Here is a 60,948-nt window from a genome sequence, read left to right as displayed (position 1 = left end):
CTTGTTGTGAAACAATCGAACAAAGATTGGATAGTACTATCCTACTTCGAGCCATAATCCTGCGAACTATGCTTGAAGTACGCAATCAACATAACAGTGTAGTAACTGACTCACCCGGATCAGATTTCTCCTCCCAGTGTCCCAGATTCGGGTGGGTCGTCCAGGCCACTTCACCCATACACACAGGTACAGTCTACACAGGCCGCCTCAGAAAGACAGGTGAAGTTAAGACACTGTCACGCTACAGCAACACACTGCTGTGTGATGAAAGATGTGAATGAGGTGTGTATGAAGACAATTCCACGGCCCTCTACTGCACGCTACTCTGTCACGAAGCTTCGTCACCACTCGTTCCTTTCCGCCTATCGAGCAAACAAGTCCAGGCTTGCAGACTAACATTTAGTTTGTTTGATGCCGCACTCAGCAATATCCCACCTATATGACATCGGTCTGTAAATAATCGAGGTGAGGTGAAATGGGGTTTAACGTCGCGTCCAAGATTATTGCACTTATATAGCGACGTGCATGCACGTGTGTGTGTTTGTGTGGCTGCTTGTACTAGTCCGGACTGGTGCCGATTTATAGTGCTAGCTCACTGAGATACCATGCCGCAGTTTAACATGAATACCCCACTCAGACACAGTATACTGACTCCGGGCCGACCAGTCCTTGTTTTAGCCCCTTACTGCCAAGTACCATCTTTGAACGTCTTCTGGTATGACGCGGCCGGGATCGAACTCCGGACCTTCTGCTCTCCGGGCGGACCCTCAACCACTAGACCACGGAGGCGGTCTGTAAATAATCGAGTCTGGACCAGACAATCCAGTGTTTGACATCATGAGCATCGATCCACGCAATTGGGATACTATGACATGCATCAATCAAGTCAGGAGTCTGAAAACCCGATCCATTTAGTCGCCTCTTACGACAAGCATGGGTTGCTGAAGACCTATTTTACCCCGGAATCTTCACGGGTCTGTGCACTAACAGGATGGCAGGCATAAACATGCATATATCACACTCTTATATATATTCTTATGTCAGCATACATTTTATAAACAAATTATAGCACGTGTAAGACTAATTGTATTGATAACTGATACATTCAATAAACATATTTTGTTATATGCTATACCGTGGTTTGTTAACATGATCGATAATCATTAAGATAGCCCAAGATAAAATACGCTGTTTATAAGAGTCTTGAGGAAATGTTTGGGTTGTTAATGGCGGATGATCGACATAATATTCTGCAGAGTATTCATGTATTCTCTCAACAAACATTTACACCTAGTTATAGTTCTACCTAGAATCATACAGTGCATATACAAAGACATGACACCACTCCATTATTCCGAACTTTGAAAAGTCCCAATGTATTTACTGTTAAATGTAGTTGTGCTTTCAGAAACTAACGCTGAAAGGAATGGAAACTGAAAGTAATAAATGTAAGTTTTAAATGATGAAACTGGATAATGTATCTCTGGTCTTGTACTAAACCGATTTTATTGTGTATTTATTTTACGGTGGCTTATTACAGCCGAAACGAGCACATCTTGTCCTTCTTTGATAGGCATTCAGAAGTTAGAGTACTACATTAGGATACAGTTTATGGCTGAACAACTTCTTGGTTACAATTAGGAGCGACGTTCCGGTGTAGGTTATACCACCGTTATCAAGCTCGTGACGGTGTCGGAACCAACACCGAAACGACGCTCTCAATTGTAATACAGAAGTTGTAGTTGTAGATTACATGTGTATCACTATATATTTGTACGGACCAAAATACCAGAACACCAGCTGAGAAAAAACACATTAGATTACATGTGTATCACTATATATTTGTGATGTCTGAAATAACAGAGGACCAGCTGAGAATAATTACATTAGATTACATGTGTATCACTATATATTTGTGAGATCCTGTGTGGACAGTCTGGCGTCCGTGGATAAAGGCACACTTTCCTGTGTGGACAGTCTGGCGTCCGTGGATACAGGCACACTTTCCTGTGTGGACAGTCTGCCGTCCGTGGATACAGACACACTTTCCTGTGTGGACAGTCTGGCGTCCGTGGATACAGACACACTTTCCTGTGTGGACAGTCTGCCGTCCGTGGATACAGACACACTTTCCTGTGTGGACAGTCTGCCGTCCGTGGATACAGACACACTTTCCTGTGTGGACAGTCTGCCGTCCGTGGATAAAGGCACACTTTCCTGTGTGGACAGTCTGGCGTCCGTGGATACAGGCACACTTTCCTGTGTGGACAGTCTGCCGTCCGTGGATACAGACACACTTTCCTGTGTGGACAGTCTGGCGTCCGTGGATACAGACACACTTTCCTGTGTGGACAGTCTGCCGTCCGTGGATACAGACACACTTTCCTGTGTGGACAGTCTGCCGTCCGTGGATACAGACACACTTTCCTGTGTGGACAGTCTGCCGTCCGTGGATACAGGCAAACTTTCCTGTGTGGACAGTCTGCCGTCCGTGGATACAGACACACTTTCCTGTGTGGACAGTCTGCCGTCCGTGGATACAGGCACACTTTCCTGTGTGGACAGTCTGGCGTCCGTGGTTACAGGCAAACTTTCCTGTGTGGACAGTCTGGCGTCCGTGGATACAGGCAAACTTTGAGCATCGGTTCCCTTCTTTCATCCAGGGAGTGAGTGAGTCAGTTGGGTTTAACGCCGCTTTTAACATTAATCCAGTTATATCGCGGCGTGTCAGCTTAATTTTGGAGGAAAGCCCGAAGTGAAACAGGTATCAGTCGTTTACCACTTCAGTGAAACCCACGTGGACGGGCATGGTGCTGATAAATCTAGAAACATAATCAGGGATTCGAACCCACAATCATAGGTTTCTGGCGTGCCTAAGGGACACAAATCCGCACAGCTAATCACGGCGCCTTAGACGACTGGGCCACCCTGCCCCTTCTTTCATCCAATTGAGAACTTGATACACTGAGTCGGTCAAACTGCCTGCAAGAGTTCAACTAGTGCCCTGTGGAGCAGCAGGCTCTGGACCCAGGCGGCATCTTCGTCTCATCCCTTGTCCCTACTGTACTGGGTGTAGGGGCCTGGATACTTCTTTCCTGGAGTCAGACCGCATAGGGAAGTTAGCCATCATGCTTGGGTCTTTTGTCCCCCGCTACTCATGGTTGGGGCTGTGTTACCTTTGTCTGGTCGGCTGCCATCATTATGATACGATGAGATGACATCCCATCACACACAGTGGCCTGCCGTTGACGTATCGACCCCGTCACGCCACTACCTGGATGAAGCACGTGCAGTTGGATACTGCAACTAGTTGAAATCAATCAACAGCTGTTCCACATCGTTCACGTCACAGCGCATGCGCGCAACGTCCCCTTCAGTTGGCAACTGTGATAATGAACGTCGCCCCGATATATGTAAGTAAGTTTATTGTAATGAGTATTTGTTCTACTTTAATAATAACTTGTTGATGATCATCTCGCTGTGACGTACATGACGGTGGCCTCAGTGTCAAGCTTGGCTGATTCGTTAACATACTGCGTCACACGTTGCTGTTAAATATTGATTCGGAAGATAAGCCATAACTCGCGCACGCAACTGTTCTTATTACTGTTGAATTCATTCATTCATTCATTCATTCATTCATTCATTCAGTCATTCATTCATTCATTCTTGAAGCATATAGAGGAGCCGCCTCGGTTGACGCACGGACGTCCTCCAGCCAGGCCAAGTATTGTAACCATCAGAAAACAAATATTTCAGCAATCAATGAAACCCAATTATTATTATCATCATCATCATCATCATCATCATCATCATCATCATCATCCATCCTCCATCATCCATCATCCATCATCATCATCATCATCATTATTATTATTTACTGATTACAATTTAAAAAATGCAGCAAAGAGGGTTTGTGTGATCCTGGCACAGTCAGGCTGGTAAGGCTCATCATCAGCTCCGGGCCCTTGCCCCCTCCACACGCAGCCCAGACAGCGAATGGGACTTCTCCCAGAAAGCGCTGCCTAGTCAAACGTACCAAGGACTTTTCGGAGAATGCTGAGACTCACCAACACTGCAGCCTTCTGCATTACCCAGATTGTCAGATGGGCTGTATTCCTGGTAGCAAACCCGGGTACTCTCCCAATGTCAGTCAACAGATTGGGAGGTACCAAACCTAAGACACCGAGAACAATGGGAAGTCGGACAACTTAGTACTTGGGATGCAAGCGTGACATTTCGAAAGCGAGTTCCGCATATTTGCCATGTTTTTCCTCAATCTTGTCAATCACATTACTGTCAAAGGGGACAGAAAATTCAATGATATAAATGATTTCATTGGGTTTATCAAAAAGGACAAGATCAGGTTTGTTGGCCTGGATACGTCTAAGTCTGTGAATGGGCCTATTCCAAAGAATGTTGTATTGATCATTTTCCATGACGCCCTCTACATATTCCGGGTCGTACCATGGGTGGACCTCTGTGTCAAAACCACAAGCATGGCGAAGACTGGAATAAAATGATCGAGCTACACCATCATGTCGCTTAAGATACTGGGTTTGTGCCAAAGCTGGGCATCCTCTGACAATGTGTTGGACTGTCGCATTAAATTCATTACATAACCTACATTCATATTTACATTTTGATGCAAAATCACACATTGACGGTTTCGAGTGGTAAGTGACTGGTCCTGAGCAGCAAACAGAAAGCCGTCTGTTTCACTTTTCAGGCCAGCCGACTTCATCCAAGCGAAGGACTCTGCAGGGTTGCCTACCCTCTCAACTCACTGCACATAAACTCGATGCAGTGGTCGTTCAGATAGCCTCTCCTTGAAAAAACTGTATCTGGGCCGAGTTGATATGGCACTTCGCTTGGTTGACACTCATTTCTGTACCGTCTAGCAGAACAGAACCATTGAGATTATGTCTCGTTAAAGAAAACTGTGGAATGCCTTGTTTTCATCATGAGTATTGACTTATTGTTATTATTATTGTTATTGTTGTAATTCCGTTTATAGAGAAATGTTCTTCAGGTGTGGAGCGCCCACGTCAATCTGTTGGCGTCGTCGCCTCGCGGTCAATATCAATAAAGCACTGAGTGAGTAAAGTAGTGATGGCGTTGTTTGTGCCGCGCCAGATGATCCGGGGTCACGTGCGTACAAGGGGCCTCACATCATCTCAGCCAGTTATTAAATGAGACGTCAATCCTCGGTTAATATCGCTCTTACAAGATACCCTGTCACGCTCTGCCGTCCAGATTATCTCTCTTTACAGATACCCTATCACCCTCCGCCGTCCAGATTATCGCTCTTTACAGATACCCTATCACCCTCTGCCGTCCAGATTATCGCTTTTTACAGGATACCCTACCACCCTCTGCCGTCCAGATTATCGCTCTTTACAGGATACCCTACCACCCTCTGCTGTCCAGATTATCTCTCTTTACAGATACCCTATCACCCTCTGCCGTCCAGATTATCGCTTTTTACAGGATACCCCACCGCCCTCTGCCGTCCAGATTATCGCTTTTTACAGGATACCCTACCACCCTCTGCCGTCCAGATTATCGCTCTTTACAGGATACCCTACAGCCCTCTGCCGTCCAGACTATCGCTCTTTACAGGATACCCTACCGCCCTCTGCCGTCCAGACTATCGCTCTTTACAGGATACCCTACCGCCCTCTGCCGTACAGACTATCGCTCTTTACAGGATACCCTACCACCCTCTGCCGTCCAGACTATCGCTCTTTACAGATACCCTACCACCCTCTGCCGTCCAGACTATCGCTCTTTACAGGGTACCCTACCACCCTCTGCCGTCCAGACTATCGCTCTTTACAGGGTACCTTACCACCCCCTGCCGTCCAGACTATCGCTCTTTACAGGGTACCCTACCACCCTCTGCCGTCCAGACTATCGCTCTTTACAGGGTACCTTACCACCCCCTGCCGTCCAGACTATCTCTCTTTACAGGATACCCTACCACCCTCTGCCGTCCAGACTATCGCTCTTTACAGGATACCCTACCACCCTCTGCCGTCCAGACTATCGCTCTTTACAGGGTACCCTACCACCCTCTGCCGTCCAGACTATCTCTCTTTACAGGGTACCCTACCACCCCCTGCCGTCCAGACTATCGCTCTTTACAGGATACCCTACCACCCTCTGCCGTCCAGACTATCGCTCTTTACAGGATACCCTACCGCCCTCTGCCGTCCAGACTATCACTCTTTACAGGATACCCTACCACCCTCTGCCGTCCAGACTATCTCTCTTTACAGGATACCCTACCACCCTCTGCCGTCCAGACTATCGCTCTTTACAGGATACCCTACCACCCTCTGCCGTCCAGACTATCGCTCTTTACAGGGTACCCTACCACCCTCTGCCGTCTACACCATCACTTTCTGTAAGGGGGTGTGAGGGGGTGACGGGTGGTGTGAGGTCGTGCGAGGTTCTAGTGAAGGGGTTTGTGTGAGGGGGTTGGGGTTGTTCGATGATGTGTTAGGTTGGGTGTTGAGGTTGGTGTGAGGGGGTTGGTGTGAGGGGGTGAGGGGTTGTGTGAAGGGCGGGTGAGGGTGGTGTTAGGGTGGTGGTGAGAGGGGATAAGAGGGTGTGTGAGGGTGGTGTGAGGGTGGTGGAGTGTTTGAGGAGGTGTGAGAGGGTAGTGTGAGGGTGGTGGAGTGTTTGAGGAGGTGTGAGAGGGTGGTGTGAGGGTGGTGGAGTGTTTCAGGGGTCGTGAGAGGGTGGTGTGAGGGTGGTGGAGTGTTAGAGGGGGTGTGAGAGGGTGTGTTTGAGGGTGTGTGAGAGGGTTGTGTTTGAGGGTGGTGGAGTGTTTGAGGGGGTGTGAGAGGGTGGTGTAAGTTAGGGGGTGAGGGGATGAGAGGCTGTGTGAGGTGGTCGAGTACAAAATGTAGCTCAGATCAACATCTTCTATTTGTCGAAGTTTGAAAACCTGAGTAATCAGTAATATTCCATATACTGTGCTAGCTACTACTACGAATGTTCCTTCAGCTATTTATTACTTCTCTCCTGAAGAAGCAGGAGTTTGGAGCCAGGCCTGAGTTTGGTTGCCCATCGTTTGAAGCCAATGTCGGGAGACACTCTCACCCCATACCCACCCCCCACTGCCCCCGTCCCACCCCCAATCTCTTATCCTCTTGTATTGCCCTTGACTATACTATATATGGACTATAGCATTTAAGTGTTCACGAAAAGAAAATATACACAACACCAACCGAAGCGCACATAAAATAACAATATTATGAACGTGCATGATATGACTCCCAGTCAGGGGAGGGGAAGCATCTCCACATACGTCTGACCAGATTACCGGACACATCCCCACATACGTCTGACCAGATTACCGGACATATCCCCACATACATCTGACCGGATTATCGGACATATCCCCACATACGTCTGACCAGATTACCGGACATATCCCCACATACGTCTGTCCAGATTACCGGACATATCCCCACATATGTCTGACCAGATTACCGAACATATCCCCACATACGTCTGACCAGATTACCGAACATATCCCCACATACGTCAGAACAGATTACTGAATGTACCTCCACAAACGTCTAACCAGATTGCTGGACTTTTCTCCACATACATCTGACCGGATTACCGGACATATCCCCACATACTTCTGACCAGATTACTGAATGTACCTCCACAAACGCGTAACCAGATTACCGGACATATCCCCACATACGTCTGACCAGATTACTGAATGTACCTCCACAAACGTCTGACCAGATTACCGGACATTTCTCCACATACATCTGACCACATTACCGGACATATCCCCACATACGTCTGACCACATTACCGGACATATCCCCACATACGTCTGACCAGATTACTGAATGTACTTCCACAAACGTCTGACCAGATCACCGGACCTATCAGACACACGTGCTGGTTACATTCGATCTACACATGTGCTAGTGTCGATTGGTGATGATTACTCTACACACGTGCTGGTGACATTTGCTCTACACATGTGCTAGTGTCGATTGGTGATGCTTAATCAACACACGTGCTAGTGCGTCGTGTTGATGCTTACTCTACACACGTGCTGGTGACATTTGCTCTACACATGTGCTAGTGTCGATTGGTGATGCTTACTCATCACACGTGCTGGTGACATTTGCTCTACACATGTGTAGTGTCGATTGGTGATGATTACTCTACACACGTGCTGGTGACATTTGCTCTACACATGTGCTAGTGTCGATTGGTGATGATTACTCTACACACGTGCTGGTGACATTTGCTCTACACATGTGCTAGTGTCGATTGGGGATGCTTACTAAACACACGTGCTAGTGTCGATTGGTGATGCTTACTCTACACACGTGCTGGTGACATTTGCTCTACACATGTGCTAGTGTCGATTGGTGACACTTACTCTACACACGTGCAGGTGTGGCATAGTGATGCTTACTCTACACATGTGCTGGTGTGGCATAGTGATGCTTTCTCTACAAACATGCTAGTGACGATTTGTGATGCTTACTCTACACACGTGCTGGTGTGGCATAGTGACGCTTACTCTACACACATGCTGGTGTAGCGTGGTGATGCTTACTCTACACACGTGCTGGTGTGGCGTGGTGATGCTTACTCTATACACGTGCTGGTGTAATATGTTGATGCTTACTCTACACACGTGCTGGTGTGACGTGGTGATGCTTACTCTACACACATGCTGGTGTGACGTGGTGATGCTTACCCTACACACGTGCTGGTGTGGCGTTGTGATGCTTACTCTACACACGTGCTGGTGTGACGTGGTGATGCTTACTCTACACACGTGCTGGTGTGGCGTTGTGATGCTTACTCTACACACGTGCTGGTGTGGCGTGGTGATGCTTACTCTACACACGTGCTGGTGTGGCGTGGTGATGCTTACCCTACACACGTGCTGGTGTGGCGTGGTGATGCTTACTCTACACACGTGCTGGTGTGGCGTGGTGATGCTTACTCTACACACGTGCTGGTGTGGCGTGGCGATGCCGAGACTCACACAAGAGGAACGTGACAGAGCTATTTGTATGTACGATATGAGGGCCTCAAAGCCACATTGCAAGAACCTTTAACTGCAGTCAAACCAGTATCAGCAACTTGTTGAGCCATTGTCAGCAAACAGTCCAGACACAAGACCGTCCAAGATCGGAAGGACCAGGGATCTTAACGCCATGTGATGACCGCTACATCCGGAGAATCCACCTGCAAAACCGATACGTGACTGCAATGTCCATGGCCGCGACGGCAAGGGGACACCTTAGCAGACGAACAACCTTACGACGACCCCGCATGGTGGGTATCAGAGCCTACCGCCCCTTCCGTGGAATGGCCTTGACCCCTCTACACCGTCAACGCAGATTTCAGTGGGAACGAACTGTACATCGGTGGCAGCGGCGTGATTGGGAAAGGGTGCTGTTCACCGATGAAAGACGCTTCACCTTGTTCCGAAGTGATGGCCGAGTCTGTGGTTATCGACGTAAGGGAGAGCGACTGGCAGCTAACTGCATCCCAGATGTTCACCCTTATGGTGGAGGAGGCGTCATGGTATGGGGCGGTATTTGTGGTCAGCGGACAACAAGGCGTGTCATCATCCGTGAAGTGTCGCGACCTGTTGTAGTGTCATTCTTACGTCCACAGACAAGGGGTTCTCTTTTGCAGCAGGGCAATTCACCTCATGCCGCCGTCAATATCTGCACACCGTTAAAGTTAAGATATTGCCTTGGCAAGCAAAGTCTCGAGACAAGAATCCTATAAAGCATCACTGGGATCATCTTTATCGACAGTTGAGACAACGCGTACCTCCTCCGGCAAACAGACAGCAGCTTGAACAGGTTTTATAGGATGAGTGACTGACGACAGCCATGAGGAGACGTATTTTGGCGCGCATTGATGCAGGGGGTGGTCATACACGGTACTAAGGACATGTCTTGTCGCACGATTTGACTTTACGAGCGCCTTTTGAGTGTACTCTGTTTGACTCGTGTTAATGTAATTGTTATTTTGACCGGCCTTATGGCAAGTGCACAATCGATATGGCATTGCAATTTTGTACGGACCTCGAAAAATAACTCTGTTCATTACAATAATCATCATATGGTTAACACCTGTCTTTGTTTCATTTTATGGAGCTACTGAACAAGGTGACACGTTTCTTTTGCCCAGTCATTCTGCATTATGGTTTAACTATTGCAATCAAACCTCAATGTGGTTTAACAATTATAGTCATTCTGCATTATGGTTTAACTATTGCAATCAAACCTCAATGTGGTTTAACAATTATAGTCATTCTGCATTATGGTTTAACTATTGCAGTCAAACCTCAATGTGGTTTAACAATTATAGTCATTCTGCATTATGGTTTAACTATTGCAATCAAACCTCAATGTGGTTTAACAATTATAGTCATTCTGCATTATGGTTTAACTATTGCAGTCAAACCTCAATGTGGTTTAACAATCATAGTCATTCTGCATTATGGTTTAACTATTGCAGTCAAACCTCAATGTGGTTTAACAATTATAGTCATTCTGCATTATGGTTTAACTATTGCAGTCAAACCTCAATGTGGTTTAACAATTATAGTCATTCTGCATTATGGTTTAACTATTGCAATCAAACCTCACTGTGGTTTAACAATTATAGCCATACTGCTGTGTGGTTGAACTATTGCAGTCAAACCTCACTGTGGTTTAACAATTATAGTCATACTGCAGTGTGGTTGAACTATTGCAGTCATACCTCAGTGTGGTTTAACAATTATAGCCATACTGCTGTGTGGTTGAACTATTGCAGTCAAACCTCACTGTGGTTTAACCATTATAGTCATACTGCTGTGTGGTTGAACTATTGCAGTCATACCTCAGTGTGGTTTAACAATTATAGTCATACTGCAGCGTGGTTGAACTATTGCAGTCATACCTCAGTTAGGTTTAACAATTATAGTCATACTGCAGTGTGGTTGAACTATTGCAGTTATATCTCAGTGTGGTTTAACAATTATAGTCATACTGCAGTGTGGTTTAACTATTGCAGTCATACCTCAGTGTGGTTTAACAATTATAGTCATACTGCAGTGTGGTTGAACTATTGCAGTTATATCTCAGTGTGGTTTAACAATTATAGTCATACTGCAGTGTGGTTGAACTATTGCAGTTATATCTCAGTGTGGTTTAACAATTATAGTCATACCGCAGTGTGGTTTAACTATTGCAGTCATACCTCAGTTAGGTTTAACAATTATAGTCATACTGCAGTGTGGTTGAACTATTGCAGTCATACCTCAGTGTGGTTTAACAATTATAGTCATACTGCAGTGTGGTTGAACTATTGCAGTCATACCTCAGTGTGGTTTAACAATTATAGTCATACTACAGTGTGGTTGAACTATTGCAGTTATATCTCAGTATAGTTTAACTATTACAGTCATACCTCTGTGTGGTTGAACTATTACAGTCATACCCCAGTATGGTTTAAGTATTACAGTCATGCTTCTGTGTAGTTGAACTATTACAGTCATACCTCTGTGTGGTTGAACTATTACCGTCATACCGCAGTATGGTTTAAGTATTGCAGTCCTGGTTCTGTATGGTTAAACTATCGCTGTCATGTCCGAGCATTGTTCAACTGTTGGAACTGTGAGGTATGCGCCTGTGATGGTTAGAATAATCTCCAACCTTAGATGCTTCTGTTGCTTGTTTCAGTGACGAGCGTAGAGTGACTCCTTGAGACGTTGTCATGGATACAGGAGACTATGACGACAGGTAAGCAAACAGTCCCCAGCTGATGACGAAAATACATATGAATCTTGTGGACCGGAAACTATAATGATAGATGGTATCTTGTGGACCGGAAACTACAATGATAGATGGTATCTTGTGGACCGGAAACTATAATGATAAATAGGTATCTTGTGGACCAGAAACTATAATGATCGATAAGTATCTTGTGGACCGGAAACTATAATGATAGATGGTATCTTGTGGACCAGAAACTATAATGATAGATAGGTATCTTGTGGATCGGAAACTATAATGATAGATAGGTATCTTGTGGACCGGAAACTATAATGATAGATAGGTATCTTGTGGACAGGAAACTATAATGATCGATAGGTATCTTGTGTACAGGAAACTATAATGATAGATAGGTATTCAGTGGACCGGAAACTACAATGATAGATAGGTATCTTGGTGACCGGAAACTATAATGATCGATAGGTATTCAGTGGACAGGAAACTATGATGATAGATAGGTATCTTGTTGACAGGAAACTATAATGATAGATAGGTATCTTGTGGACAGGAAACTATAATGATAGATATGTATCTTGTGGAGAGGAAACTATAATGATAGATAGGTATCTTGTGGACAGGAAACTATACTGATAGATAGGTATCTTGTGGACCGGAAACTATAATGATAGATAGGTATCCTGTGGACAGGAAACTATAATGATCGATAGGTATCTTGTGGACCGGAAACTATAATGATAGATAGGTATCTTGTGGACCAGTAACTATAATGATAGATAGGTATCTTGTGGAGAGGAAACTATAATGATAGATAGGTATCTTGTGGAGAGGAAACTATAATGATAGATAGGTATTCAGTGTAGAGGAAACTATAATGATAGATAGGTATTCAGTGGACAGGAAACTATAATGATAGATAGGTATCTTGTTGACCGCAAACTATAATGATCGATAGGTATTCAGTGGACAGGAAACTATAATGATAGATAGGTATCTTGTGCACAGGAAACTATAATGATCGATAGGTATTCTGTGGACAGGAAACTAAGACGACAGATAGTATCCTGTGGACAGGAAACTATAATGATAGATAGGTATCTTGTGGAGAGGAAACAATAATGATAGATGGTATCTTGTGGAGAGGAAACTATAATGATAGATAGGTATCTTGTAGACAGGAGGCTATAATGATAGATAGGTATCCTGTAGACAGGAAACTATAATGATAGATAGGTATCTTGTGGAGAGGAAACTATAATGATATATAGGTATCTTGTGGACAGGAAACTATAATGATAGATAGGTATCTTGTGCACAGGAAACTATAATGATAGATAGATATCTTGTAGACAGGAAACTATAATGATAGATAGGTATCTTGTTGACCGGAAACTATAATGATCGATAGGTATTCAGTGGACAGGAAACTAAGACGACAGATAGTATCCTGTGGACAGGAAACTATAATGATAGATAGGTATCTTGTGGACAGGAAACTATAATGATAGATAGGTATCTTGTGGAGAGGAAACTATACTGATAGACAGGTGTCTTTTGGACAGGAAACTATAATGATAAATAGGTATCCTGTGGACAGGAAACTATAATGACAGATAGGTATCTTGTGGAGAGGAAACTATAATGATAGATAGGTATCTTGTGGAGAGGAAACTATACTGATAGATAGGTATCTTGTGGAGAGGAAACTATAATGATAGAAAGGTATCCCTTGGAGAAAAAACTATAATGACAGATAGGTATCTTGTGGAGAGGAAACTATAATGATAGATAGGTATCCCTTGGAGAAAAAACTATAATGACAGATAGGTATCTTGTGGAGAGGAAACTATAATGATAGATAGGTATCTTGTAGAGAGGAAACTATACTGATAGATAGGTATCTTGTGGAGAGGAAACTTTAATGATAGATAGGTATCCCTTGGAGAAAAAACTATAATGACAGATAGGTATCTTGTGGAGAGGAAACTATAATGATAGATAGGTATCTTGTGGAGAGGAAACTATAATGATCGATAGGTATCCCTTGGAGAAAAAACTATAATGACAGATAGGTATCTTGTGGACCGGAAACTATAATGATAGATAGGTATCCTTTGGACAGGAAACTATAATGATAGATAGGTATCTTGTGGAGAGGAAACTATAATGATAGATAGGTATCTTGTGGAGAAGAAACTATACTGATAGATAGGTATCTAGTGGACTGGAAACTATAATGATAGATAGGTATCTTGTGGAGAGGAAACTATAATGATAGATAGGTATCCTGTGGACAGGAAACTATAATGATAGATAGGTATCTTGTGGAGAGGAAACTATAATGATAGATATGTATCTTGTGGAGAGGAAACTATAATGATAGATATGTATCTTGTGGAGAGGAAACTATAATGATAGATAGGTATCTTGTGGAGAAGAAACTATACTGATAGATAGGTATCTAGTGGACTGGAAACTATAATGATAGATAGGTATCTTGTGGAGAGGAAACTATAATGATAGATAGGTATCCTGTGGACAGGAAACTATAATGATAGATAGGTATCTTGTGGAGAGGAAACTATAATGATAGATATGTATCTTGTGGAGAGGAAACTATAATGATAGATATGTATCTTGTGGAGAGGAAAGTATAATGATAGATAGGTATCCTCTGGACCGGAAACTATAATGATAGATAGGTATCTTGTGGAGAGGAAACAATAATGATAGATAGGTATCTTGTGGAGAGGAAACTATAATGATAGATAGGTATCTTGTAGACAGGAGACTATAATGATAGATAGGTATCCTGTAGACAGGAAACTATAATGATAGATAGGTATCCTGCGGAGAGGAGACTATAATGATAGACAGGTATTCATGTACTTGTGTGTGACAATAATTGTAGGCAAGTTCCTGTGTGTGACAATAATTGTATTCATGTACTTGTGTGTGACAATAATTGTAGGCAAGTTCCTGTGTGTGACAATAATTGTAGGCACGTTCCTGTGTGTGACAATAATTGTAGGCACGTTCCTGTGTGTGACAATAATTATAGGCACGTTCCTGTGTGTGACAATAATTGTATTCATGTACCTGTGTGTGACAATAGTTGTAGGCATGTGTCTGTGTGTGACAATAATTGTAGGCACGTTCCTGTGTGTGACAATAGTTGTAGGCACGTTTCTGTGTGTGACAACACTTGTAGGCACGTTCCTGTGTGTGACAATAATTGTAGGCACGTTCCTGTATGTGACAATAATTGTTGGCACGTTCCTGTGTGTGACAACACTTGTAGGCATGTTCCTGTTTTTGACAATATTTGTAGGCACGTTCCTGTGTGTGAAAATAATTGTATTCATGTACTTGTGTGTGACAATAATTGTATTCATGTACTTGTGTGTGACAATAATTGTAGGCACGTTCCTGTGTGTGACAATAATTGTATTCATGTACCTGTGTGTGACAGAACATTCAGGCTTGGAAGTGTACATGGTAGGATTTGTAGGTCTCAGTATCCTCGTGGCTTTTGCCGTGACAATGTCGAAGATAGGGAGCGAGATGTATGCGAGACGGTTAGAAGAAGGCGTAAAAGTATGTAGCGCCACATGGTGGCAGCATCGGAAGATAATACAGTTTACCAGGGAGACACCAGTGGTTGAGGTCTTGTGACGTCAAATGCAATGAAAGTGACTGAAATTACATACATGTTTAATAAATTGAGTCTGAAAATCTCAAAATGTCAACGGATCACGAAACGACTTGACAGTTCTATGTTTATACGTAAACGCTTTATATCCTTGCTCCTATATCAATACCGAGAAGACGTTCAAAGCAACAAAACACTTCTGTGTCTGAGGCGACACTCCCCGCCAGCAGCATCTAGTACTGCCGCCAGAGAGCCATGTAAGTCCTCATGGATTCAACGCCTCTGGTGAACAATCTCCAACATACATTGCGAGTCTCTGGTGAACAATCTCACACATACATTGCTGGTCTCTGGTGAACGATCGCATACATACATTGCGGGTCTCTGGTGAACAATTTCGCACATACATTGCGGGTCTCTGGTGAACAATCTCCAAAATACATTGCGGGTCTCTGGTGAACAATCTCCCACATACATTGCGAGTCTCTGGTGAACAATCTCCCACATAGATTGCGGGTCTCTGGTGAACAATCTCACACATACATTGCGGGTCTCCGGTGAACAATCTCACACATACACTGCGGGTCTCTGGTGAACAATCTCACACATACATTGCGGGTCTCTGGTTTACCTCCTATATTATCAAATAAGGCTGATAACGGTTCAAGAGCCTATGTCATAACGTCTTCTTTACCGTAACTATTAGTTACTATAAAGGTGACGTTTGGGTAGAGACCCTTATATAACGAAGTTGGTATCCATAAAGTGCGTCTACGTGGCATTCGTCAACTTCTAAGTCATACCTATCAAAAAATTTATGTCAATCGACGATTTAAAACATGTGTCTCTATTGACCTACAACAAAGTTGTCTTACAGATAACTCAACAACACAGTCGCAGATCCATGGAAATCACACAAGCTCCCCACTGCGATAGCCCGTTCGCGGAGCTCTCTATACTATCGCTGCGACCAGTCAAAACTACCCACTGTGATAGGTAGCCCCAACCATGCTTGGAGTTGAACTCGCAACCGAATGACTGTTATGTTTACAAACAAATGACGATTGTCGCTGTTAAATTACCTTTTTTTCTTGTCAATTTGAGTTTCTATTTCATTAAAACTATCATGTAATTGATATAGTAAGAATGTAAGGGAGACGTTGGTTGACTTTCCGTTTGTCTGCAATCTCGAACCAATCTGATTATACAAACAACAAAGTAAATTAATCTTGAAAACATGGTCACTCGTAATCTTTTTCAAAATTAAATATGATTGCATTGCCAAAACATAAACAAAAGTATAAACGTTACTACATTTGGGGTAAGAGGTCAAATTTCAAGATTCTTGTAATGGCCGCTCCCATACCGGTGGCAGCGATGTTACCGAGGGTGTAACGAAGGTGTCACGCGCTGGGAAGGAGCTTGTGTATCACAGTCTAAGGGGAGATAACTCTATGCCCCTGTTTTCCCCATGTAATAATTCTATCTTTGTCTCTGCTGCAGCTACAGGGTTGGAGGGTTCTCGCTCAGCCATCTGATCGCGGCCTTCGTAGCCACAGCAGTATTCGCCTTCGTCGTCTACTTGTTGTGGGATTGTTCCTGCAAACGGAACAAGGACCAGGAACACCAGCGCCTGAGTCCGGCGTCCCAGCGGATCGACACCAAGACAATGTACGCCATGGAACTGGAGCCAGGCATTGTCCTCCTGCAGAGCCAGGACGGCGAGTTCTTTAGGATCCTACACGAGTACGACGCTGTCAAACACGCTCGTGATTATGGAGCAGCGCCGTCTTCCGGAGTGGCTTTACAAGGGCAGACAATCCACTATATTCCCAACTACACCCGGGCTCATATGCAGACCCAGGCCTCCGCCCCCCAGCCCGCTGAGGAGTTGATGGTATGGGACGGCAACACGTCCCCACCCCCGTATCAGTAGTCTGAGCCCCGTGCCGTTGTTTCGTATCCTAATTTGCGCCTTTTTCTGAATCCGTTGTTCGTATCTTTTGTAATAAATAAGGCTGTCCTACAGGCGTTTTTGGTATTGAAGATTGGGACAGCGTTAACAGAGATCCTTCAGTTGATGTATTTAGATAATGTTTATTCTCATATTTAGAGCTTGGGCTGGTGCAAAAATGTCGACATTTGAATTCAGAAAGGTGCGAAATTTAGGCAATACGAAACACCAAAGAGTGCCTTAACGGTGTACATACGCTTGACATATATACATGTTTACCCTGCTGGAAGCTACTGGTTTGAAAAAAAAAAAATGTTTGGTTTTCAATGGATTTCTTTGTTGGAGAAAACAGGTAAAACACGTGATCAGATTCTATTCTTACACTTATTCAAACCTGGTCAAACACGTGATACCTTCATATTTTTTTCCCCTGCAAAGTAGGGGAAAAATATGAAGCTGATAAAAATAAATAATTAATAATCGGTCCGTTTGCCAAGAGAAAAGTGCAACACTTTCTGTGACATAATGTGGTCAGAGTTCTCCGCAGTCTCAGATTAAAAAAACCCAATCAGTTTAATACTTCTGCCCTGAAGCGATACCCGGGTATCTGCGTACGTACACTGTTCCAACCTAAAGTGGGCGGAAGACCCGGGTTCGATTCCCCACATTGGTACAATGTGTGAAGCCCATTTCTGGAGTCCCCTGCAGTGACATTGCTGGATTATACTAAAAACGACGTAAAACCAGACTCAGTCAACCCAACCTAAAGCATGTCGAACATTATCGAGACGACACGGCGGATAACTATCGACATTCAATCATGAAATTGAACCTGTTTTAACGGTATGTGTACTTACGTATATAACACTATGGAAAGGTTCTATCGCCGCCTCGATTTTGTTGAAAACCAAAAACGAAAAACAAAACATTGGGCTTTGTAATGGTGGGCTCTGATTGTTGTCATGCGGCGCAGATTGTGTTGACACTTGAACAGGCGTGTATTTAAATCTTTAAAATTAAGTGTGATGATACAGTGAGACGCCGATACGCTAGCCGTCTGGCTTTGTCGTGCAAACTCACATCAGCTAAATTAAATTATATCAGGTGGAAGTGTCAGATTGCTCGGTGATGTCTGTCGACAAAGGAGGAATTCTGTGTCGCCTACTTACTGACTCCATTATCTCACCGTGGTAATCAAAGGAAGCGAAATATCACCAGACTTGGCAAATTTTAATTTCAGATATGAATTCGTTCCGTGTACATACAACTAAGACTGCTATTGCTATTTATTAAAGAGCTGTAATGTTATTTCTGATTTTGTTGTTATCTCCTCGTTTGTGAGGCGGCCGGTATGTATGACAGCGCCTGTAGTATGAGATGGGCGATCCATTAAAAAAAATAATAAATGATGTTATATCATTAGTATGACGTCACAGCACAAGCATGACGTTACGCCTCCAGCATGACGTCACAGCACAAGTATGAAGTTACATCATTATCATGACGTGTATACGCTAATATGCTAGGTCACGAAGTTCCCGTGCTACATGCTTTGAGGACCCGTGAAGATTCCGGGGTAGAATAGGTCTTCAGTAACCCATGCTTGCCGTAAAAGGCGACTATGCTTGTCGTTAACCCTCTGGATGCCGAGGTTTTTTTCTGACGCACATTTTCCTAAGATCGGACAAGTGAAGGTTGTGCGAGAATTGCGCCCACGCGGCACAGAATCTACCTCTGGCTATAAAATTACACAGAGCTGGAGAACATTCAATTCCCTATTTGATGGTGTAAATTTAACTGCAGATATTAAACCGGTTTCATAAAAAAGCCATTTCTAAGTGTTGTCAGAGAATTTATTCTGCGTTGATAAACAGTAAATGTCTCCGCTTTTTATCGTACACGGATAAAAGTACTGTGCGACATTTTTATTTATTTAGGAGCTTTACGGAAACTGTCAGCGAACAAAATACTGCCTAATATCTGAACATCATAACTATATATCAAATGAAAATAATGTGCGTATGTATAACGACATACATTCAATGCCAAAAATAGCCATCGTAAATGACGAAAACTGATTTTTCTCTATGACGTCAAAAGGTGACAGAGATATTACACACGTACAAAGAAAAGGGGGCATAACTCCGCTAAGCTTAGCACTAGTGTATTGTAACTCAGGTCACTTGGTGAGAATTAGCTGTGGGTAAGGACAATATGTTTTCGTGGTGTTTTGTTCAAGAGGAACCAAATTATTCCAACACAAATATCGATATTGAAACTGTATACGTTTAGTTATTAAAAAAAGAAATGATGAAATCGTACTTCATAAAAAAGAGGTAATAGAGAAATGGATGGCCCTATCTAACTTAGTCCTTACATTCCAACATTCTCCTGATTGTGTAAGTGTAATTTGACTAATGTTGCATCATTATTAATGGAGCACTAGCCTTATCATCAAATGTAATGAAATACCCCAAAAATAGCACCATTCCTTTTGACGTCATGGCTGGTTTTATGTCTTTGATAACGTCAGAAAAAGACGACACAGGTATTTTGATTAATATATATGTCCCCTAATTTTCGTTCATGGTATGGAAGATCTCGATGTGTAAAACGGAATTTGACGCTTTTTCGACACAACATAAATTGACTGCTTTCACCAAGTAAATAATGTCTTGAATATGTAAGCAATTAGATAGTTTATCATGTATCTTAATTGGACAAGGCACGCACCTGTTTGGCGTCAATTTACGTTTATGAACTACCCAAAAGAAAATTTCAAAACAACCAAAATTATCTTCAATATTGGACATATATTTGTTCATTATTATGTTATTATTTCTCTTCATCTCGTCTCAGAATTACACAATAAAAGATGCGAAGCAAGCTCTATTGGTATAGAATTATCATGATAATCGTATAAGGTTGAACCAACGGGGTACTGGTATGGGTTTTGTTTTTATACTTTTTACAATTCTTTCGAGAAATAAAGTAAACAGTTTAATTTCCTGTGATCACAATATTGAACAAAGGAATGAACCAATTGATTATATAATGCAAAACGAGAGGAATAATTCGTAAATTGTTTGTGACTAACGCGCACCTGGCGAATCGTTAGATATCACTGTTCTGTGTATCAAACGACATAAAAAAACAATTCCAAGACCAAGACAATTCTTTCAGAGATGTGTGCATATATTTTAACGAAAAATATTATCCATTTTGTTAAATTAATGTATTCTGTTTTAGTTATAAAGTAAAATGAAACAGCTATTCATGGATATTGGTTATGTGAACTTATAATAGTGACTATTACACATCCCAAGAAATACGTACATGCTGCAGTTACATTTACACTTCATCTTGTAACACTTGTCCAAAGGAAAGAAATATATTATTTGACACTATAAATTTATCAATTCTTATGTAAACAATGTTCAAACAAACAGGAGATTATCAAAGGTTCGTTCATACATGTTGTGGCCTATATTTACGTATGATATCATCTTGAACATTGACAAAAATCCAAAGTAAACTTATTTGTGTGAAAAAATGTATAAAAGATATGCAAAATCTACATCATAACTGTAAACAGCATGATACAGTGATCGTGTGCACACTCAATCAAGGACCTTCACCTCAAAGAAATTACCTACTATGTTCAACAGTGTTAACGAATGACATCACTACCTGTGACCGACTTTTACAAAATGGCGTGTTCACTGTCATCAGTAGGCGGGATTTTACGATGGGACTTTCTTTGATTCAGGGATCGTATATACATAAATGTGACATGTAAGTAATCAGAAACATTCTGACAATCTATGTACTGTAATTTGTTGTTATAATTTTCATTGAAAACAACGGAAATAGTCAGAAATTCTGATAAATACCGTTGTCGTTGTGCGTGATTTTGCGTCAGTCATGGCGTCAACCAGAACTGTAACTTTGACAACTTCTGTTGAAAATATCAAATCATTGCAATGTATCTATTTTAAATTCCCTAATTCTTCCTACTATTCTCTTTCCATGCATATTCTGAAAATGTTGAGCCAATATCTTGAACGAATAGACGAATGGATAGATCCAAATGGAAGAAAATGCTACACTGTGTAAAATCTGAATTTTGCTTTGTTTACATTTCAAACAAGCGCAGTTTTTCGAGCACAGCGTTCGTTTTCACACCTAACAGACCAATGGTTATTTGATTCTAAAATGTACGAGGAATTCAAGGATGTGTGTATGGCAGTTTGAAATATACGCGATGTTACAGGCGCCTCATAACCGGTGTACCTGAAACGTGATTTTGTAAACACTATCCAATATGGCGGAAAGTTCACATCGGCGCTCGTGTATGCGTATTTTCCAATACATTCGAAACGATTGTAGGGTTATCGGAGACGTTTTGGAATGATCATTGGTGATTTCATAAAATACAGATACCCGTGATTACTAATATTCTACTTTTGAAATTCATTTCTCCGAGTATATCCGAAATTTAGATTTCAAAACATGCTGTAAACAACGCCGTGAGTGGTGATTTAGCAATGTGTAAAAAATGGCGACATTTACGATGTACCTAATTTTCAGAGGTCATTTTCAGTTCTTTTGCTTGGCCTAAAATGCCAGTGGATGATATCACAGAACAGGAAATTTCCCACCTTAGTCAAAACTGTGATGTGTATTTGTGTAGCTGATGTATTTTTAATTGTATTCGACTTCAAAGTGGGGGTTGTAGAGGAGGGACATATGTCCCTGTGGCATCCAGGGGGTAAAGGCAACTAACGGGATCGGGTGGTCAGGCTCGCTGACTTGGTTGATGCATGTCATCGATCCCAATTGCGTGGATCGATGCTCATTAAGTAAATCACTGGTTTGTCTGGTCCAGACTCGATTATTTACAGACTGCCGTCATAAAATATAATCTAGGGAGGGGTAACAAATGATTGATCAACCACAGTTTGATTGAATTTGTGCAATCACAGGTAATGTAAGCTCAAGGTAAACAATGGTGGGGTAAGAAATTTAATTTTCAAAAGTGTCACCAAAAAATTGTCAGAAACACTACAAGTTTATTGTCGACACAGTTGCCTTCAATAGCGTGTATGACCTCCAGCTGCCTCAATGCATGCTGTGATACGCCACCTCATCGATGACGTCAGTCTTCTGATGACGTGGACTGGAGTGGACTGGAGACTGCTGCAATTCTTGTCTGTTGACGGGAGGCTGATGGCGTGCTCTAATCTGTCTGTCAAAATGGTCCCACAGATGTTCAATAGGATTCATATCGGGTGAGTGGGCAGGCCAGGGCAAAACGTCAACGTTCTGCTGGTTTAGAGACTTCCGAGTCAGTCTTGCAGTATGGGACCTGGCATTGTCGCGTTGAAACAATGTCCCCTGCAGATGGTTTTGTAAAAACGGAAGCACAACTGGTTGCAACACTTGGTCTCTGTACTGCACAGCGTTCAGGTTTCCCTGTATAATCACCCAATTAGTCTTCTGATCTCCAAAAATACCGCCCCACACCATGACACCTCCCCCGCCGTATGGATGGACCTCTCGAATACACGCCGGAGCCAAACGTTCCCATCTGCGTCGATAAACTCGTTCTCTGCCGTCTTTTCGAAACAAGTTAAACCGACTTTCACCAGTAAACTGCACTTGACGCCAATTTCTCACTTGCCAGCGTCGAACCTGCCTCGCCCATCGCAGTCTCAGGTGTCGATGTTGAGCAGTCAGTACCATCCCTCGGAAAGGACGACACGCTCGGATTCCAGCAGCACGAAGTCGTCGTAGTACTGTTCGTTGGCTAATGGGATGTCCCAACGCTGTTGCTGCCGTAGCCGTCGCCGTCGCCGTTATGAGTCTGTTCATCTGTTCATCTGTTAATGCAAAAATATTGTTAATAATATGTATTTTCATTTATCAATACAGTCACGGACTAAGTGATGTCCGTGATACAGCTATCAGTGTGGCCGCGGTGTAACGGCGCTAAAATGTGAACTAGGCCTCACATATTGTGGCTTTGTCACAATGTTCGCAGGGAACGATGGAACTCTTGAATACAAAGCCATGTTAAATAACTGTGTGTACATGGTCACAGATGGTCATTGTTTGAAAACTCAAAAACCTTCAAATTCAAATGAGGATATATATCACGAGATCACTTGTGCACCCTTGTTGTGTTACTTATAACTTGTGACCTTTGTAAGTATTTCTGACATATTACAGGTTTATTTTAATCGACGTCAGCATGTACATCACTGGTTTCCCCATCATTGAATGTAGTGAAACAGCATCGTGAGTGTATGCATAGAGATTCAGGAAACATCCCGGAGAATGCGCAAATAAGTTACTAAATATTAAAAACGATGAACGCATTAAAACCTCACAACCATCTGTATGAAGCTGATTAAAAACTATGTGTGTTGCTTAAAATATAATGTTAGAACGTCAAACACTATTTATCATCCCAAACTGGCTCTTACAGGTGATATCGCATGGGTGAGATCAAGCAATGTCTACATTGTTGATATGAAATTGCATCGCATTGTTTTGCAGTCCATTGTGACGTCATTGGTTACCATGAAGTCACCATCAAATGACATCTCCAATGGCTCTGCTACGTATATATACTGAAGCTGCTAGCAGAACTTTTGACACTTATGAGACACTGCTTTTTAATGTCTACAAACTGAAAAGGTTGGAAGAATGATGTTGGACGATAAATAGCATCTCGCACTTGTGACTTTTGATATCAAATATATCAACACTCGTCGATAAAAGTTTAAAACTCCTCGGCAATCCTCCGAGTTTTAACACATTTATCGACTCGTGTAGATATATTTGATATCAAAAGGCACTTGGAAATAAATTGCAAGAGATTCTGTGGCATTTAATTGGTTGACCAAGCCATAGTTTTGTTTACGTTTGCATTTCCATTAACCTAAAACAATTTGACCACGCCCACTAAATGGTTAAAAAAGCTGTGACGTTATCATTGTTGACTAATTTATTCATAAGAATTGACTTCAACTTTTGTTGCGGATTTACACAAAGTGTGCACTCCAGTTTTTCCCCCACCCCAGTGTGCAAATACCTCAGTAAACTAAATCATTAAAGTCAATTCTTACATATTTATGTCCCATTGACATAGTACAGAAAGTATCACGTTTCATGGATAGTTGCCAAACCCTGGGAGCTGAGTGTTTAATGTTGTATTTGCTTCCACAACTACTGCCATACCACCACTGGACATGTAACTGTCACGGTCGCTATTCGTCGTAATGCGTCGTAAATCAAACAGGGCGACAGAGTCGTAAGCTTAATGAACGTAAATATCATATAAACTTTATTTATGATTGATTTATTAACTAAGCGGCAAAAGAAAGTATAGGTTGGAAATTTGTAATCTTCCTAAAAACAGCGATAACTGGTTGAAAGGTGTTTTGGGAATATGACTGCCCAGGAACAGATACCAAAAAACACCTCACCCGAACGCGCCACATTTGACGTCGCTCGTGCGGTGACACAAAAAGATGAAACAGGTTTCCCGCCTATGGCAGAAACTGCGCGTGCATGTTAGCTGTATAAATTCGTTCGTCTGCAGGGTATAACCACACGTGATGAAAGCACACACAAGAAATGCCACGAATGTCACAGGAGCAGAGAGAGAGAGAGAGAGAGAGAGAGAGAGAGAGAGAGAGAGAGAGAGAGAGAGAGAGAGAGAGAGAGAGAGAGAGAGAGAGAGAGAGAGAGAGAGAGAGAGAGACATCGATAAGGCCGAAATGGGGGCAACACAGGTCCAAAATGCCAGAAGGTTTGGTTGTACACCATTGACAGTAGCCAGGCTCATTTAACGGTACAGGCAGACAGTGGGGACACAGGACAGGCCTAGAACCGGACGACCCCGAGTAACAACGCCACTGGAAGACGGTCAGATACGGCTCATTCACCTGCGAAACAGACTCGTAACGGCGACGGCTACGGCAGCAACAGCGTTGGGACATCCCATTAGCCAACGAACAGTACTACGACGACTTCGTGCTGCTGGAATCCGAGCGTGTCGTCCTTTCCGAGGAATGGTACTGACTGCTCAACATCGACGCCTGAGACTGCGATGGGCGAGGCAGGTTCGACGCTGGCAAGTGAGAAATTGACGTCGAGTGCTGTTTACTGGTGAAAGTCGGTTTAACTTGTTTCGAAAAGACGGCAGAGAACGAGTTTATCGACGCAGAGGGGAACGTTTGGCTCCGGCGTGTATTCGATAGGTCTATCCATTCGGCGGGGGAGGTGTCATGGTGTGGGGCGGTATTTTTGGAGATCAGAAGATTGATTTGGTAATTATACAGGGAAACCTGAACGCTGTGCAGTACAGAGACCAAGTGTTGCAACCAGTTGTGCTTCCGTTCTTACAAAACCAACAGCAGGGGACATTGTTTCAACGCGACAATGCCAGGCCCCATACTGCAAGACTGACTCGGAACTTTCTAAACCAGCAGAACGTTGACGCTTTGCCCTGGCCTGCCCACTCGGCCGATATGAATCCTATTGAACATCTGTGGGACCATCTTGACAGACAGATTAGAGCACGCCATCAGCCTCCCGTCAACAGACAAGAATTGCAGCAGGCCCTGAGAGACGAGTGGCAACGGATTCCAGTCCACGTCATCAGAAGACTGACGTCATCGATGAGGTGGCGTATCACAGCATGCATTGAGGCAGCTGGAGGTCATACACGCTATTGAAGGCAACTGTGTCGACAATGAACTTGTAGTGTGTCTGACAATTGTTTGGTGACACTTTTGAAAATGAAATACCCCACCATTGTTTACCTTGAGCTTACATTACCTGTGATTGCACAATTACATTCAAACTGTGGTTGATCAATCATGTGTTACCCCTCCCTAGATTATATTATAATTCACAACAAAACCTCTTCTTGTTATTTTTTTATCGATCATGGAACTCTACCTATACTTTCTTCTGCCGCCCAGTTTAGTATAGTACAGACAGGTGGTTGTGTATAGTACAGAGAGGTAGTTGTGTATAGTACAGACAGGTGGTTGTGTATAGTACAGACAGGTGGTTGTGTATAGTACAGAGAGGTGGTTGTGTATAGTACAGAGAGGTGGTTGTGTATAGTACAGAGAGGTGGTTGTGTATAGTACAGACAGATGGTTGTGTATAGTACAGAGAGGTGGTTGTGTATAGTACAGACAGGTGGTTGTGTATAGTACAGACAGGTGGTTGTGTATAGTACAGACAGATGGTTGTGTATAGTACAGAGAGGTGGTTGTGTATAGTACAGACAGGTGGTTGTGTATAGTACAGACAGGTGGTTGTGTATAGTAGAGAGGTAGTTGTGTATAGTACAGAAAGGTGGCTGTGCATAGTACAGACAGGTGGTTGTGTATAGTACAGAGAGATGGTTGTGTATAGTACAGAGAGGTGGTTGTGTATAGTGCAGACAGGTGGTTGTGTATAGTACAGAGAGGTGGTTGTGTATAGTACAGAGAGATGGTTGTGTATAGTACAGAGAGGTGGTTGTGTATAGTACAGAGAGGTGGTTGTGTATAGTACAGACAGATGGTTGTGTATAGTACAGACAGGTGGTTGTGTATAGTACAGACAGGTGGTTGTGTATAGTACAGACAAGTGGTTGTGTATAGTACAGACAAGTGGTTGTGTATAGTACAGACAAGTGGTTGTGTATAGTACAGACAGGTGGTTGTGTATAGTACAGACAGGTGGTTGTGTATAGTACAGACAGGTGGTTGTGTATAGTACAGACAAGTGGTTGTGTATAGTACAGACAGGTGGTTGTGTATAGTACAGACAGGTGGTTGTGTATAGTACAGACAGGTGGTTGTGTATAGTACAGAGAGGTAGTTGTGTATAGTACAGAGAGGTGGTTGTGTATAGTACAGAGAGGTGGTTGTGTATAGCACAGACAGGTGGTTGTGTATAGTACAGACAGGTGGTTGTGTATAGTACAGAGAGGTGGTTGTGTATAGTACAGACAGGTGGTTGTGTATAGCACAGACAGGTGGTTGTGTATAGTACAGAGAGGTGGTTGTGTATAGTACAGAGAGGTGGTTGTGTATAGTACAGAGAGGTGGTTGTGTATAGCACAGACAGGTGGTTGTGTATAGTGCAGACAGGTGGTTGTGTATAGTACAGAGAGGTAGTTGTGTATAGTACAGAGAGGTGGTTGTGTATAGTACAGACAGGTGGTTGTGTATAGTACAGACAGGTGGTTGTGTATAGTACAGAGAGGTGGTTGTGTATAGTACAGACAGATGGTTGTGTATAGTACAGAGAGGTGGTTGTGTATAGCACAGACAGATGGTTGTGTATAGTACAGAGAGGTGGTTGTGTATAGTACAGACAGGTGGTTGTGTATAGTACAGACAGGTGGTTGTGTATAGTACAGACAGGTGGTTGTGTATAGTACAGAGAGGTGGTTGTGTATAGTACAGAGAGGTGGTTGTGCATAGTACAGAGAGGTAGTTGTGTATAGTACAGAGAGGTGGTTGTGTATAGTACAGACAGATGGTTGTGTATAGTACAGACAGGTGGTTGTGTATAGTACAGACAGGTGGTTGTGTATAGTACAGAGAGGTGGTTGTGTATAGTACAGATTGGTGGTTGTGTATAGTACAGAGAGGTGGTTGTGTATAGCACAGACAGGTGGTTGTGTATAGTACAGACAGGTGGTTGTGTATAGTACAGAGAGGTGGTTGTGCATAGTACAGACAGGTGGTTGTGTATAGCACAGACAGATGGTTGTGTATAGTACAGAGAGGTGCTTGTGTATAGTACAGACAGATGGTTGTGTATAGTACAGAGAGGTGGTTGTGTATAGTACAGAAAGGTGGTTGTGTATAGTACAGAGAGGTGGTTGTGTATAGCACAGACAGATGGTTGTGTATAGTACAGACAAGTGGTTTTGTATAGTACAGACAGGTGGTTGTGTATAGTACAGAGTGGTGGTTGTGTATAGTACAGAGTGGTGGTTGTGTATAGTACAGAGAGGTGGTTGTGTATAGTACAGATTGGTGGTTGTGTATAGTACAGAGAGGTGAATGTGTATAGTACAGAGAGGTGGTTGTGTATAGTACAGACATGTGGTTGTGTATAGTACAGAGAGGTGGTTGTGTATAGTACAGAGAGATGGTTGTGTATAGTACAGAGAGGTGGTTGTGTATAGTACAGACAGATGGTTGTGTATAGTACAGACAGATGGTTGTGTATAGTACAGAGAGATGGTTGTGTATAGTACAGAGAGGCGGTTGTGCATAGTACAGACAGATGGTTGTGTATAGTACAGACAGGTGGTTGTGTATAGTACAGACAGGTGGTTGTGTATAGTACAATGAGGTGGTTGTGTATAGTACAGAGAGGTGGTTGTGCATAGTACAGAGAGGTAGTTGTGTATAGTACAGAGAGGTGGTTGTGTATAGTACAGACAGATGGTTGTGTATAGTACAGACAGATGGTTGTGTATAGTACAGAGAGATGGTTGTGTATAGTACAATGAGGTGGTTGTGTATAGTACAGAGAGGTGGTTGTGCATAGTACAGAGAGGTAGTTGTGTATAGTACAGAGAGGTGGTTGTGTATAGTACAGACAGATGGTTGTGTATAGTACAGACAGGTGGTTGTGTATAGTACAGAGAGGTAGTTGTGTATAGTGCAGAGAGGTAGTTGTGTATAGTACAGAGAGGTGGTTGTGTATAGTACAGACAGGTGGTTGTGTATAGTACAGAGAGGTAGTTGTGTATAGTACAGAGAGGTAGTTGTGTATAGTACAGACAGATGGTTGTGTATAGTACAGACAGGTAGTTGTGTATAGTACAGAGAGGTAGTTGTGTATAGTGCAGAGAGGTGGTTGTGTATAGTACAGACAGGTGGTTGTGTATAGTACAGAGAGGTAGTTGTGTATAGTACAGAGAGGTAGTTGTGTATAGTACAGAGAGGTGGTTGTGTATAGTACAGAGAGGTGGTTGTGTATAGTACAGAGAGGTAGTTGTGTATAGTACAGAGAGGTGGTTGTGTATAGTACAGACAGGTGGTTGTGTATAGTACAGACAGGTGGTTGTGTATAGTACAGAGAGATGGTTGTGTATAGTACAGACAGATGGTTGTGTATAGTACAGAGAGGTAGTTGTGTATAGGACAGAGAGGTGGTTGTGCATAGTACAGACAGATGGTTGTGTATAGTACAGAGAGATGGTTGTGTATAGTACAGAGAGGTGGTTGTGTATAGTACAGAGAGATGGTTGTGTATAGTACAATGAGGTGGTTGTGTATAGTACAGAGAGGTGGTTGTGCATAGTACAGAGAGATGGTTGTGTAGAGTATAGTGATACGGTTGTGTATGGTACAGAGAGATGATTGTTAATGAGAAAGACACACGATTACAGGTGAGGTGAAATGGGGTTTAACGTCGCGACCAAGATTATTGCACTTATATAGCGACATGCATGTACGTGGGTGTGTTTGTGTGGCTGCTTGTACTAGTCCGGACTGATGCCGATTTATAGTGCTAGCTCACTGAGATACCATGCCGCAGTTTAACATGAATACCCTACTCAGACACAGTATACTGACTCCGAGCCGACCAGTCCTTGTTTTACCCCCTCAATGCCGAGCGCCAGACAGGGTAACAACAAGTACCATCTTTTAACGTCTTTTGGTATGACGTGGTAGGGGATCGAACCCCAGACCTTCCGCTCTCCGGGCGGACGCTCTACCTCTAGTCCACGGAGGCGGTCTACGATTACAGAGCCGGTCTCACACACAAAGACATGAATGCAATATACAAGGACTCATTACAATGTCACGTCGACGAAATCAGACACTGTGACATTTCTGGGTGAATCCTAATTTACAATAGCTTTCAACACGTCATCCGGGGCCCGACCCTCGCGGTTGTCTGCTGAAGTCACATTAGTTATATCTGGGTCCGCGTCGTCTCAGGAAACGTCTACCCGTGAAGATCCGGGGTGGAATAGGTCTTCAGCAACCCATGCTGGTCGTAACAGGCCTCTTACGGGATCGGGTGGTCAGGCTCGCTGACTTGGTTGATGCATGTCATCGTATTGATGCTCATGATGTCAAACACTGGATTGTCTGGTCCTGACTTCATCATTTACTGACCGCCGTCATATAATAATAATAATAATAATAATAATAATAATAATAATAATAATAATAATAACAACAACTACAGATTTATATAGCGCTGGTATCCAGTTCGAAGAACTGCTCAAAAGCGCTACATTTGAGTCTACACAAAAAAGAGAGACATTACACAGCTAGGAAAACACAAAGCATCAATACTCTAAGAAAGATTTGGTGAAAAGATAGGTTTTGAGTCTTGATCGGAACACAGTAGGACTGTCAATGTTCCTAATATCCAATGGCAGCCTATTCCATAGCTCAAAAGTCGCCGTTCTAACACTAGGCACAGAGAGTAGGGACTGGCAGCTTGATCTGAAAGATCTCCCAGGCACGTACTCTTCAAGAAGCTCGCTGATATAAGTTGGTTTTTGATTGTGTCTCGCATTGAACACAATCAGCATCACTTTATACTAGATTCTCTCATTGATTTTGAGCCAGTGGAGGTTCCGTAGAATCTGTGTGATATGGTCAAACTTTTTGGATTTAGTAACAGGTCTGGCAGCACAGTTTTGAACTCTTTGAAGTTTAGTCAAAAGGTTATGAGGAAAGCCGATGAGTAGCTGTAATATTTATGAGTGCGGTGTTAAATAAGAAACAAAACCAGGAAACGTCTCAACGTTCTGACGAAACAGCTTTTTATGATTTATCTGCAGTATATAACTTTGTTCGTCATATCAACTGATTTGAAATATTACCTCCGACGATCGCTCTTCCCGGCCTGCCTGTGGGAGAACCTAATTACATGGTGTCTAAAGCCATTTGACCCACAGAATGAGAGTGTATGTGATATAGAGCCGCGTTCTGTGAATGTGTTTATTTAACATATTGCCCTTTCAACAAGACATCATGGGTTAAAATACCACCAAGGGTAATTATTTGTCATCATGGTAACACGAGACAAGAATAGAGACGGCATCGACCCGAATGTTACATTGTTTCCGTTAAGATTCAGTTACAGTTCATAACATTTTGTTTCAATAATAAGTAGTTGTCAGGAATGTATTTATATCTAATGTAAGCAGTGGTGTGGAAGTTACAGTATTTTGATGCTTTTGGATTCAAGTATATATGATCTGGAATTTTCTAGAACGACTCTACGAGGTATTCAGGCTCTACAGAAGGGAAAGAACATGACTCTCTCATCTAACATTACATCAAGACCAGTGGTTGTGTATTCACCCTGGATATCCAGCCTAGGCCTATTGTGGAAGGTTGGCGCTGCTAAGGGAGAAGTATCATCTCTGACTTTATTGCTATTACCACTGTCATTGGCATTGTACTCCCATTGTCATATACTCCCATTGCCATTGTTCATCTATTGTCATTGTACTCCCACTGTCATTGTACTCCCATTGTCGTTGCACTCCAATTGTCATTGTACGTCCATTACCATTGTACTCCTATTTTCTTTGTACTCCCACTGACGTTGTACATCCATTGTCATTGTACTCCAATTGTCATTGTACACCCATTATCAGTGTACGCCCATTATCATTGTACACCCATTGACATTGTACTCCCATTGTCATTGTACGTCCATTATCATTGTACTTCCATTGTCATTGTACACCCATTATCATTGTACTCCTATTGTCATTGTGCTCCCATTGCCATTGTACTCCCATTGTCATTGTACGTCCATTATCATTGTACTCCCATTGTCATTGTACTCCCATTGTCATTGTGCTCCCATTGTCATTGTGCTCCCATTGTCATTGTACTCCCATTGTCATTGTACACACATTGTCGTTGTACTCCCATTGTCATTGTGCCCCCATTATTATTGTACTCCCATTGTCATTGTACTCCCATTGTCATTGAACTCCCAATGACATTGTACACCCATTGTCATTGTACTCCCATTGTCATTGTACTCCCATTGTCATTGTGCTCCCATTATCATTGTACACCCATTGTCATTGTGCTCCCATTGTCATTGTACTCCCATTGTCATTGTACATCCATTGTCATTGTACTCCCATTGTCATTGTACTCCATTGCCATTGTACTCCCATTGTCATTGTATTTCAAGTATCATAATACTCCCATCGACATTGTACTCCCATTGTCATTGTGTTCCCATTGTCATTGTACATCCATTGTCATTGTACTCCCATTATCATTGTACATCTATTGTCATTGTACTCCCATTGTCATTGTACGTCCATTGTCATTGTACTCCCATTGTCATTGTACGCCCAGTATCATTACACTCCCATCGACATTGTACTCCCATTGTCATTGTACTCCCATTGTCATTGTACATCCATTGTCATTGTACTCCCATTGTCATTTTACATCCATTGTCATTGTCTTTCCATTGCCATTGTGCTGCCGCTCTCTTGTGTCCTAACATTGTGATAACCTTGCAGCAATGTGTATTGATTCGTGAACCTATTTAAAGGGACAGTACTCTACGGTTATGTGTATTGATTCGTGAACCTATTTAAAGAGACAGTACTCGACGGTTATGTGTATTGATTCGTGAACCTATTTAAAGGGACAGTACTCGACGGTTATGTGTATTGATTCGTAAACCTATTTAAAGAGACAGTACTCGACGGTTATGTGTATTGATTCGTGAGCCTATTTAAAGGGACAGTACTCGACGGTTATGTGTATTGATTCGTAAACCTATTTAAAGAGACAATACTCGACGGTTATGTGTATTGATTCGTGAACCTATTTAAAGGGACAGTACTCGACGGTTATGTGTTTTTCCAAATCTTGCATGAAATATTTTTTTAGTGTGACGTTACATGCCCGATCTAATTCTCAAACCGACACAAAAGAGCTTCTCACAGCGAATCTGTCAACGCAAGCTCTGTGTGATTAATGGTGTTATTAGAGGCAAATTAAAGGCAGAGCTTGAGTGTTGTTTTGTATGGAGAAGTTACACAGCACTACTTGCCAGTGTGATTAGATAAGAAGCCAGTGTTTATCAAAGCCGAGATAACAATAAACAGATATGCCTCGGTCGTATGGAGCCCGTCACTTTGGGACGAATCTGCACAATTAGATAAACATTACTATCTTTGAGAAAATACCTTAATACGTGACCAACTATTACCATTGGTGTATTTATCCCCGACGTAGTGCCACGGAAGCTCTACGGTGATACGATCACGCTGCTGTGTAAAGTCATTGTTAAAAAAAATGAAACGCACAGGATGACCCTGACAAGTTTTACTGCATTCTTCTGCACATTATTAATCTCTAGTCACGGCGTTTCAAAATAAGCATATTAGTGATCACGGGTATCTGTCTGTTATGAAATCACCAATGATCAATCCAAAACGTCGCCGATAACCCTGGAATTCATCAGAATGTTTCGGAAAATGCGCGAAAAAACGAACGCAGAAGTGAACTGTCTGCCGTATTTGATATTGGATAGTAAGGATGATATATGGATAAAAAACTCACAATGAGGAGCGACGTTTGCTTGTAAAAGTGTTGGAACCTACACCGAAACTATTTCTCTTGGTTTCAATGAAAAATACAAATAACAGGATACAGATTGTCAGAATGTTTCTGATTACGTACATGTCACATTTATATACACCCTTAAAAAAAGAAACGCACAGGTAGTATGTTGTTCATTTAACCTGACTACACAAAAAATCCGGTATATAAAGTGGATATGTGTTATTGGAAAATGTTAGTGGCCTGATATTCGACAAGCGGTGCGTCAAAACGCAGACATTGTCGATTTGCAATATCTTAGACGGCATTGTTTTCACACTTGTTCAAAAATGTCATGGAGGAAAACAGTAAAGCAAAATGCAAGTTATGGCATTTGTAGCTCGTGGTAGTGGCTATAAAAAGGCAAGCATAAGCCAATAATTTGTCATTCAATTGTCAACATATTTCAAGTTCGAAAATACCGAGACTCGGCGCTGCCGATCGGAACGTCGCCTAAGGACGTATCCAAAGAGGGGAAACGCAGTCTTCTGTTGCGCGCCACTTCAACGTCCACCACAGCACCATTTGCCGCCTTTGGGACCGATACACACAGTTCAATTCAACTTCAGACCGTCCGAGAACCGGCCGACCAAGAGTTACCACCCCTGCACCAGATCGCTGCTCTCGACTGTTCCACCTACGTCATCGCAAAGTCACAGCTCCGGAGACTGCCGGACCCATCCCTGGTTTGAGGAGGATATCGGACCAGACTGACAGGAACCATCTTCGCGAGGCTGGATGTTGCTTAGCAACAGAACGCTTTTGTTGGTGCCATACTATACAGCCTTGGAATTTGAGAAACTGGGGACGAGTGTGGTTTAGCGATGAATCATGATTTCTTCTTCACCGGCGAGATGGAAGACAACGTGTTTATCGTCGTTGACATTAGCATTTTGCCCTATATTGTGTACGTAAAATCGACAATTTCGGAGGCGGTAGTGTCATGGTGTGGGGGGTCATATCCTTCACCATGAGATCTGACTTGGTTATATTGTTCAGGGAAATTTGACAGCAAATCGCATCATGTATCAAATTCTTCAACCTCACCTTTTTCCAATCATTGACCGCCAGAGGGAGCTGTTTCAACAGGACAACGCTCCAACGCACACAGCTCGTGTCACGGTAGACTACCTTCATAGTGCCAACATCAACGTCTTGCCCTGGCCGTCGAGATCACCAGATGTCCACCCATTCGATCACCTCTTGAGTGAACTTGATCGACGTGTACGTCAACGTCAGGACACGCCGCAGACATCCCCACAACTTGCCTCTGTACAATACCTTTGTAACAAAGACAAGATGTGACTATCGAGCTCCAAAATTTCATATTTGAATCTATGATTTTAAATTAAATATATCGACTTTATTAGGTTCAATAAATTACTAAACATCTACCTGTGCGTTTCTTTTTTTGAAGAGTGTATATACGATCCCCGAATCAACGAAATTCCCCTCGTAAAATTCCGCGTACCGTTCTCCGCGAACACGCCATTTTGTAAAATGTAGTAATATTTTGTCATAATGTCATACAACATTTTTGTACATTGTAATTTCTTTGAGGTGAAGGTCCTTTAGTGAAAATACACACGTTCGTTGTATCCTGCTGTTTACAGTTTCAATTATAATGTAGATTTTGCATATATTTTACACGTGTTTTCCACACATGTAATTTCACTATGGATATTTATCAATAACGCATGTGTCACATCATACATACATTATTATTGTCTCCTGTTTTGTAACATTGTTTACATAAGAAATTGATAAGTTTATAGTGTCACATACGATATTGTTTTCCTCCAGACAAGCGTTAGAAGACGATGATCAGGTAACTGCAACATGTACGTATTTCCTTGGAGTGTAATAGCCATTATTGTAACTTCATATAAACAGGTTATCAACAGCCGTTTCATATTATTTTAAAACTGTAACTGAATATATTACTCTAACAAAATCGATAATATTATTTGTTAAAATATATACACACATTTTCAGAAGAATTGTCTTGTCTTGTTTTTATGTCGTTATTGAAATACAGAAAGGTGACGCCTAACGACTCGCCAGGTGCGTGTTAGTCGCAAACAATTTAAGAATTATTCCTCTCCTTTTGTAATATATTATCACTCATCTTCCCGAGGCAAGAGAGTTAACTGACTCTAAAAGTCCAGTTTCCACCCTTGCCGAACTAGGCTGGAATTCCTGGGCTCGATCGTAGCGCCACCAGTGGCTATCACGAGTCATGTCCTTTCTATGCCTCTCCTTATTGACCAATCAGATTCAATCTCTCGTATCACATGCATTTGCTTCAAACAAAACGGTGGCGCCCAGTCAAGATCTATATTGTGATAAAACGAGTCTTACATCGCGAATTGCCTCAAATCACGTGAGCACCTTGATTAAAACCATGAAAAGATTTAGAAAATATCTATTGACAACGAGTTAGCGGTGCACATGCTTTGCAAATTCTGCAGTCGCCCGAAATCTGCGTGACACTTTATGAACCGGATTTCGATTTCGGTGCGCGATTTGGATTGGACTATGCATAAACTCGTTAGCCCAGCCAAAATGTAACTCCGTAATACCAGCCTTGTTCGGCAAGGGTGGAAACTTGACTTTTATAGTCGGTTAACTCTCTTACCTCGGGAAGATGATAATCCCTGGGTTCGCCCTTTCTTAACTATTGTGATCACAGCATATTAAACTGTTTACTTTATTTCTCCAAGAATTGTGAAAAGTATTTAAAATATAACGTAATATAACCCGTTGTTGGAACCGATTACGATTATCCTGATAATTCTATACCAAAGGAGCTTCCTCTGCATCTTTTATTCTGAGAACAGATAAAGAGAAAAACATAATTATCAACAAAAATATATGTCCAATATTGAACATGTGCTTGTTTTGAAATATTCTTTTGGATATTTGATTTCGTAAAATTGATACCAAACAGGTACGTGTCTTGTCCAAATAAGTTATTCTGTAAACTATCTAATTGTTTACATATTCATGACATTATTTACTTGGTGAAGGCAGTCATTTTATGTTGTGTCGAAAAAGCGTCAAATTCCATTTTACACATCGACATTTTCCATACCATGAAAGAAAATCAGGAGATTTACATTTTAATATAACTACATATTAATATATCGGAGTTATGCCCCTTTTCTTTAAACATGTATATAACCTCTCTGTCGCATTTTGACGTCACAGAGGAAAATCAGTTATCGTCATTTAAAGCATTTTTGTATTGAATGATTAACGTTATACTGAGCTTAATAACTCCATTCGATATATATTTATGCCGTTCAGATGTTAGGCAGTATTTTGTTCGCCCAAAGTTTCCGCACAACTGCTTCATTAAAAAAAACGTCGCACAGTACTTCTACCGGTGTACGATAAAAAAAATGGAGAAAATTGCTGCTTTCAACGCAGAATAAAATCTCGGACAAAACCGAAGCTTATTTTCAAACCGATTTAATATTTTCAGTTAAATTTACACCAAAAGATAGGGAATTTGATAGACTACATCTCTGCGTAATTCCATAGCCGGAGGTAGATCCAGTCCCGCATGAGCGCAATTCTCGCACAACCTTCACTTTTCAGATCTTAGGAAAATGTGCGTCGGAAAACCTCGGCATCCAGGGGGAAAACAACAACAAACACCAATAAGTCCACGTTTTGTTTAGTGACGGTAGAATAAACTACCTGAGCGTTCGGTTTGAGCTACAGGTAACCTTGCTCGACAGTGAAAACACAGGAGGTTGATCTAAGTGAAGCCCGACTCTGTGCGGCGGAGGTGAAACGTTTCCAGATCGCGTTCATTGTTACACGTGTCGAGTCAATGGTGGCCTTACTTGTGAAAGTATGTTCAAGACCCCCCCCCCCCCCCCCCCCCCCCTTCTGTCCGGGTACACCCATGTGTGCCCCGCCGTGATCAGCCATCAGACTGTTGTATTGGTCAAAGCGGCATAAAACTCACCTCTTTGAGATAAATGCCCAAACTCCTATATCCCTTATAGGTGGACGACTATTTAATTTGAAATAAAGAATTTTTTCTGCAGGCTGGCGCTGACCTGAGCCGGCGGCAATTCTGTCCTCGTTCCCTCATCTAACTGATACACTACAATTGGAAGGGACGTTCGTGCATAAACGCGCGAATTATCACAACCGATGATCGCAGACTGATGAAATTACAAAAGCAACTGCAGAACTAAATATCGATTTCCGTGTTACACTGGGCTCGTAATAACTGAACTAGTCACACGGCATCTGTGAAAGTCTAGCTGTGAAACGTGGTAGCGGTCATTTGTCGCCGGGGAGAGGTTTTGTAGTGTTGTCTACGAGAGGCGGCGAGTCCGGGAATAGACTTGTTATGTATTGTTGAGAACAATACCACGACAATTACGTCACACCCTGAGTGTCAACAACGTCACTGGAGCTTCATCCAAGTCACCTTGACCTTGAGTTGATGCAGGAGGGTGCAAACCCCCTTCCCCATCAATCTCGGATACCGTCTCAATTCTCACTCCGTGTCTCAATTCTCACTCCGTGTCTCAGTTCTCACTCCGTGTCTCAGTTCTCAATCCGTGTCTCAGTTCTCACTCCGCGTCTCAATTGCTCATCCTGAGTGAGTTTGTCACGCCGAAGACCCTCTACATAGACCTCCAAATCCCGCATACAACACTGCTGAACCCCAAATACCCTGTAAATAAACCCCCGAGTCTCGCAAACCACCACAATATAACACATAGACAATGTCGCCACAGTATGAAAGACACAGACGATGTCGCCACACCATGAAACACACAGACGATGTCGCCACACCATGAAACACACAGACAATGTCGCCACACCATGAAACACTCAGATTATGTCGCCACATCATGAAATACACAGGCAATGTCACCACACCATGAAACACAAAGACAATGTTGCCACATTATGAAACACTCAGACTATGTTGTCACACCATGAAACACACAGACAATGTCACCACACCATGAAACACACAGACACACAGGCAATGTCGCCACACCATGAAACACACAGACAATGTCACCACATCATGAAACACACAGACAATCTCGACACACCATGAAACACACAAACACACAGACAATGTCGCCACACCATGACACACAGAAACGATGTTGCCACACTATGAAACATACAGACGATGTTGCCCCACCATGAAACACACAGACAATGTTGCCACACTATGAAACACACAGACAATGTCACCACATCATGAAACACTCAGACAATGTCGCCACATCATGAAACACACAGACAATGTCGCCACACCATGAAACACTCAGACAATGTCGCCACATCACGAAACACACAGATAATGCCGCCACACCATGAAACACACAGACAATGTCGCCACACCATGAAACACACAGACAATGTCGCCACATCACGAAACACGCAGACAATGTCGCCACACCATGAAACACACAGACAATGTCGCCACACTATGAAACACACAGAAAATGCCGCCTCACCATGAAACACACAGACAATGTCGCCACACTTTGAAACACAGAGACGATGTTGCCACACTACAAAACATACAGACGATGTCGCCACACCATGAAACACACAGACGATGTCGCCACACCATGAAACACACAGACGATGTCGCCACACCATGAAACACTCAGACGATGTCGCCACACCATGAAACACACAGACAATGTCACCACACCATGAAACACTCAGACAATGTCACCACACCATGAAACACAAAGACTTTGAAACACAGAGACGATGTTGCCACACTATGAAACATACAGACGATGTTGCCACACCATGAAACAACACACAGACGATGTCACAACACCATGAAACACACAGACGTTGTCGCCACACCATGAAACACACAGACAATGTCGTCACATTATGAAACACACAGACAATGTCGCCACACAATGAAACACACAGACGATGTCGCCACACCATGAAACACACATATAATGTCGCCACACCATGAAACACACAGACAATGTCACCACAGCATGAAACACACAGACGATGTCGCCACACCATGAAACACACAGACAATGTCGCGACACATTGAAACACTCAGACAATGTCACCACACCATAAAACATACAGACAATGTCGCCACACCATGAAACACACAGACTAAGTCGCCACACCATGAAACACACAGACTATGTCGCCACACCATGAAACAAACAGACAATGTCGCCACACCATGAAACACACAGACTATGTCGCCACACCATGAAACACACGGACTTTGAAACACAGAGACGATGTTGCCACACTATGAAACATACAGACGATGTTGCCACACCATGAAACACACAGACAATGTCACCACACCATGAAACACACAAACAATGTCACCACACCATGAAACACACAGACAATGTCACCACACCATGAAACACACAGATAATGTCACCAAACCATGAAACACACAGACAATGTCGCCACACCATGAAACACACAGATAATGTCACCAAACCATGAAACACACAGACGATGTCACAACACCATGAAACACACAGACGTTGTCGCCATACCATGAAACACACAGACAATGTCGTCACATTATGAAACACACAAACGATGTCGCCACACTATGAAAAACACAGACGATGTCGCCACACCATGAAACACACATATAATGTCGCCACACCATGAAACACACAGACAATATCACCACACCATGAAACACACAGACGATGTCGCCACACCATGAAACACACATATAATATCACCACACCATGAAACACACAGACGATGTCGCCACACCATGAAACACACATATAATGTCGCCACACCATGAAACACACAGACAATGTCACCACACCATGAAACACACAAACAATGTCACCACACCATGAAACACACAGACAATGTCACCACACCATGAAACACACAGATAATGTCACCAAACCATGAAACACACAGACAATGTCGCCACACAGACAATGTCACCACACCATGAAACACACAGACAATGTCGCCACACCATGAAACACACAGATAATGTCACCACACCATGAAACACACAGACAATGTCACCACGTCACACCATGAAACACACAGATAATGTCACCACATCATGAAACACACAGACAATGTCACCACACCATGAAACACACAGATAATGTCACCAAACCATGAAACACACAGACGATGTCACAACACCATGAAACACACAGACGTTGTCGCCATACCATGAAACACACAGACAATGTCGTCACATTATGAAACACACAAACGATGTCGCCACACTATGAAAAACACAGACGATGTCGCCACACCATGAAACACACATATAATGTCGCCACACCATGAAACACACAGACAATATCACCACACCATGAAACACACAGACGATGTCGCCACACCATGAAACACACATATAATATCACCACACCATGAAACACACAGACGATGTCGCCACACCATGAAACACACATATAATGTCGCCACACCATGAAACACACAGACAATGTCACCACACCATGAAACACACAAACAATGTCACCACACCATGAAACACACAGACAATGTCACCACACCATGAAACACACAGATAATGTCACCAAACCATGAAACACACAGACAATGTCGCCACACAGACAATGTCACCACACCATGAAACACACAGACAATGTCGCCACACCATGAAACACACAGATAATGTCACCACACCATGAAACACACAGACAATGTCACCACGTCACACCATGAAACACACAGATAATGTCACCACATCATGAAACACACAGACAATGTCACCACACCATGAAACACACAGACGATGTCGCCACACCATGAAACACACAGACAATGTCGCCACACTATGAAACACACAGAAAATGTCGCCACACCATGAAACACACAGAAAATGTCGCCACACCATGAAACACACAGACAATGTCACCACACCATGAAACACACAGACAATGTCGGCGCACCATGAAACACACAGATAATGTCACCACACCATGAAACACACAGACAATGTCGCCACACCATGAAATATACACACAATGTCGCCACACCATGAAACACACAGACAATGTCACCACATCATGAAACACACACACAATCTCGACACACCATGAAACACACAAACACACAGACAATGTCACCACACCATGACACACAGAAACGATGTTGCCACACTATGAAACATACAGACGATGTTGCCCCACCATGAAACACACAGACAATGTTGCCACATCATGAAACACTCAGACAATGTCACCACACCATGAAACACACAGACAATGTCGCCACACCATGAAACACACAGACAATGTCGCCACACCATGAAACACACAGACGATGTCGCCACATCATGAAACACACAGACAATGTCGCCACACCATGAAACACACAGACGATGTCGCCACACCATGAAACACACAGACGATGTCGCCACATTATGAAACACACAGACAATGTCACCACATCATGAAACACACAGACAATGTCGCCACACCATGAAACACACAGACAATGTCGCCACATTATGAAACACACAGACAATGCCACCACACCATGAAACATACAGAAAATGTTGCCACACCATGAAACACACAGACAATGTCGCCACACCATGAAACATACAGACGATGTTGCCCCACCATGAAACACACAGACAATGTTGCCACATCATGAAACACACAGACAATGCCACCACACCATAAAACACACAGACAATGTCACCACACCATGAAACACTCAGACAATGTCACCACACCATGAAACACACAGACGATGCCGCCACACCATGAAACACACAGACAATGTCGCCACATTATGAAACACAGAGACAATGCCACCACACCATGAAACACACAGACAATGTCACCACATCATGAAACACACAGACAATGTCGCCACACCATGAAACACACAGATGATGTCGCCACACCATGAAACACACAGACAATGTCACCACATTATGAAACACACAGACAATGCCACCACACCATGAAACACACAGACAATGTCACCACATCATGAAACACACAGACAATGTCACCACACCATGAAACACTCAGACAATGTCGCCACACCATGAAACACAGAGACAATGTCGCCACACCATGAAACACACAGACAATGCCACCACACCATGAAACACACAGACAATGTCGCCACATTATGAAACACACATACAATGTCGCCACACCATGAAACACACAGACAATGCCACCACACCATGAAACACACAGACAATGTCGCCACATTATGAAACACACATACAATGTCGCCACACCATGAAACACACAGACAATGTCGCCACATTATGAAACACACAGACAATGTCGCCACACCATGAAACACACAGACAATGCCACCACACCATGAAACACACAGACGATGTCACCACATTATGAAACACACAGACAATGTCGCCACATTATGAAACACACAGACAATGTCACCACACCATGAAACACACAGACAATGCCACCACACCATGAAACACACAGACAATGTCACCACACCATGAAACACACATACAATGTCGCCACACCATGAAACACACAGACAATGTCGCCACATTATGAAACACACAGACAATGTCGCCACACCATGAAACACACAGACGATGTCGCCACATTATGAAACACAGACAATGTCACCACACCATGAAACACACATACAATGTCGCCACACCATGAAACACACAGACAATGTCGCCACATTATGAAACACACAGACAATGTCGCCACACCATGAAACACTCAGACGATGTCGCATAAAACCATGAAACACACAGACAATGTCGCCACATTATGAAACACACAGACAATGTCGCCACACCATGAAACACACAGACGATGTCGCCACATTATGAAACACACAGACAATGTCGCCACACTATGAAACACACAGACAATGTCGCCACACCATGAAACACACAGACAATGTCGCCACATTATGAAACACACAGACAATGTCGCCACACTATGAAACACACAGACAATGTCGCCACACCATGAAACACACAGAAAATGTCGCCACACCATGAAATATACACACAATGTCGCCACACCATGAAACACACAGACAATGTCGCTACACCATGAAACACACAGATAATGTCACCAAACAATGAAACCTACAGACAATGTCGCCACACCATGAAACACACAGACAATGTCACCACACCATGAAACACACAGACAATGTCACCACACCATGAAACACACAGACAATGTCGCCACACCATGACACACAGAAACGATGTTGCCACACTATGAAACATACAGACGATGTTGCCCCACCATGAAACACACAGACAATGTTGCCACATCATGAAACACTCAGACAATGTCACCACACCATGAAACACACAGACAATGTCGCCACACTATGAAACACACAGACAATGTCGCCACACCATGAAACACACAGACAATGTCGCCACACCATGAAACACACATATAATGTCGCCACATCATGAAACACACAGACAATGTCGCCACACCATGAAACACACAGACAATGTCGCCACATTATGAAACACACAGACGATGTCGCCACACCATGAAACACACATACAATGTCGCCACACCATGAAACACAGAGACAATGTCGCCAGACTTTGAAACACAGAGACGATGTTGCCACACTATGAAACATACAGACGATGTCGCCACACCATGAAACACACAGACAATGTCGCCACACCATGAAACACACAGACAATGTCGCCACACCATGAAACACACAGACAATGTCACCATAGCATGAAACACACAGACAATGTCAAAACACCATGAAACACACAGACAATGTCGCCACACCATGAAACACACAGACAATGTCGCCACACCATGAAACACACAGACAATGTCACCATAGCATGAAACACACAGACAATGTCAAAACACCATGAAACACACAGACAATGTCGCCACACCATGAAACACACAGACAATGTCGCCACACCATGAAACACACAGACAATGTCGCCACACCATGAAACACACACACAAGGTCGCCACACCATGAAACACACAGACAATGTCAAAACACCATGAAACACACAGACAATGTCACCACACCATGAAACACACAGACAATGTCGCCACACCATGACACACACAGACAATGTCACCACACCATGAAACACACAGACAATGTCACCACACCATGAAACACACAGACAATGTCACCACACCATGAAACACACAGACAATGTCACCATACCATGAAACACACAGACAATTTCACCACAGCATGAAACACACAGACAATGTCGCCACACCATGAAACACACAGACAATGTCGCCACACCATGAAACACACAGACAATGTCGCCACACCATGAAACACACAGACAATGTCACCATACCATGAAACACACAGACAATGTCACCACACCATGAAACACACAGACGATGCCGCCACACCATGAAACACACAGACAATGTCACCAAACCATGAAACACACAGACAATGTCGCCACACCATGAAACACACACACAAGGTCAAAACACCATGAAACACACAGACAATGTCGCCACACCATGAAACACACAGACAATGTCACCACACCATGAAACACACAGACAATGTCAAAACACCATGAAACACACAGACAATGTCACCATACCATGAAACACACAGACAATGTCACCACACCATGAAACACACAGACGATGCCGCCACACCATGAAACACACAGACAATGTCGCCACACCATGAAACACACAGACAATGTCGCCACACCATGAAACACACAGACAATGTTGCCACACCATGAAACACACAGATAATGTCGCCACACCATGAAACACACAGATAATGTCACCACACCATGAAACACACAGACAATGTCAAAACACCATGAAACACACATACAATGTCACCACACCATGAAACACACAGACAAGGTCAAAACACCATGAAACACACAGACAATGTCACCACACCATGAAACACACAGACAATGTCACCACACCATGAAACACACAGACAATGTCACCACACCATGAAACACACAGACAATGTCACCACACCATGAAACACACAGACAAGGTCAAAACACCATGAAACACACAGACAATGTCAAAACACCATGAAACACACAGACAATGTCACCATACCATGAAACACACAGACAATGTCACCATACCATGAAACACACAGATAATGTCACCACACCATGAAACACACAGACAATGTCAAAACACCATGAAACACACACACAATGTCAAAACTCCGTGAAACACACAGACAATGTCACCATACCATGAAACACACAGATAATGTCACCACACCATGAAACACACAGACAATGTCACCACACCATGAAACACACAGACAATGTCACCACACCATGAAACACACAGACAATGTCACCAAACCATGAAACACACAGACAATGTCACCACACCATGAAACACACAGACAATGTCACCAAACCAAGAAACACACAGACAATGTCAGCAAACTATGAAACACTCAAACACTTTCGTCACCTTATGAAACACACAGACAAGGAAGCCACATTATTTAAATCCCACGCAAACCACCTGTCACACTGTTGACCCTTCATTTAGATGACATACTCACTCCACCTAACATAGCATAAGCCCCGCCCACTCACCTGACATAATATTAACCCCACTCACTTCACTTGACACATTATATCCCCCGCCCACTCTACCCGATACAGTATTATTAAGCCCGCCCACTCAACCTGACACACTATAAACCCTACCCACCTGAGAAAGTATAAGCCCCGCCCACTCCACCTGACACAGTATAAGCCCCGCCCATTCCAGTGGAAACAGAAGAATCCCCTCTCACACTAGCTTATACAGATACCATTGTACCATGCATACAGCAGCACAGGGATACAGTATACCATTGTACCATGCATACAGGGTTAAGGGTTACAGTATACCATTGTACACCATACAGCGAGCACCGCCTCCATGGTCTAGTGGTAGAGCGTCCTCCCGGAGAGCGAAAGGTGTGTGGTTCGATCCACGGCCGCGTCATACCAAAAAGACGTAAAAGACGTTGCTACCCTGCCTGTCGCTCGGCATTAAGGGGCTTAAACAAGGACTGGTCAGCATGCTTGTCTGAATGGGGTATTCCCGTTAAACTGTGGTATGTATCTCCTACACACACACACACACACACACGTGCATGCTCATCGCTATATAAGGGCAATAATCTTTGACGCGACGTCAAACCTCACCAACTTATACAGCGAGTAACATTACTTTTGTTCTCAGCATCTTCCTGTGAACACTGCTACAACTGCTTGAAATATAGATAATTCACGACAGGATGAATAAAAAATGTTTTAGTACGAGATTCCAAAGGTGCACAAAAAAATAAACCAATGAATAAGTAGATGGTTATTAATGGCTTAAAGTAGCACTGATAATACAGGAAGCCAAAGTACGTGGGTCGACAGTAACTCCCGTCCGTCTCTTTGAAGAGAGTGGAGAAGCCGTCCTACATCGCCTCTCATGCCTCCCCCCCACCTCCCACCTCCCCTCCCCTCCCCTCCCCCACCAACTCCATACTAGCGCGTTTTTTGTACGCGAGTCAAACACAACGCCTCTTCCTTCACCGCGTCAATCCCATCAACACGGAAGGCTAATGACCACTGTTGCTGCTTAGTTGAATCGATGTAAAAGCTTTTCCCAAATTGGTTATAATTGTGCCACATCGGTTTATAACTTGGAATTTGTAATCTTACACATTTTCTTAAATTACTCAAGTTTAATTATGAGTGCAAAATGTCTTCACGATAGTGTTGTTCTTTTCAACTCACATCCGTCGAGATTCGCTGAGATCGATTTTCATGAAATACTAGAATGTTAGAAAAATCTCATCAATTTTTGTCTCAGACAAATTGTATTTTGCGCTTTGATAGATGTGATCGCTATATCATTTTTCCATTCACTCCTGAAAGAGGATATCATTTTTTAGAGACATAGCATCCCCACGGGGCACAACTCACTCTGTCCACTGTGACGGTGATGTGGTAGGGACAAGACGTCATCGCTGACCACAAAATCCTCAGCGATTAATCAGTTGAGTTACCTCCTCAGACGCAGAGGACAACGCCAAGCCAGCGTCCCCCAAGTGACCTAGAATCGGTTTGTCAATCTGTCGGCAACAGGTTCTGTCTACCTTGCCATGACGCTACCGTTGTTTAACTCTCTAACAACTTTCAAGCCCCGCAAGAATCTTTGGTAGGTCTCCAACAACCTTTGGTGGTTGTCAGGAGCGACTTAATGGTTTGGGTGGGCGGAGTCACAGACATACTTCGCAACAACCTCTGCTGGTTGTCGGGGGGGACTAAATGGATCGGATGGACAGGCTCGGTGACTTCGTTGATTGCATGTTTGACGGCATCTATTGTTGCTCACAAGATCAGTCATAGGATTGTCTGGTCCTCACATATAGTTCTATGCATATATAGAATGTTCCCGAATGGCAGCGTTGAACAGCAAACAAACATTAGCTGCAAGAGAGACAACCGTGTCTGTCTGTACTGGTTGTGCTTCAGAATGTTTCCATGTCACGTGCAAGACAAGAAGGTCACGAGTTCTGGGGCGACCATTTGATATTCCAGGTGAGGAGGGTGGTTTGGAAATTTTACCGAAAAAATAACTTCTTGATAACCATACTTATGCATGATATTTCTTGAAAATGAAGTAATTGTCTGCGACATAATCAACCTTGTAATGTGGTTTTTAGAAGAAAAACTAACTAATTTGGCTCATAGTTTTAAGTAAAGAAAATATCTTGCCTAATACAAAATGCCAAACCTCTTCCTGATTGGAATATTGGCCTGTGATCAATGTCGTAGATATATATGTGAGACGATGACGCACAATGGTCGACGTGTGACAAAAGTCGTAGATGTAGATGTGAGACAATGACGTGTTCGTTGACTAACGTATGAAAAATCGTAGCTGTGGACGTTGACTGATGTGTTATAAATGTCGTAGATGTAGACGTGATACGATGACGTGTATGTTGACTGACGTGTTATAAATGTCGTAGATGTATACGTGAGACGATGACGTGTACGTTGACTAACGTATGAAATGTCGTAGATGTAGACGTTGACTGATGTTTATAAATGCCGTAGATGTAGACGTGAGACGATGACGTGTATGTTGACTGACGTGTTATAAATGTCGTAGATGTATACGTGAGACGATGACGTGTACGTTGACTAACGTATGAAATGTCGTAGATGTAGACGTTGACTGATGTTTATAAATGCCGTAGATGTAGACGTGAGACGATGACGTGTACGTTGAGAGATGTGTTATAAATGTCGTAGATGTAGACGTGAGACGATGACGTTTACGTTGACTGACGTCTTTTAAGTGTCGTAGATGTAGACGTAAGACGAAGACGTGAACGTTGACTGACGTGTTATATATGTCAACAGTATTTCATCAACCGGTCGTAGACCAGGGTGACAGCAGCTTCCCTTTCTTGAAGGTCTGTTACTCTAGCGGAAAAACGGATGGAGGCAAGTAGAAACGATGTTATAGGCAATTGTTGTTTTGCCTATATGTTGTTAAGCCACTGTATAAGAAACAGGTTTTAGTTGGAACCATATTGACTGTTGTCACTGTCCGACAGACACGTCACTAAACTTCTGACGTAATATGGGGCACGGGTGGCCCAGTCGTCTAAGGCGCCGCTATTCGCTGTGCTGAGTTGCGTCCCTTGGACACGCCAGAAACCTATGATTGTCGGTTCGAATCCCGGTTCGCCCCGATTATGTTTCTAGGTTTGTCAGCACCATACCCGTGCTCGTGGGTTTCACCGAAATGGTAAACGTCTGAGACTTGCATCACTTATGGCTTTCCTCCTACATTAAGCTGACACGCCGTGATATAACTGGAATACTGTTAAAAGCGGCGTTAAACCCAACTTACTCACTCACTCTGACGTAATATATATTAATGCGCCCATTCCAGGAAATCTTGCAATGTTTAGGTAATGTTTGTGAGAGATGGTAAGATATTTTTCGAGCACGAAATGGAAGAATGACATTGTATGATACAGAAGTTAACACTCATGTATGTTTGGGGATGGTTAATATCCCATGGCTCGCTAAATACAATGCTTATTCCAATACAGAATTTTTACCATCCCCAAACATACAAGCGTTATAACCTCATCCGTAACCCATTTTAAGAATTCCATGAAGTTCAATTTAAGAGTAATAAACATTATTTTGTGTTCAGTTGTTTTTTTCCATTCAAGTCGTGACGTCTGTTGATACTTGACGCTATAGATGTCAATGTTAGAAGATGTACGTAGAGTCAGTCTCGAATAACATGAATTTTTTAATTCACTGACTTTCCGATTGCAATCCATCTATGACACGTTTGAATTTCAATAGCTGAGATCGATAACATGTTTCAGTTTCAATAGGTGAAATCGATAATGCTTTCCAGTTTAAATAGGTGAGATCGATAACGCGTTCCAGTTTAAATAGGTGAGATCGATAATGCGTTCCAGTTTCAATAGGTGAGATCGATAACGCGTTCCAGTTTAAATAGGTGAGATCGATAACGCATTCCAGGTTAAATAGGTGAGATGGATCTCGCGACTCTGCAACAGTGTTTGGACTTTTACAAGGAGACCATGTCGGAAACGTTTACGCAGAGTTGCGTCCCTTAATTGAGGAAGGATCTGTAATCGTGTGTTCGAATCCCACATTCACCCTGATTCTGGCTCTTGGTCACTCAGTTCATGGGATTCACAAAACTGGTGTATTTCCCAGGCCCTCGCACGTTCAGAGACATGCCCTGATATAGCTGAAAGAATCGGCGTTAAACCAACTAACTCACTCACTCATCAGACATGTTGATGACGGGATTTCAATTAATGAGGCAGAGAAAACATCAAACATTGTTCTTTGAATAAATAGACTCCATCCCTTTATTCAGATGCCCTGTCCCAGCATCCAGATTCAGAAGAAACTCAGGTCACAGTGCGCTCCAAGGGAGACAACCTAGCTTAATATCAGCAATGCAAACCGGTAATGGTAAATAGGGATGTGTTTGGACTTGGTGAAGAATAACATGTACATTTACGTAAACTAAAAACAGAACAGAAAACAAATAATTTCTTTTGCTTATAGATGTTTAAAATAATTGTGTTATCGAAGATCATGTGCCAGTATCAGTTCACGCGCAGGCCCGAGATCCGATGACGTGCACATAGTCGTCATAAAATAACCTACAAAATGACATTTTTATGTGAACTCAAAATTAAATTGGCCCCTAAAAAATCATGATAATAGAAAAAGTAGGAACACGTTAGAGATTCATAGAAAATGAACATATACATCTTCGGTTTCCAGAACTATTCCAGTTTGTAAGTGTCAATTAGAATACCGTCACAGTGCACCACAACCTGCTGTGTTCCCAGTGAGGTTCAGAGTGACCTTGAAACAATATCCAACAATGCAGGGAGGTCCGTTATGGCGCTTCATACAACTGAGGAGAAAGAGGTCAAGAGGTCATCTCCTTGGTAACTGGCTTGCTTGCTTGTGATTGGACGAACATGATTACATCGTTGAGTTGGGGACAAGTGGGGATCTGAAACAGTATTGAAACAAGGTATTAATCATACAATGTCTGTCGGAGATATACGTACGTGAGAAGTGATGACGTCACGACGCACTCAGCACTACACCCGTCAACACGGGGGTCCTGTGATCGACCATCAACATGGGAGTCCTGTGATCGACCGTCAACATGGGGGGTCCTGTGATAGACCGTCAACATAGGGGTCCTGTGATAGACCGTCAACATAGGGGTCCTGTGATAAACCGTCAACATGGGGGGTCCTGTGATAGACCGTCAACATAGGGGTCCTGTGATCGACCGTCAACATAGGAGTCCTGTGATAAACCGTCAACACGGGGGATCCTGTGATAGACCGTCAACATAGGGGTCCTATTATCGACCCTCGGGGATATGGTAATGGGGTTTATGTCACAAACAAGATAATTGCACATGTACTGCGACGTGCACGCGCCCGCGTGAGTGAGTGTGTGTGTGTGTGTGTGTGTGTGTGTGTGTGTGTGTGTGTGTGTGTGTGTGCTAGTTTTATAGTGCTAGTCTACTGAGATACCATGCCGCAATTAACATAGATGTCTTTCACATCTTTGAAATGTCACAGACTTTGAAGGTTTCGGCTTGCATAAGGTCCGTCATTACTTTATGATTTATAACCTCTGGCCTTGTATATTTCTGTACAGTGTTGAGTTCCACATCGACCAGGTCTATGCTGTTGGGGTGCTATAGTCTGCGTGAAACAACGATTAAGATTTAAAAACACAGCAAGACATCACTCAACATTACGGCATTTCAAAACTGGCAAAACTGTTTTGTTCACCGCAGTGTTCTACGTTTTGTTCTCCGTTATATTTTCTGTATTGTTCTCCGTATTGTTATATCAATACGCGTTGTTGTATGCATTGTTCTCTGTATTGTTCTTCGCATTGTTCGCTGTATTGTTTTTCGCATTGTTCTCTGTATTGTTCTTCGCATTGTTCTCTGTATTGTTCTATGTATTGTTATATGCAATGTTTTGTGCATTGTTCTCTGTATTGCTCTGGGTAATATTGTCAGAATTCTCTGTATTGTTCTATGTATTGTTATATGCAATGTTTTGTGCATTGTTCTCTGTATTGCTCTGGGTAATATTGTCAGAATTCTCTGTATTGTTCTATGTATTGTTATATGCAATGTTTTGTGCATTGTTCTCTGTATTGCTCTGGGTAATATTGTCAGAATTCTCTGTATTGTTCTATGTATTGTTATATGAATTGTTCTGTGCATTGTTCTCTGTTCTGCTCTGTGCATTTTTCTTCGGATTGTTCTGTATATGGTTCTCTGTATTGCTCTTGGCATTTTTCTTCGCATTGTTCTGTATTGCTCTGTGTAATGTGCTTAGAATTCTCTGTATTGCTCCGTTTGACATAACACACAGAATTAAGCATGGCCGGCACAACGTGACCTTGTGTATGGTCTGGATCAGCAACACCACTAAAGAGATGAGTCTGGCTGCTTAATTAAACGATGTCACGAACTTGATTATGTGTAACGAAAGAATCTCTGTGTCTTAAAATGAATGCGTTTAATGTCACGTATGATAAAACTCTTCGCATCCTTGCTGAATGGTTACCTTGTATTCAGAGTGTTCCGTCCGCATGTAGAGCACACACACAACTCCAGGCATGTGACCTCTAAGCGTGAAAACTAACATTTGCTATCAGCAAAAAACATGCAAGTAATTTCACGATTAACAATGAATATTGAACTTGAGGGCTTTTACTATGATTATGCCATTATAAAGGGTAGAGCCTGAGCGCCCCCGATGTCAACAATGATTACTCCCGAGATCATCAACGGCCGTTAAGCGTACGACTTTCAATCGCGCGTATTGATTGGGTAGATGATGAGCAGCTTGCACGTGCTTTTCATGTTTCCTTCGGTAATCTCCGGGTCAGCCGAAGCACGTTCGGGGATATATTTAGACGTCGGCCTCACCACGGCCATAAGCAGGACTGGTTGATGACTACTCGAGGTACTTCACGTGACTTTGCGAGATCTGACGCTGTCTTACAGAAACAAGAAGTGCACGCCAACATAACTTGCCCCAGAACTCCCTGACTTGTGCTGCACGTGGCTCTATCTGACCCTTTAACGACACGTGGACGCACATATGTTAGATAGATAATACGTTTCACATTTTTCCAGAGTATCTGATATTAAAGAACGTGTTAGTCAGGTTGATATCCATGCAGTCTAATGAACTACGGGAGTGTGGAGGTTTGATGAAATGTGCTTGTACTGGGGAGCTGATGCAATGATAGAATCTCTTCCAGGACAGATGTGCTTGCACTGGGGAGCTGTTGCAATGATAGAGTCTCTTCCAGGACAGATGTGCTAGTACTGGGGAGCTGATGCAGCTGATGCAGTGATAGAGTCTCTTCCAGGACAGATGTACTTGCAGTGGGCAGCTGATACAGTGATAGAGTCTCTTCCAGGAAAGATGTGCTTGTACTGGGGAGCTGATGCAATGATAGAGTTTCTTCCAGGACAGATGTGCTTGCACTGGGGAGCTGATGCAGTGATAGAGTCTCTTCCAGGACAGATGTGCTTGCACTGGGGAGCTGTTGCAATGATAGAGTCTCTTCCAGGACAGATGTGCTTGTACCGGGGAGCTGATGCAATGATAGAGTCTCTTCCAGGACAGATGTGCTTGCACTGGGGAGCTGATGCATTGATAGAGTCTCTTCCAGGACAGATGTGCTTGCACTGGGAAGCTGATGCAGTGATAGAGTCTCTTCCAGGAAAGATGTGCTTGCACTGGGGAGCTGATGCAGTGATAGAGTCTCTTCCAGGACAGATGTGCTTGCAGTGGGGAGCTGATGCAGTGATAGAGTCTCTTCCAGGACAGATGTGCTTGCAGTGGGGAGCTGATGCAGTGATAGAGTCTCTTCCAGGACAGATGTGCTTGCACTGGGGAGCTGATGCAATGCTAGAGTCTCTTCCAGGACAGATGTGCTTGCACTGGGGAGCTGATGCAATGTTAGAGTCTCTTCCGGGACAGATGTGCTTGTACCGGGGAGCTGTTGCAGTGATAGAGTCTCTTCCAGGACATATGTGCTTGCAGTGGGGAGCTGATGCAGTGATAGAGTCACTTCCAGGACAGATGTGCTTGCACTGGGGAGCTGTTGCAATGATAGAGTCTCTTCCAGGACAGATGTGCTAGTACTGGGGAGCTGATGCAGCTGATGCAGTGATAGAGTCTCTTCCAGGACAGATGAACTTGCAGTGGGGAGCTGATACAGTGATAGAGTCTCTTCCAGGAAAGATGTGCTTGTACTGGGGAGCTGATGCAATGATAGAGTCTCTTCCAGGACAGATGTGCTTGCACTGGGGAGCTGATGCAATGATAGAGTCTCTTCCAGGACATATGTGCTTGCACTGGGGAGCTGATGACGTGATAGAGTCTCTTCCAGGACAGATGTGCTTGCACTGGGGAGCTGATGCAGTGATAGAGTCTCTTTCAGGACAGATGTGCTTGCACTGGAGAGCTGATGCAGTGATAGAGTCACTTCCAGAACATCCCAGTGGAACAGTAAATGTGAATCTCACAGATGTAAAGACATCCATTTTTTATCCAATTATGGCTACCCCAGGGGATATCGCTTGGGGGTGACCATTGGGACGACTTTGGTTACCATGGCAACACTACTGGCTCTGCTACTGAAGCTGTTAGCAGTACGTTTTACACTCGGCAAACCACGGAGTTTTAAACTTTATCGGCTTGTGTTGAAATATTTGATATCGAAAGACATTTAGGTAAGATTCTCCATATACCGCACAGATGTGAAGACGCCAGTATATCTCACACATGTGAAAACACCCATATATCTCACAGATGGGAATACACCCATATATCTCACATATGTAAATACATCTATACATCACACACATGGAAAAACACCAATATATCAAACAGTTGTGAATACAATACATCCATATACCACACTGATGTACCTACATCCATATATCTCACAGATATATCACACATATGTCAATACACCCAAATATCACAGAGATGTGTATACACCCATATATCACACGGATGTGAATACACTCATATATCACACAGATATGAATACACCCATATATCACACGGATATGAATACACCCATATATCACACAGATATGAATACACTCACATATCACACAGATATGAATACACCCATATATCACACGGATGTAAACACATCCATATATCACGGAGATGTGAACACACCCATATATCACACATATGTGAATACACCCATATATCACACGGATGTAAACACATCCATATATCACAGAGATGTGAATACACCCATATATCACACATATGTGAATACACCCATATACCACACAGATAGGAATACATCCATATATCACACGGATGTAAACACATACATATATCACAGAGATGTGAATACACCCATATATCACACAGATGTGAATACACCCATATATCACACAGATGTGAATACACTCATATCACACAGATAAGAATACACCAATACATCCAAAAGATGTAAATACATCCATATAGTACAAAGATGTGAATACACCCATGTATCACGGAGATATTAATACACCCATATATTACCGAAATGTAAATACATCCAAACGTCAGAGAGATGTAAATACACCCAATTAAAACACACAGATGTGAATACATCCATCTAATAGAGTTGTGAATGCATCCATATAACACAGGTGATGTAAATACACCCATAAATAACAGAGATGTGAATACACCCATATATCACAGAGATGTAAATACATCCATATAACACATAGATGTGAATACTCCCATAAATAACAGAGATGTGAATACACCCATATATCACAGAGATGTAAATACATCCATATAACACAGAGATGTGAATACACCCATAAATAACAGAGATGTGAATACACCCATATATCACAGAGATGTAAATACATCCATATAACACAGAGATGTATATACACCCATAAATAACAGAGATGTGAATACACCCATATATCACAGAGATGTAAATACATCCATATAACACAGAGATGTGAATACACCCATATATCACAGAGATGTAAATACATCCATATATCACAGAGATGTAAATACATCCATATAACACAGAGATGTATATACACCCATAAATAACAGAGATGTAAATACATCCATATATCACAGAGATGTAAATACATCCATATAACACAGAGATGTGAATACTCCCATAAATAACAGAGATGTAAATACACCCATATATCACAGAGATGTAAATACATCCATATAACACAGAGATGTGAATACTCCCATAAATAACAGAGATGTGAATACACCCATATATCACAGAGATGTAAATACATCCATATAACACAGAGATGTATATACACCCATAAATAACAGAGATGTGAATACACCCATATATCATAGAGATGTAAATACATCCATATAACACAGAGATGTGAATACTCCCATAAATAACAGAGATGTGAATACACCCATATATCACAGAGATGTAAATACATCCATATAACACAGAGATGTATATACACCCATAAATAACAGAGATGTGAATACACCCATATATCACAGAGATGTAAATACATCCATATAACACAGAGATGTGAATACACCCATATATCACAGAGATGTGAATACATCCATATAACACAGAGATGTGAATACACCCATATATCAGAGAGATGTGAATACAGCCATACATCTCATAGATGTTATCACACCCATATATCACACACATATCACATGTGTCTAAACACCGTAACTTTACAGTTTATATTCTCTGGGGGATACAGGGGAAGCTCCGGCTTGATTGTGCAAAGGTCGAACAACACTACTCCCAAAGAAATTTGATTTGACTAACCCTAGAAACACCCGCCCTATGATTTGTCTGAAGACACAGTACACAATATTTACCGATTTTGTTACAGATCTTGGGTCATCATACTGCGCTTCCAATGACATTATTAACATGGAGCAGAAAGGAGCCTGAAAGGAGCCAGAAATGGATGTTTGGGTTGTAAGGATCACCTGCTTGTTCAGAACATGATCCTTAAAAGGGCTAAAACTTACCTACACAACCTCTCAATGTGTGACTACAGAAAAGCTTATGAGTCTGTACCTCACGAATGTAATGCATTGACCTCTCCGGGCGACTACTTGTTTTACTTAAGTTTTTAATCAATTGCTGGTCAACTAAACCTGAGAAATATTCGCAGGGGCAGGTGGTGACTTCGGAACCCATTCCTATTAAAAGAGGAATATTACAGTGCGATTTTGTTCTTTGCTTTTCTGTTTGTCACTATATCTATTTAGCCTTTTGCATAGCAAAGAGGAAGGTAATCACCCGGGACCTCCTCAGCCCATGATCTCCAGTACTCATCTCCTTGCATGGAGGACCTGGAACTTCTTGCCAAAGGAGAATCCGCTCTAAAAGAACTGATTCTCCTTGTTGAGTCCTTTTCTAATGATATCGACAAATGCAACATTCTTCATTTGAAATGTGGCAAGGTGGAAAATTGAGGATTTGTCAGTTTACTTGGGAGAGGCGTTATTGACCATCTCATGGAAGGTCAGGCCTATACGTACCTGGGACAAACTCCAGAATGCCCATGTAAAGGACAAACTTCAGGCAGAGTACAAATGTAGACTTAAAATCTGGAGTTCATAGCTGAACATTCGCAATAAAGTCAGAGTCACAAATGTTTATGCTGTACCCGTCCTTTCAAATTCTTTTGGTGTTGTTGATTGGACGAAACAAGAAATTCAGGGTATTGACACCCTCACACCAAGAATCATGTCAGACAATAGATCCCATCTCCCTCGTGCTTCCCTCAATCGCTTATGTTTACCAATCATAATGGGAGGGCGTGGTTTGATTAATGTGGAGGCTCTTCATGACAGAATTGTTTTGTGCACTTTTGTACAAACTCATTTGCCTGATGATCCTCTTGTGAAGCATGTGAAGACTCATGATGAAGACTTTCCACAGTTTTCTAAAACGAGCCAAGAATGTGGGACACGATCTCAATGTCGGGGTTGATTTTGTTGATGGGTCTGTTCTGCTGGACGGTGTAGAATGTCAACCAACCGAAGTGCCATATCAAGTCGGCCCAGACTCAGTTCTACAAGGAGAGGCTTTCTGAACGACCACTGCATCGAGTTTATTAGTAGTGTGTTGAGAGGGTAGGCAACCCTACAGAGTCCTTCGCTTGGATGAAGTCGGCTGCCCTGAAAAGAAAACAGACGGCTTTCTGTTTGCTGCTCAGGACCAGTCACTTCCCACTCGAATCCGTCAATGTGTGATTTTGCATCAAAATGTAAATATGAATGTAGATTATGCAATGAATTTAATGCGACAGTCCAACACATTGTCAGAGGATGCCCAGTTTTGGCACAAACCCAGCGACATGATGGAGTGGCTCGATCATTTTATTACAGTCTTCGCCATGCTTGTGGTTTTGACACAGAGGTCCACCCATGGTACGACCCGGCATATGTAGATGGCGTCATGGAAAATGATCCATGCTAAATTCTTTGGAATAGGCCCATTTAGACGTTTCCATGCCAACAAACCTAATATTGTCCTTTTAGATAAATCCATGAAATCATTTATATCACTGAATTTCTCTCCCTTTTGACACCAATGTGATTGACAAAATTCAGGAAAAACATGGCAAGTATGCAGAACTCGCTTTCGAAATATCACGCTTGCATCCCAAGTACCAAGTTATCCGACTCCCCATTGTTCTCGGTGCCTTAGGTTTGGTACCTCCCAATCTGTTGACTGACATTGGGAGAGTACCCGGGTTTGCTACCAGGAATACAGCCCATCTGACAATCTGGGTAATGCAGAAGGCTGCAGTGTTGGGGAGTCTGCACATTCTCCGAAAAGTTCTGGGTGGGTTTGACTAGGCAGCTCTTCCCTCGAGAAGTTCCATTCGCTGTCTGGGCTGCGTGTAGAGGGGGCCCCGAGGGGGGCCCGAAGCTGATGATGAGCCTGACCAGCCTGACTGCCAGAATCACCCAAACCCTCTTTGCTACATTTTCTTTGCTGCATCTGTACATAATGATGATATTCCATCTACTCGGTAATTGCTCACGGCGCTGCATGGAAGTTGTGCCGTCAACGTCCTTGAAGAGTGAGTGAGTGAGTGAGTATGGTTTTACGCCGCTTTTAGCAATATTCCAGCAATATCACGGCGGGGGACACCAGAAATGGGCTTCACACATTGTACCCATGTCGGGATTCGAACCCGGGTCTTCGGCGTGACGTGCGAACGCTTTAACCACTAGGCTACCTGACCGCCCCACGTCCTTGAAGAAACAGGTATACGTGATTTGAAGGCTTGGAGAGATTATTGCACTTATACAGCGACGTGCATGCTCGTGTGTGTGTGTGTGCGCGCGCACGTGCGTGTGTCTCGTGTGTGTGTGTGTGTGTGTGTGTGTGTGTGTGTGTGTGTGTGTGTGTGTGTGTGTGTGTGTGTGTGTGTGACCGTGTGCGTGTGCGTGTGTGTTTACCTGCTCGTACTAGTCGGGACTGATGCCGATTTATAATGCCAGCTCACTGAGGTACTATGCCACAGTTTAACATGAATATCCCACCAAGACACAGTATACTGACTCCGAACCGTCCAGTCCTTGTTTTAGCCCCTTAATGCCGAGCGCCAGACAGGGTAACAACAAGTACATTGTTTAACGTCTCTTGGGATCGAACCCCGGACGCTCTTCCACTAGACCACGGAGGCGGTCTCTGTGGTAAAGACTTCAGTAACTTCTGTGGAGAGTAGAGAACGGATAAGGAACTCAATGATTTAGATTTGAAATCTGAAGCATATGGTCGGAACCTGAACAGGGATGTCAATACACGCACGTGACACATTGATAAAAAAAATGCGAAAGATTATGAAAATAAAACATATATCTCAAGGTCAAGGACTATGATGCAACGCATAAGTCTCATATTTCAGAAAATGAGACGACGTATCTGCCTCTCACGCCATGCGGAATGTAACACAAGCCCGGTGGCCGTCTCGTCCAATGAGAGCTATTGTACCCACGAGAATAGTTTCAAAAGATTTCAAATCGTTTTCACCAATGACGCTAATGCCCCCACTTCATCACGAACGTGTCTGCCGTGTTAAATACGGTGGTCGTCACGTGACAGACCCTTGGAAACGCTGAGGTGCTATCTTGATATAATTACAGGACGTTTTAAACTCCAAAATACAGAAAATCAATGTTCAATGTGAAGATTATATTAAAATAAACTCTCGTCTC

The 60,948-nt window shown here is 42.8% G+C and overlaps 2 protein-coding genes across 3 annotated transcripts; one reads left to right on the top strand and one right to left on the bottom strand.

Annotated features, from left to right (window-relative positions):
• Positions 1 to 1,905: 1,905 nt before the first annotated feature.
• Positions 1,906 to 3,197, bottom strand: LOC139460404 (serine-rich adhesin for platelets-like). The gene is made up of 2 exons (XM_071241899.1): positions 3,177 to 3,197; positions 1,906 to 2,595 (listed from the first exon to the last, which is right to left on the bottom strand). The coding sequence occupies exons 1-2, from the start codon at positions 3,195 to 3,197 to the stop codon at positions 1,906 to 1,908; spliced, it is 711 nt and encodes a 236-aa protein (XP_071098000.1).
• Positions 3,198 to 3,358: 161 nt separating this feature from the next.
• Positions 3,359 to 18,709, top strand: LOC139460788 (uncharacterized). Of its 2 annotated transcripts, none has more exons than XM_071242261.1 (3): positions 3,359 to 3,413; positions 11,745 to 11,804; positions 16,951 to 18,709. In XM_071242261.1, the coding sequence occupies exons 2-3, from the start codon at positions 11,779 to 11,781 to the stop codon at positions 17,381 to 17,383; spliced, it is 459 nt and encodes a 152-aa protein (XP_071098362.1). In that variant the 5' UTR covers positions 3,359 to 3,413; positions 11,745 to 11,778; the 3' UTR covers positions 17,384 to 18,709. The 2 variants fall into 2 exon arrangements, with proteins under 2 accessions (XP_071098362.1, XP_071098363.1); XM_071242262.1 differs by having other exon boundaries at positions 3,364 to 3,417.
• Positions 18,710 to 60,948: the final 42,239 nt, after the last annotated feature.

The sequence above is a fragment of the Haliotis cracherodii genome, unplaced genomic scaffold (assembly GCF_022045235.1).
Source record: "Haliotis cracherodii isolate W230 unplaced genomic scaffold, xgHalCrac1.p SCAF_14, whole genome shotgun sequence".
In the NCBI taxonomy this organism is placed as follows: Eukaryota; Metazoa; Mollusca; class Gastropoda; order Lepetellida; family Haliotidae; genus Haliotis; species Haliotis cracherodii.
The sequence above is the reverse complement of the archived record's forward strand: the minus strand, read 5'-3'. Positions and strand labels throughout refer to the sequence as shown.

Bases quoted from the DNA above. Each gene is read 5' to 3' on its own strand.
- LOC139460404 (XM_071241899.1), bottom strand. From the start codon at position 3,197: ATGGCAGCCGACCAGACAAAG. The intron at 2,596-3,176 runs GTAACACAGCCC...CTGTCCACACAG, and splicing joins TGGCAGCCGACCAGACAAAG to GAAAGTTTGCCTGTAACCAC.
- LOC139460788 (XM_071242261.1), top strand. From the start codon at position 11,779: ATGGATACAGGAGACTATGACGACAG. The intron at 11,805-16,950 runs GTAAGCAAACAG...TCTCTGCTGCAG, and splicing joins ACAGGAGACTATGACGACAG to CTACAGGGTTGGAGGGTTCT.